Genomic DNA, 72,089 nt, shown 5'->3' with positions numbered 1-72,089 from the left:
GCCAACAAGTGGCGCTATGATAATATCTGAATATTAGTCTTTAGGTGTCTTCAGGCCAGGACTCTTACCAAACCTGTGAATTTTGTGGCAGATCAGACATTTTATGGCTAAGTTATAACAACTTCTATGTCTATGCAGAAACATCAAACTTTGTCAGGCCACCACGGACATGCCCTTTAATGAAAACTCAAGATCTTCACAATTTAACATCTCTAAGGCCTCAAGATCAGACTGACCAAATATAATGTTGATTTAATTAAATGCAATCAATGCAAGGACTTCAGATAATGCCAACTGTGAACCAATATGCAAAATTTTCCCTATACTCTGATGATGATGATAAGAACATGATTCATGATGATAACAAAATGTTATTATTGCTTGCTTTACGTCCACCACTTCTGCTTAAATGTCATTGTTACCTATCTGTACAAGTTTTGTGTGGATATTGCTTTACTGGTGACTCCTCCTGTTACAAGACATCACTCTTAAGCGCTACATAACTAAGAATCAATAAGGAAAACGGTGCCCAGTTGGCACATGCATTCACAGTAACCCTCTGCTAGTTTGGATTTTAAGTTTACAGAATTGAAAGGGTTAGACTTTAAAATCAACACACAGACACATACACACAAAATATAAAATGTTGCCATTCAGTTTCATTTGTTAGCATTAACTATATTAGTTAACATGACCAATAAATAAATAGCATTTATTAATGTTAATTAATATTAAGCTAAAAAAAGTATTCATATATAGTTTATGTACTGTGAATTAACATGAACATGAACACAGTTCATGGGGGTGTACAGCAATACACAATAAAGTGCTCTATAAACGCTTCATTCTTTCAAAATATCTTTAAAAACAAGTTGAGTATTGAAATGGGGCGATATATATATATATATATATATATATAACTCATCTTAAAATGGTATAATTTTCAGATGTTTTGAACAGATAACAGCAAAGCTTGTTTTGTTGTCCAAGTTTGTCTTGAAATTGTTAATTTAAATTTTATATTCAATAAATAACACTATGAAAATAAATGTCTATCAATGAAGATAAATCGCTAATGCTAAAAGTTGCATTTTTCTTAATCTTTTGCTATGTGACTGAATAGGACAAGTTCATGGTATAGTTCAGTAAAAAAAAAAAAAAAAATACAAAAACAACAACTGCAAAATACAAACAATGAATGACTTAGTGACCCTTTATATTTTCTCAAAATATCAGACTCTCAAAGATCAGACGTATTTATTTTCGATTACACTATATATATATGTGCATTTCTCAAAGATGGTCTATAGCAAGATAGCATGTTTCACTCTCTACCCCTCTCTCCCTCTCTCCCTTTCACCCCTTCCCCCTTAAGCCACTCTAAATGTCATTCTGCAGTGACTGAACACAGTCAGGCAGAGTGAGGTTTCTGAGTTCTTTTTTTAATTTTCTTTAATTCATAGAAGCTTGAATAGTTTTGATATTACCAGCACTTGCTCAGAATGATTAGATCTCTGTGTGAAAAAAGTTTTAAAGAGTTTGGATGCTGCACTTTAAAGATATAAAAATATTTTTTACTATATCTTTAAAAAATCACCACGTCCACACCGTTCAAGATATCACAAATCCGCTCGCAATTTAACATCTTCAGAATCTTCTCTTCATGTTAAAAATGTTTGGTGTGAATAGCTGGTTGTTCTTAAAAGGAGTGTGAAATTGTTTACAGCCTGATTTTTCCAAAAATCCACATTCAAATTAAAATAGCCGGCTTCCTGTTGGTCTTAGCTAATGAGTTTGATTTAGAAAGTTGTCCAGATTGATGAGATTAATATATGTACAGAGTTTGGTGACTGTAGGAAAAACTAACCCCCCAATTTTTGTCAAAAGATGGCGCTATAGAGTGCGTAATATTGATGTGTGTGTTGAGTTTCATGAAATTCTAAGCATGTTATCTGCCTTGAAAAGACAGGAATCTAATTTTAAAGTTTGACATGTTGCCATGGCAACAGCATTCGATTTATCATCGACCCCTTTACATATTCTTATCGGTCGTGTTTTGACATGATTTTGATGAAGTTTAAAGAAAATCGAGTAAAATTAAGAGGCTGATATCAAAGCATTTTGAAAATGACACACTTCCTGCTCCCAGTTGGTGGCGCTATAACTTTGACTCATAATAGTCACATTTATTGAATCGGCATCATACAACGAACAAACTGGTGAAGTTTCATCAGAATCAGGCAATGTGTGCAACAGTTATTAGACACTTCCTGTTTCTCATTTCTCGCCATAACTTTGTCGCCTTGCCACGGCCAAACCGTTCGAGATATCAAAAATCTCCTCGCAATTTAGCGTCCCCAATGTCTTGAGATCATGCTGACCGAGTTTGGTGACAATCCAATGGAATTCCTGGGAGGAGTACGTTAAATTCCAGAGCATGCGCTTTTTAAACAGCCCTAAATATCTCACTTCCTGTTGCGTGGAGCCTATGACATAGAGTACAAAAGTCGTTTGGCTTAGTGAGATCTATATGTGTACCGAGTTTCATATCAGTACGTGCAAGTATGTGTGCGCAGTACATCAAGTTTTCAAACTGTGTTCCAGGGGGCGCTGTAGAGGCCCTGAACCACGCCCGGGTCCCAGCCTCTGTGGCGTCCTGATGGCCGCAGATTCCGACGTGTGTGCAAATTTTCAAGAGTTTTTGAGTATGTTAAGGCCCCCAAAAGTGCCCGGAAGGTGTAAAAAAAAAATAAAAATAAGAACCCTTAGAAGAACAATAGGGCCTTCGCCCTTTTGGGCTCGGGCCCTAATAATAATAATAATAATAAACGGAGCAGATTCAATAGGGTCCTCACACCATCGGTGCTCGGGCCCTAATTAAAGCTGCGAGCAGCGATGAACGGGCCCTCGCACCTGGGCTCACCGCCGACCGGTGGCTTCAGGAAATCAGCAAACGGTGGGCAGTATGCTTTTAATACAGTAAATATAGAAAAAAGTCATTAGTCATTTAAATGTGCCAAACTTGCCGCTGCCAGATGGTGGCGCTATGCTTGTAACTAATTATTGGCATGTAGATGTGTTCAGGCCAGCACTATTATCAAACATATGAAGTTTGGTGCAGATTGACCTTGGTATGTTTGAGTTAGTGAAAGATATGATATATCCTGCTGCTAACAAGTAAGAACAAGATTCATGATAACAAAATGTTATTATTGCTTGCTTTACGTCCACCACTTCTGCTGAAATGTCATCGTTACCTATCTGTACAATTTTTGTGTGGATATTGCTTTGCTGGTGACTCCTCCTGTTATAAGACATCACTCTTAAGCGCTACATTACTAAGAATCAATAATGAAGACGGTGCCCACTTGGCACATGCATTCAAAGTAACCCTCTGCTAGTTTGGATTTAAAGTTTACAGAATTGAAAGGGTTAGACTTTAAAATCAACACACAGACACATACACACAAAATATAAAATGTTGCCATTCAGTTTTATTTGTTAGCATTAACTATATTAGTTAACATGACCAATAAATAAATAGCATTTATTAATGTTAATTAATATTAAGCTAAAAAAAAGTATTCATATATAGTTTATGTACTGTGAATTAGCATGAACATGAACACAGTTCATGTGGGTGTACAGCAATACACAATAAAGTGCTCTATAAACTCTTCATTCTTTCAAAATATCTTTAAAAATCAAGTTGAGTATTTTAACGGGGTGATATATATATTTATAACTGATCTTAAAATTATGGTTTTCAGATGTTTTGAAGAGATAACAGTAACGTTTGTTTTGTTGTCAAAGTTTGTCTTAATTTTTTATTATTATTATTTTATATTCAATAAATAACACTATGTAAATATTGTCTATCAATGAAGATAAATTGATCATGCTAAAAAGTTGTATTTTTTTAAATCTTTTGCTATGTGACTGAATAGGACAAGTTCATGGTACAGTTAAGTAAAAAATTAATAAAAAACAACAACTGCAAAATACGAACAATGAAAGGCTAAGTGACCCTTTATATTTTCTCAAAATATCAGACTCTCAAAGATCAGACATATTTATGTAATTACAATACATATGTGCATTTTTTGTTCAAAGATGGTCTGTAGGATGGCTCTCTACTCTGTCACCCTCTCTGCCTCTCACCCCTCCCCCCTGCAATAATGAGCTTCTCTGTGCCTGACTGAACGCACACACATACTGTAGAGACATTCACCCAGAGTGACAGCAGGTTTCTGAGTTATTTTTTTAATTTTCTTTAATTCATTGAAGCTTGTATAAAATTTATATTTCCAGCACTTGCTCAGAATGATAAGATCTCTGTGTGAAAAAAGTTTTAAAGAGTTTGGATGCTGCACTTTAAAGATATAAAAAATTAGGGTTATGTTTTTTACTATATCTTTAAAAAATCACCACGTCAACACCGTTCGAGATATCCAAAATCCGCTCGCAATTTAACATCTTCAGAATCTTCTCTTCATGTTAAAAAAGTTTGGTGTGAACAGCTGGTTGTTCTTAGGAGTAGTGTGAATTTGTTTACTACCTGATTTTTCAAAAAATCCACCTTCAAATCAAAATAGCCGGCTTTCTGTTGGTCTTAGCTAATGAGTTTGATTTAGAAAGTTGTCCAGATTGATGAGAACAATATATGTACAGAGTTTGGTGACTGTAGGAAAAACTAACCCCCCAACTTTTGTCAAAAGATGGCGCTATAGAGTGCCTGCTCCACGCCCATTTATGACCTTTTGCCAGTGTCTAACTATCATTAATATTGATGTGTGTGTTGAGTTTCATGAAATTCTAAGCATGTTATCTGCCTCGAAAAGACAGGAATGTAATTTTAAAGTTTGACACGTTGCCATGGCAACAGCATTTGATTTATCATCGACCCCTTTACATATTCTTATCGGCCGTGTTTTGACATGATTTTGATGAAGTTTAAAGAAAATCAAGTAAAATTAGGAGGCTGATTTCAAAGCATTTTGAAAATGACACGTTTCCTGCTGCCAGTTGGTGGCGCTATAACTTTGACTCATAATAGTCACATTTATGGAATCTGCATCATACAAGGAACAAACTGGTGAAGTTTCATCAGAATCAGGCAATGTGTGCAACAGTTATTAGACACTTCCTGTTTCTCATTTCTCGCCATAACTTTGTCGCCTTGCCACGGCCAAACCGTTCGAGATATCAAAAATCTCCTCGCAATTTAGCGTCCCCAATGTCTTGAGATCATGCTGACCGAGTTTGGTGACAATCCCATGGAATTCCTGGGAGGAGTACGTTAAATTCCAGAGCATGCGCTTTTTAAACAGCCCTAAATATCTCACTTCCTGTTGCGTGGAGCCCATGACATAGAGTACAAAAGTTGTTCAGCTCGATGAGTTCTATATGTGTACCGAGTTTCATATGAGTACGTGCAAGTATGTGTGCGCAGTACATCAAGTTTTCAAACTGTGTTCCAGGGGGCGCTGTAGATGCCCTGAACCACGCCCGGGTCCCAGCCTCTGTGGCGTCCGGACGACGGCAGATTCCAACGTGTGTGCAAATTTTCAAGAGTTTTTGAGTATGTTAAGGCCCCCAAAAGTGCCCCAACGGTTGAAAAAAAAAAAAAATAAAAAAAAAATAAGAATCCTTAGAAGAACAATAGGGCCTTCGCCCTTTTGGGCTCGGGCCCTAATAAACGGAGCAATTCCAATAGGGTCCTCGCACTGTAGTGCTCGGGCCCTAATTAAAGCTGCAAGCAGCGATGGTAGGGCCCTCGCACTCGGGCTCACCGCCGATCGGTGGCGAATGGTTGGCACTATGCTATTAACTCAGAAAATGTAGGAGGAATATGTCAAAGTCATTGATATGTGCCAATCTTCCTTCTGCCAGCTGGTGGCGCTATGCCTATAACTGAATATTGGCATGCAGATGTGTTCAGGCCAGTGCTTTTATCAAACATATGAAGTTTGGTGAAGCTTGAACATGGCATGCTTGAGTGTAAGTCATGACATATCCTGCTGCCAACAGGTGGCGCTATTACAAAATATTGGCTTTTAGATGTCTTCAGGCCAGGACTATTGGCAAACATGTCCAGTTTGGTGCAAATTGTACATTGCATGCTTAAGTTAGTGTAAAACAAGTAATTTGCTGTTGCCAGCAGGTGGCGCTATGACTATAACTAAATATTGGCATGTAAATGTATTCAGGCCAAGACTCTTCTCAAACATATTAAGTTTGGGGCTGATTGGACATTGCATGCCTGAGTTACAGTAACTTCCTGTTTCATTGCATTAAGAGTATGCTTTAGCACTTAGCTAAATGTTGCTAACATGTTTCTAGCATGTTGCTACCCTATTTAACACTTGTTGATATTTTTAAAATGTTGCTTGGCATCCACAACAGTATTAAACATGTGACTTCCTGTTGCCAGCAGGTGGCACTATCACTATAACTGAATATGGGCATGGGCTTGTGTTCAGACCAGGACTCTTATCAAACATATTAAGCTTGGGTCAGATTGGACATTGTATGCATGAGTTACACTTATTTTTCTTTGTATTAATATCATGCTTTAGCTCTCAGCTAAGTGTTGCTAGCATGTTTTAACATGATTCTAGCATGATGCTAGCCTATTTAAAACTTGCTGACGTTTTTTATTATGTTGCTAGGAGTCCGTAACACCATTAAACGTCACTTCCTGTTGTCAGCAGGTGGCACTGTGACTATAACTGAATATGGGCATGTATATATCTTCAGGCCAGGACTCTTATCAAACGTGAAGTTTGGGGCTGATTGGACATTGCATGTCTGAGTTACAGTAACTTCCTGTTTTATGTTTTTAACAACATGCTTTAGCACTAAGTAAGTGTTGCTAGCATGTTTGAGTACGTTTTAAACTAGTTTAGCACTCAATGGCTTTTTTAGTGTGTTGCTAATAGTGTGTCAAAGTGTTAAACATGTCACTTCCTGTTGACAGTAGGTGGCGCTATAACTATAACTGAATATTGGCATGTAGATATCTTCAGGCCAGGACTGTTATCAAACATGTGAAGTTTGGGGCTGATTGGACATTGCATGCCTGAGTTAGAGTAACTTCCTGTTTCATTGCATTAAGAGTATGCTTTAGCACTTAGCTAAATGTTGCTAACATGTTTCTAGCATGTTGCTACCCTATTTAACACTTGTTGATATTTTTAAAATGTTGCTTGGCATCCACAACAGTATTAAACATGTGACTTCCTGTTGCCAGCAGGTGGCACTATCACTATAACTGAATATGGGCATGGGCTTGTGTTCAGACCAGGACTCTTATCAAACATATTAAGCTTGGGTCAGATTGGACATTGTATGCATGAGTTACACTTATTTTACTTTGTATTAATATCATGTTTTAGCTCTCAGTTAAGTGTTGCTAGCATGTTTTAACATGATTCTAGCATGATGCTAGCCTATTTAAAACTTGCTGACGCTTTTTATTATGTTGCTAGGAGTCCGTAACACCATTAAACGTCACTTCCTGTTGTCAGCAGGTGGCGCTGTGACTATAACTGAATATGGGCATGTATATATCTTCAGGCCAGGACTCTTATCAAACGTGAAGTTTGGGGCTGATTGGACATTGCATGTCTGAGTTACAGTAACTCCCTGTTTTATGTTTTTAACAACATGCTTTAGCACTAAGTAAGTGTTGCTAGCATGTTTGAGTACGTTTTAAACTAGTTTAGCACTCAATGGCTTTTTTAGTGTGTTGCTAATAGTGTGTCACAGTGTTAAACATGTCACTTCCTGTTGACAGTAGGTGGCGCTATAACTATAACTGAATATTGGCATGTAGATATCTTCAGGCCAGGACTGTTATCAAACATGTGAAGTTTGGGGCTGATTGGACATTGCATGCCTGAGTTAGAGTAACTTCCTGTTTCATTGCATTAAGAGTATGCTTTAGCACTTAGCTAAATGTTGCTAACATGTTTCTAGCATGTTGCTACCCTATTTAACACTTGTTGATATTTTTAAAATGTTGCTTGGCATCCACAACAGTATTAAACATGTGACTTCCTGTTGCCAGCAGGTGGCACTATCACTATAACTGAATATGGGCATGGGCTTGTGTTCAGACCAGGACTCTTATCAAACATATTAAGCTTGGGTCAGATTGGACATTGTATGCATGAGTTACACTTATTTTACTTTGTATTAATATCATGCTTTAGCTCTCAGTTAAGTGTTGCTAGCATGTTTTAACATGATTCTAGCATGATGCTAGCCTATTTAAAACTTGCTGACGCTTTTTATTATGTTGCTAGGAGTCCGTAACACCATTAAACGTCACTTCCTGTTGTCAGCAGGTGGCGCTGTGACTATAACTGAATATGGGCATGTATATATCTTCAGGCCAGGACTCTTATCAAACGTGAAGTTTGGGGCTGATTGGACATTGCATGTCTGAGTTACAGTAACTTCCTGTTTTATGTTTTTAACAACATGCTTTAGCACTAAGTAAGTGTTGCTAGCATGTTTGAGTACGTTTTAAACTAGTTTAGCACTCAATGGCTTTTTTAGTGTGTTGCTAATAGTGTGTCACAGTGTTAAACATGTCACTTCCTGTTGACAGTAGGTGGCGCTATAACTATAACTGAATATTGGCATGTAGATATCTTCAGGCCAGGACTGTTATCAAACATGTGAAGTTTGGGGCTGATTGGACATTGCATGCCTGAGTTAGAGTAACTTCCTGTTTCATTGCATTAAGAGTATGCTTTAGCACTTAGCTAAATGTTGCTAACATGTTTCTAGCATGTTGCTACCCTATTTAACACTTGTTGATATTTTTAAAATGTTGCTTGGCATCCACAACAGTATTAAACATGTGACTTCCTGTTGCCAGCAGGTGGCACTATCACTATAACTGAATATGGGCATGGGCTTGTGTTCAGACCAGGACTCTTATCAAACATATTAAGCTTGGGTCAGATTGGACATTGTATGCATGAGTTACACTTATTTTACTTTGTATTAATATCATGCTTTAGCTCTCAGTTAAGTGTTGCTAGCATATTTTAACATGATTCTAGCATGATGCTAGCCTATTTAAAACTTGCTGACGCTTTTTATTATGTTGCTAGGAGTCCGTAACACCATTAAACGTCACTTCCTGTTGTCAGCAGGTGGCGCTGTGACTATAACTGAATATGGGCATGTATATATCTTCAGGCCAGGACTCTTATCAAACGTGAAGTTTGGGGCTGATTGGACATTGCATGTCTGAGTTACAGTAACTTCCTGTTTTATGTCTTTAACAACATGCTTTAGCACTAAGTAAGTGTTGCTAGCATGTTTGAGTACGTTTTAAACTAGTTTAGCACTCAATGGCTTTTTTAGTGTGTTGCTAATAGTGTGTCACAGTGTTAAACATGTCACTTCCTGTTGACAGTAGGTGGCGCTATAACTACAACTGAATATTGGCATGTAGATATCTTCAGGCCAGGACTGTTATCAAACATGTGAAGTTTGGGGCTGATTGGACATTGCATGCCTGAGTTAGAGTAACTTCCTGTTTCATTGCATTAAGAGTATGCTTTAGCACCTAGCTAAATGTTGCTAACATGTTATAGCATGTTTCTAGCATGTTGCTACCCTGTTTAACAGTTGTTGAATTTTTTTAAAATGTTGCTAGGCATCCACAACAGTATTAAACATGTGGCTTCCTGTTACCAGCTGGTGGCGCTATGACTTTAACTGAATACGGGCATTGGCGTGTGTTTAGGCCAGGATTCTTATCAAACATGTTAAGTTTGGGGCTGATTGGACATTGTATGCCTGAGTTAGAGTAACTTCCTGTTTCATTGTATTATTAGCATGCTTTAGCATATTAGCTAAGTGTTGCTAGCATGCTTTATTATTTTTGTAGCATGTTGAATATTAAGTTTGGGTCAGATTCAACATTATATACATGAGTTACAGCAATTTCCTTTTGTATTTGTATTAATAGCATGCTTTAGCTCTTAGCTAAGTGTTGCTAGCATGTTTTAGCATGTTTGTAGCATGTTGCTAGCCTATTTAAGACTTGTTAACGATTTTCAATATGTTTCTAGGAGTCCGTAACAGTGTTAAACATGTCATTTCCTGTTGTCAGCAGGTGGCGCTATGACTATAACTGAATATGGGCACTGACGTGTGTTCAGGACCGGACTGTCATCAAACATGTGAAGTTTGAGGCAGATCGGACATCGTATGCCTGAGTTATAGCAACTTCCTTTTTAATGGCGAAACATCAAAGTTTGTCCGGCCGCCACGGACACGCCCTTCGACGAAAACTCTAAAGCTTCGCAATTTAACATCGCAAAGGCCTTATGATGACACTCAGCAAATTTGAAGATGATCGGATCAAAACTGTAGGAGGAGTTCGTTAAAGTATGAGGCCTGAAAATGGCAAAAACTGCACAAAAATCGTACAGGAAATTCAATATAACGGACTTCCTGTTGGGTTTCGGATGTTGCACCAGGAGACTTTTTTGTAGGTATTGGTGTGTTACATATGTGTACCGAGTTTCGTACATGTACATGAAACGTAGCTCGAGGGGCACTCCGTTGAAATTTTATAGGTGGCGCTATCGAGCCATTTTGCCACACCCACTTTTGAAAACCATATCAGATGTAAATTTTCGCCAGGTCTGATGCGTGTGCAAAGTTTCGTGAGTTTTCGGGCATGTTTAGGCCCTCAAAAAGACTTTTCACTTTGGAGAAGAAGAAGAAGAAGAAGAAGAAGAAGAAGAAGAAGAAGAAGAAGAAGAAGAAGAATAAACGGAGCAATTCCAATAGGGTCCTCGCACTGTAGTGCTCGGGCCCTAATTAAAGCTGCAAGCAGCGATGGTAGGGCCCTCGCACTCGGGCTCACCGCCGATCGGTGGCGAATGGTTGGCACTATGCTATTAACTCAGAAAATGTAGGAGGAATATGTCAAAGTCATTGATATGTGCCAATCTTCCTTCTGCCAGCTGGTGGCGCTATGCCTATAACTGAATATTGGCATGCAGATGTGTTCAGGCCAGTGCTTTTATCAAACATATGAAGTTTGGTGAAGCTTGAACATGGCATGCTTGAGTGTAAGTCATGACATATCCTGCTGCCAACAGGTGGCGCTATTACAAAATATTGGCTTTTAGATGTCTTCAGGCCAGGACTATTGGCAAACATGTCAAGTTTGGTGCAAATTGTACATTGCATGCTTAAGTTAGTGTAAAACAAGTAATTTGCTGTTGCCAGCTGGTGGCGCTATGACTATAACTAAATATTGGCATGTAAATGTATTCAGGCCAAGACTCTTCTCAAACATATTAAGTTTGGAGCTGATTGGACATTGCATGCCTAAGTTACAGTGACTTCCTGTTTCATTGCATTAAGAGTATGCTTTAGCACTTAGCTAAATGTTGCTAACATGTTTCTAGCATGTTGCTACCCTATTTAACACTTGTTGATATTTTTAAAATGTTGCTGGGCATCCACAACAGTATTAAACATGTGACTTCCTGTTGCCAGCAGGTGGCACTATCACTATAACTGAATATGGGCATGGGCTTGTGTTCAGACCAGGACTCTTATCAAACATATTAAGCTTGGGTCAGATTGGACATTGTATGCATGAGTTACACTTATTTTTCTTTGTATTAATATCATGCTTTAGCTCTCAGCTAAGTGTTGCTAGCATGTTTTAACATGATTCTAGCATGATGCTAGCCTATTTAAAACTTGCTGACGCTTTTTATTATGTTGCTAGGAGTCCGTTACATTATTAAAGTCACTTCCTGTTGTCAGCAGGTGGCGCTGTGACTATAACTGAATATGGGCATGTATATATCTTCAGGCCAGGACTCTTATCAAACGTGAAGTTTGGGGCTGATTGGACATTGCATGTCTGAGTTACAGTAACTTCCTGTTTTATGTCTTTAACAACATGCTTTAGCACTAAGTAAGTGTTGCTAGCATGTTTGAGTTCGTTTTAAACTAGTTTAGCACTCAATGGCTTTTTTAGTGTGTTGCTAATAGTGTGTCACAGTGTTAAACATGTCACTTCCTGTTGACAGTAGGTGGCGCTATAACTATAACTGAATATTGGCATGTAGATATCTTCAGGCCAGGACTGTTATCAAACATGTGAAGTTTGGGGCTGATTGGACATTGCATGCCTGAGTTACAGTAACTTCCTGTTTCATTGCATTAAGAGTATGCTTTAGCACTTAGCTAAATGTTGCTAACATGTTATAGCATGTTTCTAGCATGTTGCTACCCTGTTTAACAGTTGTTGAATTTTTTTAAAATGTTGCTAGGCATCCACAACAGTATTAAACATGTGGCTTCCTGTTGCCAGCAGGTGGCACTATCACTATAACTGAATATGGGCATGGGCTTGTGTTCAGACCAGGACTCTTATCAAACATATTAAGCTTGGGTCAGATTGGACATTGTATGCATGAGTTACACTTATTTTTCTTTGTATTAATATCATGCTTTAGCTCTCAGCTAAGTGTTGCTAGCATGTTTTAACATGATTCTAGCATGATGCTAGCCTATTTAAAACTTGCTGACGCTTTTTATTATGTTGCTAGGAGTCCGTTACACCATTAAAGTCACTTCCTGTTGTCAGCAGGTGGTGCTGTGACTATAACTGAATATGGGCATGTATATATCTTCAGGCCAGGACTCTTATCAAACGTGAAGTTTGGGGCTGATTGGACATTGCATGTCTGAGTTACAGTAACTTCCTGTTTTATGTCTTTAACAACATGCTTTAGCACTAAGTAAGTGTGGCTAGCATGTTTGAGTACGTTTTAAACTAGTTTAGCACTCAATGGCTTTTTTAGTGTGTTGCTAATAGTGTGTCACAGTGTTAAACATGTCACTTCCTGTTGACAGTAGGTGGCGCTATAACTATAACTGAATATTGGCATGTAGATATCTTCAGGCCAGGACTGTTATCAAACATGTGAAGTTTGGGGCTGATTGGACATTGCATGCCTGAGTTACAGTAACTTCCTGTTTCATTGCATTAAGAGTATGCTTTAGCACTTAGCTAAATGTTGCTAACATGTTATAGCATGTTTCTAGCATGTTGCTACCCTGTTTAACAGTTGTTGAATTTTTTTAAAATGTTGCTAGGCATCCACAACAGTATTAAACATGTGGCTTCCTGTTACCAGCTGGTGGCGCTATGACTATAACTGAATACGGGCATGGGCATGTGTTTAGGCCAGGATTCTTATCAAACATGTTAAGTTTGGGGCTGATTGGACATTGTATGCCTGAGTTAGAGTAACTTCCTGTTTCATTGTATTATTAGCATGCTTTAGCATATTAGCTAAGTGTTGCTAGCATGCTTTATTATTTTTGTAGCATGTTGAATATTAAGTTTGGGTCAGATTCAACATTATATAAATGAGTTACAGCAATTTCCTTTTGTATTTGTATTAATAGCATGCTTTAGCTCTTAGCTAAGTGTTGCTAGCATGTTTTAGCATGTTTGTAGCATGTTGCTAGCCTATTTAAGACTTGTTAACGCTTTTCAATATGTTTCTAGGAGTCCGTAACAGTGTTAAACATGTCATTTCCTGTTGTCAGCAGGTGGCGCTATGACTTTAACTGAATATGGGCACTGACGTGTGTTCAGGACCGGACTGTCATCAAACATGTGAAGTTTGAGGCAGATCGGACATCGTATGCCTGAGTTATAGCAACTTCCTTTTTCATGGCGAAACATCAAAGTTTGTCCGGCCGCCACGGACACGCCCTTCGACGAAAACTCTAAAGCTTCGCAATTTAACATCGCAAAGGCCTTATGATGACACTCAGCAAATTTGAAGATGATCGGATAAAAACTGTAGGAGGAGTTCGTTAAAGTATGAGGCCTGAAAATGGCAAAAACTGCACAAAAATCGTACAGGAAATTCAATATAACGGACTTCCTGTTGGGTTTCGGATGTTGCACCAGGAGACTTTTTTGTAGGTATTGGTGTGTTACATATGTGTACCGAGTTTCGTACATGTACGTGAAACGTAGCTCGAGGGGCACTCCGTTGAAATTTTATAGGTGGCGCTATCGAGCCATTTTGCCACACCCACTTTTGAAAACCATATCAGATGTAAATTTTCGCCAGGTCTGATGTGTGTGCAAAGTTTCGTGAGTTTTCGGGCATGTTTAGGCCCTCAAAAAGACTTTTCATTTTGGAGAAGAAGAAGAAGAAGAAGAAGAAGAAGAAGAAGAATTAAAGCTGCAAGCAGCGATGGTAGGGCCCTCGCACTCGGGCTCACCGCCGATCGGTGGCGAATGGTGGGCACTATGCTATTAACACAGAAAATGTAGGAGGAATATGTCAAAGTCATTGATATGTGCCAATCTTCCTTCTGCCAGCTGGTGGCGCTATGCCTATAACTGAATATTGGCATGCAGATGTGTTCAGGCCAGTGCTTTTATCAAACATATGAAGTTTGGTGAAGCTTGAACATGGCATGCTTGAGTGTAAGTCATGACATATCCTGCTGCCAACAGGTGGCGCTATTACAAAATATTGGCTTTTAGATGTCTTCAGGCCAGGACTATTGGCAAACATGTCAAGTTTGGTGGAAATTGTACATTGCATGCTTGAGTTAGTGTAAAACAAGTAATTTGCTGTTGCCAGCTGGTGGCGCTATGACTATAACTGAATATTGGCATGTAAATGTATTCAGGCCAAGACTCTTATCAAACATATTAAGTTTGGGGCTGATTGGACATTGCATGCCTGAGTTACAGTAACTTCCTGTTTCATTGCATTAAGAGTATGCTTTAGCACTTAGCTAAATGTTGCTAACATGTTTCTAGCATGTTGCTACCCTATTTAACACTTGTTGATATTTTTAAAATGTTGCTTGGCATCCACAACAGTATTAAACATGTGACTTCCTGTTGCCAGCAGGTGGCACTATCACTATAACTGAATATGGGCATGGGCTTGTGTTCAGACCAGGACTCTTATCAAACATATTAAGCTTGGGTCAGATTGGACATTGTATGCATGAGTTACACTTATTTTTCTTTGTATTAATATCATGCTTTAGCTCTCAGCTAAGTGTTGCTAGCATGTTTTAACATGATTCTAGCATGATGCTAGCCTATTTAAAACTTGCTGACGCTTTTTATTATGTTGCTAGGAGTCCGTAACACCATTAAACGTCACTTCCTGTTGTCAGCAGGTGGCGCTGTGACTATAACTGAATATGGGCATGTATATATCTTCAGGCCAGGACTCTTATCAAACGTGAAGTTTGGGGCTGATTGGACATTGCATGTCTGAGTTACAGCAACTTCCTGTTTTATGTCTTTAACAACATGCTTTAGCACTAAGTAAGTGTTGCTAGCATGTTTGAGTACGTTTTAAACTAGTTTAGCACTCAATGGCTTTTTTAGTGTGTTGCTAATAGTGTGTCACAGTGTTAAACATGTCACTTCCTGATGACAGTAGGTGGCGCTATAACTATAACTGAATATTGGCATGTAGATATCTTCAGGCCAGGACTGTTATCAAACATGTGAAGTTTGGGGCTGATTGGACATTGCATGCCTGAGTTACAGTAACTTCCTGTTTCATTGCATTAAGAGTATGCTTTAGCACTTAGCTAAATGTTGCTAACATGTTATAGCATGTTTCTAGCATGTTGCTACCCTGTTTAACAGTTGTTGAATTTTTTTAAAATGTTGCTAGGCATCCACAACAGTATTAAACATGTGGCTTCCTGTTACCAGCTGGTGGCGCTATGACTATAACTGAATACGGGCATTGGCGTGTGTTTAGGCCAGGATTCTTATCAAACATGTTAAGTTTGGGGCTGATTGGACATTGTATGCCTGAGTTAGAGTAACTTCCTGTTTCATTGTATTATTAGCATGCTTTAGCATATTAGCTAAGTGTTGCTAGCATGCTTTATTATTTTTGTAGCATGTTGAATATTAAGTTTGGGTCAGATTCAACATTATATACATGAGTTACAGCAATTTCCTTTTGTATTTGTATTAATAACATGCTTTAGCTCTTAGCTAAGTGTTGCTAGCATGTTTTAGCATGTTTGTAGCATGTTGCTAGCCTATTTAAGACTTGTTAACGCTTTTCAATATGTTTCTAGGAGTCCGTAACAGTGTTAAACATGTCATTTCCTGTTGTCAGCAGGTGGCGCTATGACTATAACTGAATATGGGCACTGACGTGTGTTCAGGACCGGACTGTCATCAAACATGTGAAGTTTGAGGCAGATCGGACATCGTATGCCTGAGTTATAGCAACTTCCTTTTTCATGGCGAAACATCAAAGTTTGTCCGGCCGCCACGGACACGCCCTTCGACGAAAACTCTAAAGCTTCGCAATTTAACATCGCAAAGGCCTTATGATGACACTCAGCAAATTTGAAGATGATCGGATAAAAACTGTAGGAGGAGTTCGTTAAAGTATGAGGCCTGAAAATGGCAAAAACTGCACAAAAATCGTACAGGAAATTCAATATAACGGACTTCCTGTTGGGTTTCGGATGTTGCACCGGGAGACTTTTTTGTAGGTATTGGTGTGTTACATATGTGTACCGAGTTTCGTACATGTACATGAAACGTAGCTCGAGGGGCACTCCGTTGAAATTTTATAGGTGGCGCTATCGAGCCATTTTGCCACACCCACTTTTGAAAACCATATCAGATGTAAATTTTCGCCAGGTCTGATGCGTGTGCAAAGTTTCGTGAGTTTTCGGGCATGTTTAGGCCCTCAAAAAGACTTTTCACTTTGGAGAAGAAGAAGAAGAAGAAGAAGAAGAAGAATAATAAACGGAGCAATTCCAATAGGGTCCTCGCACTGTAGTGCTCGGGCCCTAATAAACGGAGCAATTCCAATAGGGTCCTCGCACTGTAGTGCTCGGGCCCTAATAATAATAAACGGAGCAGATTCAATAGGGTCCTCACACCATCGGTGCTCGGGCCCTAATTAAAGCTGCAAGCAGCGATAGTAGGGCCCTCGCACTCGGGCTCACCGCCGATTGGTGGCGAATGGTGGGCACTATGCTATTAACACAGAAAATGTAGTAGGAATATGTCAAAGTCATTGATATGTGCCAATCTTCCTTCTGCCAGCTGGTGGCGCTATGCCTATAACTGAATATTGGCATGCAGATGTGTTCAGGCCAGTGCTTTTATCAAACTTATGAAGTTTGGTGAAGCTTGAACATGGCATGCTTAAGTGTAAGTCATGACATATCCTGCTGCCAACAGGTGGCGCTATTACAAAATATTGTCTTTTAGATGTCTTCAGGCCAGGACTATTGCCAAACATGTCAAGTTTGGTGCAAATTGTACATTGCATGCTTAAGTTAGTGTAAAACAAGTAATTTGCTGTTGCCAGCTGGTGGCGCTATGACTATAACTAAATATTGGCATGTAAATGTATTCAGGCCAGGACTCTTATCAAACATATTAAGTTTGGGGCTGATTGGACATTGCATGCCTGAGTTACAGTAACTTCCTGTTTCATTGCATTAAGAGTATGCTTTAGCACTTAGCTAAATGTTGCTAACATGTTGCTACCCTATTTTAACACTTGTTGATATTTTTAAAATGTTGCTAGGCATCCACAACAGTATTAAATATGTGGCTTCCTATTACCAGCTGGTGGCGCTATGACTATAGCTGAATATGGGCATGTATATATCTTCAGGCCAGGACTCTTATCAAACATGTGAAGTTTGGGGCTGATTGGACATTGCATGCCTGAGTTACAGTAACTTCCTGTTTCATTGCATTAAGAGCATGCTTTAGCACTTAGCTAAATGTTGCTAACATGTTATAGCATGTTTCTAGCATGTTGCTACCCTATTTAACACTTGTTGATATTTTTAAAATGTTGCTTGGCATCCACAACAGTATTAAACATGTGACTTCCTGTTGCCAGCAGGTGGCACTATCACTATAACTGAATATGGGCATGGGCTTGTGTTCAGACCAGGACTCTTATCAAACATATTAAGCTTGGGTCAGATTGGACATTGTATGCATGAGTTACACTTATTTTTCTTTGTATTAATATCATGCTTTAGCTCTCAGCTAAGTGTTGCTAGCATGTTTTAACATGATTCTAGCATGATGCTAGCCTATTTAAAACTTGCTGACGCTTTTTATTATGTTGCTAGGAGTCCGTAACACCATTAAACGTCACTTCCTGTTGTCAGCAGGTGGTGCTGTGACTATAACTGCATGTATATATCTTCAGGCCAGGAGTCTTATCAAACGTGAAGTTTGGGGCTGATTGGACATTGCATGTCTGAGTTACAGTAACTTCCTGTTTTATGTCTTTAACAACATGCTTTAGCACTAAGTAAGTGTTGCTAGCATGTTTGAGTACGTTTTAAACTAGTTTAGCACTCAATGGCTTTTTTAGTGTGTTGCTAATAGTGTGTCACAGTGTTAAACATGTCACTTCCTGTTGACAGTAGGTGGCGCTATAACTATAACTGAATATTGGCATGTAGATATCTTCAGGCCAGGACTGTTATCAAACATGTGAAGTTTGGGGCTGATTGGACATTGCATGCCTGAGTTACAGTAACTTCCTGTTTCATTGCATTAAGAGTATGCTTTAGCACGTAGCTAAATGTTGCTAACATGTTTCTAACATGTTGCTATCCTATTTTAACACTTGTTGATATTTTTAAAATGTTGCTAGGCATCCACAACAGTATTAAACATGTGGCTTCCTATTACCAGCTGGTGGCGCTATGACTGTAGCTGAATATGGGCATGTATATATCTTCAGGCCAGGACTCTTATCAAACATGTGAAGTTTGGGGCTGATTGGACATTGCATGCCTGAGTTACAGTAACTTCCTGTTTCATTGCATTAAGAGCATGCTTTAGCACTTAGCTAAATGTTTGCTAACATGTTATAGCATGTTTCTAGCATGTTGCTACCCTATTTAACACTTGTTGATATTTTTAAAATGTTGCTTGGCATCCACAACAGTATTAAACATGTGACTTCCTGTTGCCAGCAGGTGGCACTATCACTATAACTGAATATGGGCATGGGCTTGTGTTCAGACCAGGACTCTTATCAAACATATTAAGCTTGGGTCAGATTGGACATTGTATGCATGAGTTACACTTATTTTTCTTTGTATTAATATCATGCTTTAGCTCTCAGCTAAGTGTTGCTAGCATGTTTTAACATGATTCTAGCATGATGCTAGCCTATTTAAAACTTGCTGACGCTTTTTATTATGTTGCTAGGAGTCCGTAACACCATTAAACGTCACTTCCTGTTGTCAGCAGGTGGCGCTGTGACTATAACTGCATGTATATATCTTCAGGCCAGGAGTCTTATCAAACGTGAAGTTTGGGGCTGATTGGACATTGCATGTCTGAGTTACAGTAACTTCCTGTTTTATGTCTTTAACAACATGCTTTAGCACTAAGTAAGTGTTGCTAGCATGTTTGAGTACGTTTTAAACTAGTTTAGCACTCAATGGCTTTTTTAGTGTGTTGCTAATAGTGTGTCACAGTGTTAAACATGTCACTTCCTGTTGACAGTAGGTGGCGCTATAACTATAACTGAATATTGGCATGTAGATATCTTCAGGCCAGGACTGTTATCAAACATGTGAAGTTTGGGGCTGATTGGACATTGCATGCCTGAGTTACAGTAACTTCCTGTTTCATTGCATTAAGAGTATGCTTTAGCACTTAGCTAAATGTTGCTAACATGTTATAGCATGTTTCTAGCATGTTGCTACCCTGTTTAACAGTAGTTGAATTTTTTTAAAATGTTGCTAGGCATCCACAACAGTATTAAACATGTGGCTTCCTGTTACCAGCTGGTGGCGCTATGACTATAACTGAATACGGGCATGGGCGTGTGTTTAGGCCAGGATTCTTATCAAACATGTTAAGTTTGGGGCTGATTGGACATTGTATGCCTGAGTTAGAGTAACTTCCTGTTTCATTGTATTATTAGCATGCTTTAGCATATTAGCTAAGTGTTGCTAACATGCTTTATTATTTTTGTAGCATGTTGAATATTAAGTTTGGGTCAGATTCAACATTATATACATGAGTTACAGCAATTTCCTTTTGTATTTGTATTAATAGCATGCTTTAGCTCTTAGCTAAGTGTTGCTAGCATGTTTTAGCATGTTTGTAGCATGTTGCTAGCTTATTTAAGACTTGTTAACGCTTTTCAATATGTTTCTAGGAGTCCGTAACAGTGTTAAACATGTCATTTCCTGTTGTCAGCAGGTGGCGCTATGACTATAACTGAATATGGGCACTGACGTGTGTTCAGGACCGGACTGTCATCAAACATGTGAAGTTTGAGGCAGATCGGACATCGTATGCCTGAGTTATAGCAACTTCCTTTTTCATGGCGAAACATCAAAGTTTGTCCGGCCGCCACGGACACGCCCTTCGACGAAAACTCTAAAGCTTCGCAATTTAACATCGCAAAGGCCTTATGATGACACTCAGCAAATTTGAAGATGATCGGATAAAAACTGTAGGAGGAGTTCGTTAAAGTATGAGGCCTGAAAATGGCAAAAACTGCACAAAAATCGTACAGGAAATTCAATATAACGGACTTCCTGTTGGGTTTCGGATGTTGCACCAGGAGACTTTTTTGTAGGTATTGGTGTGTTACATATGTGTACCGAGTTTCGTACATGTACGTGAAACGTAGCTCGAGGGGCACTCCGTTGAAATTTTATAGGTGGCGCTATCGAGCCATTTTGCCACACCCACTTTTGAAAACCATATCAGATGTAAATTTTCGCCAGGTCTGATGCGTGTGCAAAGTTTCGTGAGTTTTCGGGCATGTTTAGGCCCTCAAAAAGACTTTTCATTTTGGAGAAGAAGAAGAAGAAGAAGAAGAAGAAGAAGAAGAAGAAGAAGAAGAAGAAGAATAAACGGAGCAATTCCAATAGGGTCCTCGCACTGTAGTGCTCGGGCCCTAATAATAAACGAAGCAGATCCAATAGGGTCCTCACACCATCGGTGCTCGGGCCCTAATTAAAGCTGCAAGCAGCGATGAACGGGCCCTCGCACCCGGGCTCACCGCCGACCGGTGGCTTTAGGAAAACAGCAAATGGTGGGTAGTATGCTTTTAATACAGTAAAAATAGGAGAAAAATGTCAAAGTCACTTAAATGTGCCAAACTTCCTGCTGCCAGCTGGTGGCGCTATGCATATAACTGATTATTGGCATGTAGATGTGTTTAGGCCACCACTTTCATCAAACATATGAAGTTTGGTGCAGATTGACCTTGGTATGTTTGAGTTAGTGAAAGATATGATATATCCTGCTGCCAACAGGTGGCGCTATGATAATATCTGAATATTGGCCTTTAGGTGTCTTCAGGCCAGGACTCTTACCAAACCTGTGAAGTTTGAGGCAGATCGGACATTTTATGGCTGAGTTATAACAACTTCTATGTCCATGGCGAAACATCAAACTTTGTCAGGCCGCCACAGACACGCCCTTTAACGAAAACTCAAGATCTTCGCAATTTAACATCTTTAAGGCCTCTAGATCAGAATGACCAAATAAAATGTTAATATCATTAAATCTCTAAGAGGAGTCTGATACAAGTCATTTCCTGTTGCCAACAGGTGGCGCTGTGATTATAATAGAATGTTGGCCTTGAGATGTGTTCAGGCCAGGACTCTTATCGAATATGTGAAGTTTGAGGCAAATCGGACATTTTATGGCTGAGTTATAACAAGTTTTATATCCATGGCGAGACCTCGAAATTTGTCAGGCCGCCACGGACACGCCCTTTACCGAAAACTCAAGATCTTTACAATTTAACATCGCTAAGGCCTTTTTATTAGACTGACCGATTTTGGAGTTGATCTGTATAAATCTCTAGGAGGAGTTGGTTGTAGAGTACAGCATGACACTTCCTGTTGCCTGCAGGTGGCGCTATGACTATAACTGAATATGGGCATGTAGATGTCTTCAGGTCAGGAGTGTTATCACACATGTGAAGTTTGGGACAGATCGGACATTTTATGCCTAAGTTATAGCAACTTCCTTTTTCATGGCGAAACATCGAAATTTGCGAGGCCGCCACGGACACGCCCTCCGATGAAAACTCTAGATCTTCACAATTTATCGTCACAAAGGGCTTTAGATTAGACTCACCAAATTTGGTGTTGATCGGAATAAATCTCTAGGAGGAGTTCGTTCAAGTATGTCACCTGAAAATGGCAAAAATGACACAAATTTTGCTGAGAAAATTAATAATAACCAACTTCCTGTTGGGTTTCGGATTTTATCTCAAGAGGCTTTTTTGTAGGTATTGGTGTGTTACATGTGTGTACCAATTTTTGTGCATGTACGATAATCACAGCTGAATGCGCACACCGCGGAACGTGTAAAGGTGGCGCTATTGAGCCATTTTGCCACACCCACTTCTGCAACCCATATCAAACGTCCATTTTCGCCAGGTCTGATGTGTGTGCAAAGTTTCGTTAGTTTTCGGGTAAGTTTAGGCCCTTAAAAATGCGATTCATTCCGGATAAGAATAATAATAATAATTAAAGCTGCAAGCAGCGATGAGCGGGCCCTCGCACACGGGCTCACCGCCGACCGGTGGCTTTAGGAACACAGCAAACGGTGGGAAGTATGCTTTTAATACAGTAAATGTAGGAAAAATAGATCAAAGTCACTTAAATGTGCCAAACTTCCTGCTGCCAGCTGGTGGCGCTATGCCTATAACTGATTATTGGCATGTAGATGTGTTCAGGCCAGCACTTTCATCAAACATATGAAGTTTGGTGCAGATTGACCTTGGTATGTGTGAGTTAGTGCAAGATATGATATATCCTGCTGCCAATAGGTGGCACTATAATAATATCTGTATATTGGCCTTTAGATGTCTTCAGGCCAGGACTCTTACCAAACATGTGAAGTTTGAGGCAGATCGGACATTTTATGGCTGAGTTATAACAACTTTTATGTCCATGGCGAAACATCAAACTTTGTCAGGCCGCCATGGACACGCCCTTTAACGAAAACTCAAGATCTTCGCAATTTAACATCTCTAAGGCCTCGAGATCAGACTGACCAAATATAATGTTGATAACATTAAATCTCTAGGAGGAGTTTGGTACAAGTCATTTCCTGTTGCCAACAGGTGGCGCTGTGATTATAATAGAATATAGGCCTTCAGATTGGTTCAGGCCAGGACTCTTATCGAACATGTGAAGTTTGAGGCAAATCGGACATTTTATGGCTGAGTTATAACAAGATTTATATCCATGGCGAGACCACGAAATTTGCCAGGCCGCCACGGACACGCCCTTCAACGAAAACTCAAGATCTTCGCAATTTAACATCGCTAAATCCTTTTTATTAGACTGACCGATTTTGGTGTTGATCTGATTAAATCTCCAGGAGGAATTTGTTGCAGAGTACAGCATGACACTTCCTGGTGCCTGCAGGTGGCGCTATGAGTAAAACTGAATATGGGCATGTAGATGTCTTCAGGTCAGGAGTGTTATCACACATGTGAAGTTTGGGGCAGATCGGGCATTTTATGCCTGAGTTATAGCAACTTCCTTTTTCATGGCGAAACATCGAAATTTGCGAGGCCGCCATGGACACGCCCTCTGATGAAAACTCTAGATCTTCGCAATTTAACGTCACAAAGGGCTTTAGATTAGACTCACCAAATTTGGTGTTGATCCGAATAAATCTCTAGGAGGAGTTCGTTCAAGTATGACGCCTGAAAATGGCAAAAATGACACAAATTTTGCTAAGAAAATTAATAATAACCGACTTCCTGTTGGGTTTCGGATTTTGTCCCAGGAGGCTTTTTTGTAGGTATTGGTGAGTTACATGTGTGTACCGATTTGCGTGCATGTACGTGAATCACAGCTGAATGCGCACACCGCGGAACGTGTAAAGGTGGCGCTATTGAGCCATTTTGCCACACCCACTTCTGCAACCCATATCAGACGTCCATTTTCGCCAGGTTTGATGTGTGTGCAAAGTTTCATGAGTTTTCGGGTATGTTTAGGCCCTCAAAAATGCGATTCATTCCGGAGAAGAAGAAGAATAATAATTAAAGCTGCAAGCAGCGATGAACGGGCCCTCGCACACGGGCTCACCGCCGACCGGTGGCTTTAGGAAAACAGCTAATGGTGGGCAGTATGCTTTTAATACAGTAAAAATAGGAGAAATATGTCAAAGTCACTTAAATGTGCCAAATTTCCTGCTGCCAGCTGGTGGCGCTATGCCTATAACTGATTATTGGCATGTAGATGTGTTCATGCCAGCACTATTATCAAACATATGAAGTTTGGTGCAGATTGACCTTAGTATGTTTGAGTTAGTGAAAGATATGATATATCCTGCTGCCAACAGGTGGCGCTATGATAATATCTGAATATTGGCCTTTAGGTGTCTTCAGGCCAAGACTCTTACCAAACCTGTGAAGTTTGAGGCAGATCGGACATTTAATGGCTGAGTTATAACAACTTCTATGTCCATGGTGAAACATCCAACTTTGTCACGCCGCCACGGACACGCCCTTTAACGAAAACTCAAGATCTTCACAATTTAACATCACTAAGGCCTCTAAATCAGACTGACCAAATATAATGTTGATATCCTTAAATCTGTAGGAGGAGTTTGCTACAAGTCATTTCCTGTTGCCAACAGGTGGCGCTGTGATTATAATAGAATATTGGCCTTCAGATTGGTTCAGGCCAGGACTCTTATCGAACATGTGAAGTTTGAGGCAAATCGGACATTTTATGGCTGAGTTATAACAAGTTTTAGATCTATGGCGAGACCTTAAAATTTGTCAGGCCGCCACAAACACGCCCTTCAATGAAAACTCAAGATCTTCGTAATTTAACATCGCTAAAGCCTTTTTATTAGACTGACCGATTTTGGTGTTGATCTGATTAAATCTCTTGGAGGAGTTTGTTGCAGAGTACAGCATGACACTTCCTGTTGCCAGCAGGTGGCGCTATGAGTAAAACTGAATATGGACATGTAGATGTCATCAGGTCAGGAGTGTTATCACACATGTGAAGTTTGGGACAGATCGGACATTGTATGCCTGAGTTATAGCAACTTCCTTTTTCATGGCGAAACATCGAAATTTGCTAGGCCGCCACGGACACGCCCTCCGATGAAAACTCTAGATCTTCACAATTTAACGTCACAAAGGGCTTTAGACTAGACTCGGCAAATTTGGCGTTGATCCGAATAAATCTGTAGGAGGAGTTCGTTCAAGTACGACACCTGAAAAAGGCAAAAATGACACAAATTTTGTTGAGAATATTAATATTAACTGACTTCCTGTTGGGTTCCGGATTTTGCTCCAAGAGGCTTTTTTGTAGGTTTTGGTGTGTTACATGTGTGTACCGATTTCCGTGCATGTACGTGAATCACAGCTGAAAGCGCACACCGCTGAACGTCTAAAGGTGGCGCTGTCGAGCCATTTTGCCACTCCCACTTCTGAAACCCAAATCAGACGTAAATTTTCGCCAGGTTTGATGTGTGTGCAAAGTTTTGTGAGTTTTCGGGAATGTTTAGGTCCTCTAAAATGCGATTCACTTTGGAGAAGAAGAAGAATAATAATAATAATAATTAAAGCTGCAAGCAGCGATGAACGGGCCCTCGCACACGGGCTCACCGCTGACCGGTGGCTTTAGGAACACAGCAAATGGTGGGTAGTATGCTTTTAATACAGTAAAAATAGGAGAAATATGTCAAAGTCACTTAAATGTGCCAAATTTACTGCCGCCAGCTGGTGGCGCTATGCCTATAACTGATTATTGGCATGTAGATGTGTTTAGGCTACCACTTTCATCAAACATATGAAGTTTGGTGCAGATTGACCTTGGTATGTTTGAGTTAGTGAAAGATATGATATATCCTGCTACCAACAGGTGGCGCTATGATAATATCTGAATATTGGCCTTTAGGTGTCTTCAGGCCAGGACTCTTACCAAACCTGTGAAGTTTGAGGCAGATCGGACATTTTATGGCTGAGTTATAATAACTTCTATGTCCATGGCGAAACATCAAACTTTGTCACGCAGCCACGGACACGCCCTTTAACGAAAACTCAAGATCTTCGCAATTTAACATCTCTAAGGCCTCTAGATCAGACTGACCAAATATAATGTCGATATCATTAAATCTCTAGGAGGAGTTTGAGACAAGTCATTTCCTGTTGCCAACAGGTGGCGCTGTGATTATAATAGATTATTGGCCTTCAGATGTGTTCAGGCCAGGACTCTTATCGAATATGTGAAGTTTGAGGCAAATCGGACATTTTATGGCTGAGTTATAACAAGTTTTATATCCATGGCGAGACCTCGAAATTTGTCAGGCCGCCACGGACACGCCCTTCAACGAAAACTCAAGATCTTCACAATTTAACATCACTAAGGCCTTTATATTAGACTGACCGATTTTGGTGTTGATCTGTATAAATCTCTAGGAGGAGTTGGTTGTGGAGTACAACATGACACTTCCTGTTGCCAGCAGGTGGCGCTATGACTATAACTGAATATGGATATGTAGATGTCATCAGGTCAGGAGTGTTATCACACATGTGAAGTTTGGGACAGATCGGACATTTTATGCCTAAGTTATAGCAACTTCCTTTTTCATGGCGAAACATCGAAAATTGCGAGGCCGCCACGGACACGCCCTCCGATGAAAACTCTAGATCTTCACAATTTAACGTCACAAAGGGCTTTAGATTAGACTCACCAAATTTGCTGTTGATCGGAGTAAATCTCTAGGAGGAGTTCGTTCAAGTACGACGCCTGAAAATGGCAAAAATGACACAAATTTTGCTAAGAAAATTAATAATAACCGACTTCCTGTTGGGTTTCGGATTTTGTCCCAGGAGGCTTTTTTGTAGGTATTGGTGAGTTACATGTGTGTACCGATTTTCATGCATGTACGTGAATCATAGCTGAAAGCGCACACCGCGGAACGTGTAAAGGTGGCGCTATCGAGCCGTTTTGCCACACCCATCTCTGAAACCCATATCAGACATCCATTTTCGCCAGGTTTGATGTGTGTGCAAAGTTTCATGAGTTTTCGGGTATGTTTAGGCCCTCAAAAATGCGATTCATTCCGGAGAAGAAGAATAATAATAATAATTAAAGCTGCAAGCAGCGATGAACGGGCCCTCGCACACGGGCTCACCGCCGACCGGTGGCTTTAGGAACACAGCAAATGGTGGGTAGTATGCTTTTAATACAGTAAAAATAGGAGAAATATGTCAAAGTCACTTAAATGTGCCAAATTTCCTGCTGCCAGCTGGTGGCGCTATGCCTATAACTGATTATTGGCATGTAGATGTGTTCAGGCCACCACTTTCATCAAACATATGAAGTTTGGTGCAGATTGACCTTGGTATGTTTGAGTTAGTGAAAGATATGATATATCTTGCTGCCAACAGGTGGCGCTATGATAATATCTGAATATTGGCCTTTAGGTGTCTTCAGGCCAGGACTCTTACCAAACCTGTGAAGTTTGAGGCAGATCGGACATTTTATGGCTGAGTTATAACAACTTCTATGTCCATGGCGAAACATCAAACTTTGTCACGTCGCCACAGACACGCCCTTTAACGAAAACTCAAGATCTTCGCAATTTAAAATCTCTAAGGCCTCTACATTAGACTGACCAAATATAATGTTGATATCATTAAATCTCTAGGAGGAGTTTGATATAAGTCATTTCCTGTTGCCAACAAGTGGCGCTGTGATTATAATAGAATATTGGCATTCAGATGTGTTCAGGCCAGGACTCTTATCGAACATGTGAAGTTTGAGGCAAATCGGACATTTTATGGCTGAGTTATAACAAGTTTTATATCCATGGCGAGACCTCGAAATTTGTCAGGCCGCCACAGACACGCCCTTCAAAGAAAACTCAAGATCTTCGCAATTTAACATCGCTAAAGCCTTTTTATTAGACTGACCGATTTTGGTGTTGATCTGATTAAATCTCTTGGAGGAGTTTGTTGCAGAGTACAGCATGACACTTCCTGTTGCCAGCAGGTGGCGCTATGAGTAAAACTGAATATGGGCATGTAGATGTCATCAGGTCAGGAGTGTTATCACACATGTGAAGTTTGGGACAGATCGGACATTGTATGCCTGAGTTATAGCAACTTCCTTTTTCATGGCGAAACATCGAAATTTGCGAGGCCGCCATGGACACGCCCTTCGATGAAAACTCTAGATCCTCACAATTTAACGTCACAAAGGGCTTTAGACTAGACTCAACAAATTTGGCATTGATCCGAATAAATCTCTAGGAGGAGTTCGTTCAAGTACGACGCCTGAAAATGGCAAAAATGACACAAATTTTGTTGAGATTATTAATATTAACCGACTTCCTGTTGGGTTCCGGATTTTGCTCCAAGAGGCTTTTTTGTAGGTATTGGTGTGTTACATGTGTGTACCGATTTTCGTGCATGTACGTGAATCACAGCTGAAAGCGCACACCGCTGAACGTCTAAAGGTGGCGCTGTCGAGCCATTTTGCCACACCCACTTCTGAAACCCAAATCAGACGTAAATTTTCGCCAGGTTTGATGTGTGTGCAAAGTTTTGTGAGTTTTCGGGAATGTTTAGGTCCTCTAAAATGCGATTCACTTTGGAGAAGAATAATAATTAAAGCTGCAAGCAGCGATGATCGGGCCCTCGCACCAGGGCTCACCGCCGACCGGTGGCTTTAGGAAAACAGCAAACGGTGGGCAGTATGCTTTTAATACAGTAAATGTAGGAAAAATATATCAAAGTCACTTAAATGTGCCAAACCTCCTGCTGCCAGCTGGTGGCGCTATGCCTGTAACTGATTATTGACATGTAGATGTGTTCAGGCCAGCCCTTTCATCAAACATATGAAGTCTGGTGCAGATTGACCTTGGTATGTTTAAGTTAGTGCAAGATATGATATATCCTGCTGTCAATAGGTGGCGCTATGATGATATCTGAATATTGGCCTTAAGATGTCTTCAGGCCAGGACTCTTATCAAACATGTGAAGTTTGAGGCAGATTGGACATTTTATGGCTGAGTTATAACAACTTCTATGTCCATGACCAAACATCAAACTTTGTCAGGCCACCACGGACAAGCCCTTCAACGAAAACTCAAGATCTTCACAATTTAACATCTCTAAAGCCTTTTTATTAGACTGACCGATTTTGGTGTTGATCTGTATAAATCTCTTGGAGGAGTTTGTTGTAGAGTACAGCATGACACTTCCTGTTGCCAGCAGGTGGCGCTATGACTATAACTGAATATGGGAATGTAGATGTCTTCAGGTCAGGAGTGTTATCACACGTGAAGTTTGGGACAGATCGGACATTGTATCCCTGAGTTATAGAAACTTCCTTTTTCATGGCGAAACATCGAAATTTGCGATACCGATTTGGACATGCCCTCCAATGAAAACTCTAGATCTTTGCAATTTACCGTCACAAAGTGCTTTAGATTACACTCAGCAAGTTTGGCGTTAATCCGGATAAATCTCTAGGAGTTCCTTCAAGTACGAGGCCTGAAAATGGCAAAAATGACAAAATTTGCTGAGAAAATTAAAAATAACCGACTTCCTGTTGGGTGTCAAATTTTGCTCCAAGAGGCTTTTTTGTAGGTATTGGACCCTATTTTAAATAGTTACCATGTTTTATGGTCTACAAGCATTTTTAAATATTATTTTAATAGTCTATAAGCATCTGTGAAATAATTGTAAACAAATATATTAAAAATAAATACATATTAACTTAGTTGATTTTTTGGCCTTTTTGTATTTGTTTCTCATTCTAATTAAGTGAACTGAGCAGTATAGTGTCATACTTATAAGATACTTTGTTCTTTCAGTCAGAGTGTATATATGTATTTAAATCACATAATTTTTCCTTAAAAGATAAAAAAATTTTAATGCTCTTTAAGCACCTATACAAAATAATTATGTAAAATTACACTGACAGTACAGTACATATCAACTGATTCTATGGATTATTGTCATTATTATACACTGACAATGAGCTAAATAGCATTAGAGGTCAAACGATTCCTTATCTTATGAGGACCTCTAGTGTTCATCCCTGGTATTAGAGCTTTAATCAGACGAATTTATTTGACACTTTTTAATGTTTTTGGGGCCTCTGAGCATGATAACATTTTGAAACTACACGTATTTCCTAAGAATTTCTTGTTCTTTATATGTAAAAAGTTTTGATGAGTAAGAATAATGCAATTTAAAGATATATGAAAATAACTCTTCATCTTTTTTATTGTTACTTTCATAAATCACCACATCAACACCGTTCAAGATATCCCAAAGCCGTTCACAATACAGGGAACATTTTCCCTATATTCTGATGATGATGATAAGAACATGTAATTCATGATGATAACAAAATGTTATTATTGCTTGTTTTACGTCCACCACTTCTGCTTAAATGTCATCGTTACCTATCTGTTCCATTTGTGTGTGGATATTGCTTTGCAGGTGACTCCTGTTATAAGACATCGCTTTTAAGCGCTACATAACAAAGAATCAATTAGGAAAACGGTGCCCAGTTGGCACATGCATTCACAGTAACCCTCAGCCAGTTTGGATTTAAAGTTTACTGAATTGAAAGGGTTAAACTTTAAAATCAACACACAGACAAATGCACACAATATATAAAATTGCCAACCAGTTTCATTTGTTAACATTAACTATATTAGTTAACATGAACAATAATTAAATAGTATTTATTAATTTTAATTTTAAGCCAAAAAAAGTATTCATATATTGTTTAATGGTAAAATAGTATATTTTAACATTAGTTTATGTTCTGTGAATTAACATGAACATGAACACAGTTCATGTGGGTGTACAGCAATACACAAAGTGCTCTATAAACGCTTCTTTCTTTCAAAATATCTTTAAAAATCAAGTTGAGTATTTTAATGGGGTAATGGGTTTCACTCTCTCTCTTCCTTTCACCCCTCCCCCCTTCAGTCTCTCTTACTGTGACTCAACTACGCACACACACAGAGACCCAGAGTGACAGCAGGTTTCTGATTTCGATTTTTAATTTTCTTTAATTCATAGAAGCTTGTAAAAAAATTATATTTACAGCACTTGCTCAGAATGATAAGATCTCTGTGTGAAAAAAGTTGTAAAGAGTTTGGATGCTGCACTTTAAAGATATAAAAAAATTACGGTTATGTTTTTTACTACATCTTTAAAAAATCACCACGTCAACACCGTTCAAGATATCCCAAATCCGCTCGCAATTTAACATCTTCAGAATCTTCTCTTCATGTTAAAAAAGTTTGGTGTGAATACCTTATTTTTCTTAGAAGGAGTGTGAATTTGTTTACAGCCTGATTTTTCCAAAAATCCACATTCAAATCAAAATAGCCGGCTTCCTGTTTGTCTTAGCTAATGAGTTTGATTTAGAAAGTTGTCCAGATTGATGAGAACAATATATGTACAGAGTTTGGTGACTGTAGGAAAAACTAACCCCCCAACTTTTGTCAAAAGATGGCGCTATAGAGTGCCTGCTCCACGCCCATTTATGACCTTTTGCCAGTGTCTAACTATCATTAATATTGACGTGTGTGTTGAGTTTCATGAAATTCTAAGCATGTTATCTGCCTCGAAAAGACAGGAATCAAATTTTAAAGTTTGACACGTTGCCATGGCAACAGCATTTGATTTATCATCGACCCCTTTACATATTCTCATCGGCCGTGTTTTGACATTATTTTGATGAAGTTTGAAGAAAATCAAGTAAAATTAAGAGGCTGATTTCAAAGGATTTTGAAAATGACACGCTTCCTGCTGCCAGTTGGTGGCGCTATAACTTTGACTCATAATAGTCACATTTATGGAATCGGCATCATACAACAAACAAACTGGTGAAGTTTCATAAGAATCAAGCAATGTGTGCAACAGTAATTAGACACTTCCTGTTTCTCATTTCTCGCCATAACTTTGTCGCCTTGCCACGGCCAAACCGTTCGAGATATCAAAAATCCCCTCGCAATTTAGCGTCCCCAATGTCTTGAGATCATGCTGACCGAGTTTGGTGACAATCCTATGGAAACCCTGGGAGGAGTACGTTAAATTCCAGAGCATGCGCTTTTTAAACAGCCCTAAATATCTCACTTCCTGTTGCGTTCAGCCCATGACATAGAGTACAAAAGTTGTTTGGCTCAGTGAGATCTATATGTGTACCGAGTTTCATATCAATACGTGCAAGTATGTGTGCGCAGTACATCAAGTTTTCAAACTGTGTTCCAGGGGGCGCTGTAGAGGCCCTGAACCACGCCCGGGTCCCAGCCTCTGTGGCGTCCTGATGGCCGCAGATTCCGACGTGTGTGCAAATTTTCAAGAGTTTTTGAGTATGTTAAGGCCCCCAAAAGTGCCCGGAAGGTGTAAAAAAATAAAAAAAAAAAAAAAATAAGAACCCTTAGAAGAACAATAGGGCCTTCGCCCTTTTGGGCTCGGGCCCTAATAATAATAATAATAATAATAATAATAATAATAAACGGAGCAGATTCAATAGGGTCCTCACACCATCGGTGCTCGGGCCCTAATAATAAACGAAGCAGATCCAATAGGGTCCTCACACCATCGGTGCTCGGGCCCTAATAATAAACGGAGCAGATTCAATAGGGTCCTCACACCATCGGTGCTCGGGCCCTAATAAGAAACGGAGCAGATCCAATAGGGTCCTCACACCATCGGTGCTCGGGCCCTAATAATAAACGGAGCAGATTCAATAGGGTCCTCACACCATCGGTGCTCGGGCCCTAATAATAAACGGAGCAGATTCAATAGGGTCCTCACACCATCGGTGCTCGGGCCCTAATTAAAGCTGCAAGCAGCGATGACCGGGCCCTCGCCGACTGTGCAGTCGCCATCCCGATAGCATCAGGAAAACGGTGCCCGGTTGGCACATGCATTCACAGTAACCCTTTGGAGTAACCCTTACTGTCTCTCCTCCTCTCTGACTCTTTCTCTTACCACCCATCCTCCCTCCTTACACTCAGCCACTTACCACACAAACACACACATAGAGTGCAGAGCAGAGTGAGATCAGATATGTTTTATTATTTTCTTTCATTCGTGGAGTTTTGTATAAGTATGAAATTAACTGTGTTTGATCAGAATGAATAGTTATTTGTATGAAAAAAGTTTCAAAGAGTTAGGATGCTGCACTTTAAATATATAATAAATCATTGAAAATTGAAAATGGAAAATTAAATTCTAAGCACGCTATCTGCCTCAAAAACACAGGAAACAAATATTTGAATGTATTTTTATTTTTTTTATTTGCCATGGCAACAGTATTTAATGCATAAGGGACGCCTTTACAGACTCTCATCGGCCATGTTCTTACATTATTCTGATGAAGTTTGAAGAAAATCGAGTACAAATAAATTGTTCGTTGTTCGTTCGTGTTTGTTAGTTCATTAACCATTGTTAAAAGAGACCCTATTTTAAATAGTAACCATGTTTTATGATCTACAACCATTTTTAAATATTATTTTAATGATCTATAAGCATCTGTAAAATAATTATAAACAAATATATTAAAAATAAATACATATTAACTTAGTTGATTTTTTTGGCCTTTATGTATTTGTTTCTCATTCTAATTAAGTGACCTGAGCAGTATAGTGTCATACTTATAAGATTTTTTGTTCTATCAGTGAGAGTGTATATATGTATATAAATCATATAATTTTTCTTTAAAAGATAAAAAAAAAAGATTTTAATGCTCTTTAAGCACCTATACAAAATAATTATGTAAAAGTACACTCACAGTACAGTACATATCAACTGATTCTATGGATTATTGTCATTCTTATACACTGAGAATGAGCTAAATAGCATTAGAGGCAAACGATTCCTTATCTTATGAGGACCTCTAGTGTTCATTCCTGGTATAAGAGCCTTAAAATGACAAACATATATTACACTTTTATAATGTTTTTGGGGCCTCTGAGCATGATAACATTTTGAAACTACTCAGATTCCCTAAGAATGTCTTGTTCTTTATATGTAAAAAAGTTTTGATGAGTTAGAATAATGCAATTTAAAGATAAATGAAAATTACTCTTAATCTTTTTTACTGTTACTTTCATAAATTACCGTTCACAATTTAGCATCTTCAGTATCTTGGCATCATGTTGACAAAGTTTGGTGTGAGATGTCTGATTCTGCTATGAGTGATATGAATTTATTCACAGCTATATTTAAAAACACAGGAAACAAATGTTAAAGTTTGACACGTTGCCATGGCAACAGCGTTTGATGTATCAAGGACCCCTTCACAGATTCTCATCGGCCGTGTTTTGATATTATTCTGATGAAGTTTGAAGCAAATTGAGTAAAATTAAGAGGTTGATTTAAAAGCGTTTTGCAAGCAACACACTTCCTGCTGCCAGTTGGTGGCGCTATAACTTTGACTCATAATAGTCACATCTTTGTGATCGGTATCATACGACGAACAAACTGCTAAAGTTTGGTCAAAATCAGATAAAGTGTGTCAAAATTATTAGACATTTCCTGTTTCTCATTTCTCGCCATATTTTGTCGCCCTGCCACGGCCAAACCGTTCGAGATACCAAAAATCCCCTGGCAATTTTGCATTCCCAATATCTTGAGATCATGCTGACCGAGTTTGGTGGCCATCGGTGGAAAGGTCTAGGAGTAGTATTTCAAATTCCACAGCTTGATTTTTCCAAAAATCCATATTTAACTAAAAATAGCTGACTTCCTGTTGGTCGTAGCTAATGGGTGTAAATTAAAAAGTTGTCCGGCTTGATGAGTCCAATATATGTACCGAGTTTGGTGACTGTAGGACAAAGTAACCCCCCAACTTTTGTCAAAAGGTGGCGCTATGGAGCGCCTGCTCCACGCCCATTTATGGGCTTTTATCAGTGTTTAACTGTCATTAATACAGATGTGTGTGTTGAGTTTCATGAAATTCTAAGCATTTTAAGTGTCTCAAAAACACAAAAAACTAAAGGTAAAGTTTGACACGTTGCCATGGCAACATGATAAAAGTTATGGATAACGCCTTTCACAGATTCTTATCGGTTGTGTTTTGACATTATTGTGATGCATTTTGAAGCAAACTGAGTAAAATTAAGAGGCTGAGTTTAAAGCGTTTCAAAAACGTCACGCTTTCTGCTGCCAGTTGGTGGCGCTATAACTTTGACTCATAATAGTCACATCTCTGTGATCGGCATCAGACGACGAACAAACTGCTGAAGTTTGGTCAAAATCAGACAAAGTATGCCAAAGTTATTAGGCACTTCCTGTTTCTCATTTCTCGCCATAAATTTGTCGCCCCGTCACGGTCAAACCGTTCGAGATATCAAAAATCCCCTGGCAATTTTGCATCCCCAATGTCTTGAGATCATGCTGACCGAGTTTGGTGGCCATCGGTGGAAAGGCCTAGTAGGAGTATTTCAAATTCCATTGCATGCACTTTTTAGACATCCCTGAACAGCCGACTTGCTGTTTGGCGAAGCACAGACTATGAGTGTGAAATTTGTTCGGCCCGATGAGGTCTGTATGAATTTTGGTGACTGTAGGTCAACCGTTGCGCGCTCCAAAGCCCTTTAAAAGTCGCAATTTTTAACGCTGTGCCATGCCCCCCCCAGGTGACCCCCCCATGTCAAAGTCTGTCCGGCCCTGATGGCCGCAGGTTCCAATGTGTGTGCAAAGTTTCAAGAGTTTTCGTGTATGTTAAGGCCCCCGAAATCCCCCAAAACATTGAAAAAAAAAATAATAATAATAATAATAATTAAAGCTGCGAGCAGCGATGAACGGGCCCTCGCACCCGGGCTCACTGCCGACCGGTGGCTTCAGGAAAACAGCAAACGGTGGGCAGTATGCTTTTAATACAGTAAATGTAGGAGAAATATGTCAAAGTCACTTAAATGTGCCAAACTTGCCGCTGCCAGCTGGTGGCGCTATGCCTATAACTGATTATTGGCATGTAGATGTGTTCAGGCCAGCACTATTATCAAACATATGAAGTTTGGTGCAGATTGACCTTGGTATGTTTGAGTTAGTGAAATATATGAGATATCCTGCTGCCAACAGGTAGCGCTATGATAATATCTGAATATTGGTCTTTAGGTGTCTTCAGGCCAGGACTCTTACCAAACCTGTGAATTTTGTGGCAGATCAGACATTTTCAGGCTAAGTTATAACCACTTCTATGTCTATGCAGAAACATCAAACTTTGTCAGGCCACCACGGACATGCCCTTTAATGAAAACTCAAGATCTTCACAATTTAACATCTCTAAGGCTTCAAGATCAGACTGACCAAATATAATGTTGATTTAACTAAATGCAATCAATGCAAGGACTTCAGATAAATGCCAACTGTGAACCAGTATGCTACAAATGATGATAAGAACATGATTCATGATGATAGCAAAATGTTATTATTGCTTCCTTTACATCCACCACTTCTGCTTAAATGTCATTGTTACCTATCTGTACAATTTTTGTGTGGATATTGCTTTGCTGGTGACTCCTGTTATAAGACATCACTCTTAAGTGCTACATAACTAAGAATCAATAAGGAAGACGGTGCCCAGTTGGCACATGCATTCACAGTAACCCTCTGCTAGTTTGGATTTTAAGTTTACTGAATTGAAAGGGTTACACTTTAAAATCAACACACAGACACATACACACAAAATATAAAATGTTGCCATCCAGTTTCATTTGTTAAAATTAACTATATTAGTTAACATGACCAATAAATAAATAGCATTTATTAATGTTAATTAATATTAAGCTAAAAAAAGTATTCATATAAAGTTTATGTACTGTGAATTAACATGAACATGAACACAGTTCATGTGGGTGTACAGCAATACACAATAAAGTGCTCTATAAACGCTTCATTCTTTCAAAATATCTTTAAAAATCAAGTTGAGTATTTTAACGGGGTGATATATTTATAACTGATCTTAAAATTATGGTTTTCAGATGTTTTGAAGAGATAACAGTAACGTTTGTTTTGTTGTCAAAGTTTGTCTTAATTTTTTATTATTATTATTTTATATTCAATAAATAACACTATGTAAATATTGTCTATCAATGAAGATAAATTGATCATGCTAAAAAGTTGTATTTTTTTTTAATCTTTTGCTATGTGACTGAATAGGACAAGTTCATGGTACAGATAAGTAAAAAATAAATAAAAACCAACAACTGCAAAATACGAACAATGAAAGACTTAGTGACCCTTTATATTTTCTCAAAATATCAGACTCTCAAAGATCAGACATATTTATGTAATTACAATACATATTTGCAGTTTTTGTTCAAAGATGGTCTGTAGGATGGCTCTCTACTCTGTCACCCTCTCTGCCTCTCACCCCTCCCCCCTGCAATAATGAGCTTCTCTGTGCCTGACTGAACGCACACACACACTGTAGAGACATTCACCAGAGTGACAGCAGGTTTCTGAGTTATTTTTTTAATTTTCTTTAATTCATTGAAGCTTGTATAAAATTAATATTTCCAGCACTTGCTCAGAATGATTAGATCTCTGTGTGAAAAAAGTTTTAAAGAGTTTGGATGCTGCACTTTAAAGATATAAAAAATTAGGGTTATGTTTTTTACTATATCTTTAAAAAATCACCACGTCAACACCGTTCGAGATATCCAAAATCCGCTCGCAATTTAACATCTTCAGAATCTTCTCTTCATGTTAAAAAAGTTTGGTGTGAACAGCTGGTTGTTCTTAGGAGTAGTGTGAATTTGTTTACTACCTGATTTTTCAAAAAATCCACCTTCAAATCAAAATAGCCGGCTTTCTGTTGGTCTTAGCTAATGAGTTTGATTTAGAAAGTTGTCCAGATTGATGAGAACAATATATGTACAGAGTTTGGTGACTGTAGGAAAAACTAACCCCCCAACTTTTGTCAAAAGATGGCGCTATAGAGTGCCTGCTCCACGCCCATTTATGACCTTTTGCCAGTGTCTAACTATCATTAATATTGATGTGTGTGTTGAGTTTCATGAAATTCTAAGCATGTTATCTGCCTCGAAAAGACAGGAATGTAATTTTAAAGTTTGACACGTTGCCATGGCAACAGCATTTGATTTATCATCGACCCCTTTACATATTCTTATCGGCCGTGTTTTGACATGATTTTGATGAAGTCGAGTAAAATTAAGAGGCTGATTTCAAAGCATTTTGAAAATGACACGTTTCCTGCTGCCAGTTGGTGGCGCTATAACTTTGACTCATAATAGTCACATTTATGGAATCGGCATCATACAAGGAACAAACTGGTGAAGTTTCATCAGAATCAGGCAATGTGTGCAACAGTTATTAGACACTTCCTGTTTCTCATTTCTCGCCATAACTTTGTCGCCTTGCCACGGCCAAACCGTTCGAGATATCAAAAATCTCCTCGCAATTTAGCGTCCCCAATGTCTTGAGATCATGCTGACCGAGTTTGGTGACAATCCAATGGAATTCCTGGGAGGAGTACGTTAAATTCCAGAGCATGCGCTTTTTAAACAGCCCTAAATATCTCACTTCCTGTTGCGTGGAGCCTATGACATAGAGTACAAAAGTTGTTCAGCTCGGTGAGTTCTATATGTGTACCGAGTTTCATATCAATACGTATAGTCAAATTTTCAAGAGTTTTTGAGTATGTTAAGGCCCCCAAAAGTGCCCGGAAGGTGTAAAAAAAAAAAAAAACAATACAAAAACAATAGGGCCTTCGCCCTTTTGGGCTCGGGCCCTAAATAAGAACCCTTAGAAGAACAATAGGGCCTTCGCCCTTTTGGGCTCGGGCCCTAAATAAGAATCCTTAGAAGAACAATAGGGCCTTCGCCCTTTTGGGCTCGGGCCCTAAATAAGAACCCTTAGAAGAACAATAGGGCCTTCGCTCTTTTGGGCTCGGGCCCTAATTAATGAATCACTTATAATTGGAGTCAGATTAAATTGATCATGGAGTCAGATTCTTGATTGGAAACCAAAATTGTAATGTTTAAGATAATTTTTTGCAGAAGCGGTGTGTAAGACATTCACGCAGAATCCCTTCAACCAGGCCGATGGACTCCGCCTATAGGGCTGGCGAGTGGATCCTTACATATCAATAAAGGAACTATGGACTCTCTCTTTTCTAGAACTTTAGTTCCCCTTCAGTCGAATCACTTCGACGTTACATGGGATCTCGCCTGAGAGACCGATCATCTCTGAGCCTTATATAAAAAGGCCAATTGCAAATTGGCGAGTGGACGTGCGCGTCGGCCACTCCCCCGTACATACGGGTATATAAGATGGCGGCGCGCATCACTCAAACAGACTTTCGCTTTCAGAGCCGGTATGCTCAAGCCTTTTGACGTCGTCAAGAAAGACTTCACGTTCCTGCTGCTGCTGTTCTTCTCTGCTGGTGTGCGCCGATTGAATAAGAAACAAGTTTACTGAAAGAGTGAATTTCTCGGCGCCGCCAGCGGGGTCCCGCGGGCGGCCGTTTTCACGGCCATAAAAGCCTCCTGCTTTCCAGCGAGCAAGCCCCATTGAGTGCACAGTGGTGCCGCGGTTTCCTCCCTGGGCAGACCGGGACTAAAAGAGCAATTTCTCACGGCTGTGTAAAGACGTTCTTTTCAGAATGGCTTTCCGGCCGTGCGCTTCTGGGTGTGGCAGTTTCCTCACCTCACTGGACGGACATGAAAGCTGCTTCACATGTCTGGGCATCGAACATGCTGAGGCAGCTTTCACGGATGGTTCATGCATTCATTGCGAAAGCATGACCATGGGAATGCTGAGGACTCGCCGCATTGAGACTGCTCCTTAGGGGATGCTAACATCTACGCTCCCCGCTCCCGGTGGAGGGCCGGGAGCCACTGTGTGCTTCAATGCTGCCGTCGGCCAACGGTCGACGGTACCCACATTTTCTCAAAAAGAGCAAATTTCTCACCTCTGGCTTCGGCCTCGAGTTTCCTTCCTGAGCAGCACTTACACTCCTCGGAACCAGACTCGCGGCTGGTCTTTGCCAGTGCGGGATCCAGGGGAGAAGGTAAGCACTGCTTAGTGCAGTCAGACACTTCCCCAGGACGCTCATCCTTCTGGGTTCTGTCCCCTTCCCTGTCTCCCCATAGGCTGCCCCACCACGGTCACGTCGGTCAACGTTCCCTTGATACCACTACGCTGGTTGATACGGATGGTACGGCCCGGCCCCAGGCGTCCGCCCAGACTCAGAGGTACCCCTTACATTCTTATTCGGGCAGGCGTGCCTCTGTTCTGCCTGCGGAGGTCGCGTTCCTACTGGCGAAGGACGCGATCCAGCCTGTCCCTCCCCCGGGACGAGGTCGGGATCTCTCAGTCCCGACTTCACGTGTCCAGTTAAGTGTGGTGGGTTAATATCCGCCCTGGATGGAGCTCTGTCCCGATCCCTTCTCAGGCTGTCGGCACACTCGCTCACGACGAAGCACATACAGGTATGTTTCCGTCTCCAGGGCTGGGTTGCAGCCATCTGCCTGAAGGGCACCCGCTGTCGCGTCTCGATTTCCCCCCGACACACACCCCCTCGGCGGTCTGCTCCGGGGGTCGAGCTCTTCAGCGTGAGGTGCTTCCATTTGGCCAGTCCCCCTCCTTCCTGCCTTTTTTAGGCCATGGGAGCTCCCCTGTCTCCTCTTCGGCAGACAGGACTTCGCATCATCAACCGTCTCTTCGACTGGTGCTTTGCCAGCCCACTCGTGAGTTCCGTTGTGCGAACTTGGGGACCTGGTGCTTCGGCACCCCCGCCATCTGGTCCTTCAGGCCAACCGAAGGAATTCGTTCCCTCGGTCGGGAGCCCGACTCGGTCCACAAGACAGCCCGCCTTACTACTAGGAGCGCGCAGTCAGTGCTGTAGTTCCTGAGTCAATCAGGCACAACATAGCGGTCCTCTCAAAATTGAGGCTCCTGGGGCACATGACAGCTCTAAGCCGCTTAGAGCCGCCAAGCTTGTTCATGTGAGACCGCTTCAGCACGATCGAGTCCCATGATGGGCATGGCACCTCGGCCCACTCCGGACTGGCGTTTTCCCGCAGTTTGGCCGTCAAGCCAGCCCGTGGCTACCACGGGTTGGGTTGCCATGTACGACAGAGGCTTACAACCTCCCCATCTGCTCCCATGGAGTCCAACGTGGCAGATTTTGCTACTTGCCATTCACTTGAAGCAGGGAAACTCAACCGTGCAGCCTGTCGGCTCTCACGGCAGTCCACCCACCTGCAGGATGGCGACTCCACCCCGTGATGCAGCTAGTTTGGAGTCTCGTCTTCTGATTCCTCCCTTTGCCAGCTGCCTCTTTCTGAGTAACGCTGGCTCACAGCTGCCTCCTTGCACAGACAATGTGCAAGTCCAGGGAGGACGAGCAGTAAGTCTGTTGGTTGCGCTACAACAATGGCCCACCCGGACTCAGGTCTTAGTAACCGTTCCCTCGCGGCAGTCCCTCCCTGTAGGGCACGGTATGACACCCCAGACCTCTCCGGCCTTCACAGACCGTGATACAACTATCACTCAGTACCGAGCTCCCTTGACTAAGCAGGCTTGCGCACTGAGATGAGGTCTATTTTGCTGGCTTTCCACAGAGATACACGACTGCAGTAATGCTTCCCTTCCTGCAGGAGAGTTGAGCGCAGGCTGTCCCCTCGACTCTCCAAGTATATGCCGCTGCTTCGCCGCGTATCACATGCAGTAGATGGAGCTAAGTAGGCAAGCATTCACTGACCGTGAGGTTTCGCAGAGGTGCCCAGAACGCACCCCTCACCCTCTTGGGGCCTTCCCGTCGCCTTCAGAGCTGCGGGACGCTCCAATTGAGCCATTGGCCTCAGTCGAGCTAGTATTCCTGTCATTAAGACAGCGCTCCTGACCGCCCTGGCTCCCGTCAAGAGGGCAGGAGACCTACAAGTTTTCTCTGTCAAGTAGCACCTCATACCCTCTGGGACCCCCCGTCGCCTTTCAGGGCCGCGGGTTGCTCCTTTGGAGCCATGGGCTTCAGTCGAGCTAGAATTCCTGTCATTTAGACAGCACTCCTGACTCCCCTGGCTTCCTTTAAGAGGGTAGAATACCGACAAGCTCAGGTTCCTCAGAGGTGCTCAAAAAACGCACCTCATACCTCTTGGATCTCCCCGCTGCCTTTCAGGGCCGCGGGTCGCTCCTTGGAGCCACGGGCCTCAGTCGAGCTAGAATTCCTGTCATTTAGACAGCGCTCCTGACTGCCCTGGCTTCCATTAAGAGGGTAGGATATCGACAAGCTGAGGTTCCTTAGAGGTGCTTAAAGCTGAGGTTCCTCAGAGGTGCTTAGAACGCACCTCATACCTCTTGGACCTCCCCGTCGCCTTTCAGGGCCGCGGTCGCTCCATTGGAGCCACTGGCCTCAGTCGAGCTAAAATTCCTGTCATTAAGACAGCGCTCCTGACTGCCCTGGCTCCCATCAAGAGGGCCTACAAGCTTCTCTGCCAGCAAAGTGTGTCGAGAAATTCGGCCCGGCGTCTTCCACGTTACCGTCGAGACCCCGGCCCGGTGCCCAAGGTTCCCACCACGCCTTTCTGCGATCAGGTGGTGAACCTGCAAGCTCTGCCCTGGAGGAGGCAGACCCAGCCTTGCGATGTCGTATCGTTAAATATGTGAAACTTGAATCACTCGGCACTTCAGCCGCACCAAGCAGCTTCATCTGCCTCGGGATTCAGCAGAAAGGGAATGCTCCCCGAACTGAGGTTGGCTAAATGGGTGGTAGATGCCTTCTCCCTGTTATACTCAGGGACAGCCATGATCCTTGGGTCACGGCACCTCACCAGCAGATGTAAAAACCAGAAGCTGCGGGCTGGGCGACACCCTACCTTCGCTTGGTTCTACAACCTTGCGCAGAGGCCGTTCCCCCGTGTCCTAACATGAGGACTCACAGGTGAGCGGGAAGACCGGCTGGTGTCGGTTTGCGGCGCCATTCCCATGTGGATCCGTGCGCTATTTCCCAGAATGTTCCCTTCGGCGAACCCTGGGTCCTCCTGCCCCGCAGTCAGGGCTAGACGCGGAGTAGTCCTGCACTGTGATCCTGCCTGGGTCTCCTTCGCCCCGCAGGTTGTGGCTTAGTTTTTATTTATTCCAGCGGAGGAGACCGCTGTTTCCCTCGTGTATCCCTAAAAACCTTTATGGATATATTGAATTATTCTCATTTCCACATGTAAAAATGTCATGTGCTCCGCCCCCCCAACCCATGCTTCAGTACAACTGGCATCCCTGGAAGGGCCCCCTTATTGGGCCTCAGGGCGTTGGGAAGGTTACGTTACACTTCGCCTGCCGGCACGTATACTTGTCAGCACGTGAAGTTGTTGCGTAACGCGGCGTCAGGGTCGTGGCCTTTTCCATAGGGCTAGTTCCCATGTAACGTCGAAGTGATTCGACTGAAGGGGAACGTCTAGGTTACGAAGGTAACCCACGTTCCCTGAAGGAGGGAACGGAGACGTTACATTCTCCTGCCACGCCCTGGCGTCGCGCTGACGCCGGCTTGACGGCTCTTCAGCGAAAACCTGTTTGAGTGATGCGCGCCGCCATCTTATATACCCGTATGTACGGGGGAGTGGCCGACGCGCACGTCCACTCGCCAATTTGCAATTGGCCTTTTTATATAAGGCTCAGAGATGATCGGTCTCTCAGGCGAGATCCCATGTAACGTCTCCGTTCCCTCCTTCAGGGAACGTGGGTTACCTTCGTAACCTAGACGATATGGTTGCTCCTTTATGCAGAAGGAAGATTAAAGAAAACAGTTCGACACCGTAGAGCACACTCGTGCCCTAAAGAGAGCAGCCAGGAAAATGAAGCGCAGCTAGAGGAAAACAAAACTAGATGTATTTCGTATTGCATGGCAGGGTAGTACCTTCTTTTACAGAAAAGCATTAAAAACGGCTATATCTGATTACTTTTCATCTCTTTTAGAAATAATCGGACTATTATTAAAGGTGCAATAGGAGAGCTTGGTTAATGTTAACTTTAGCCTGTTAGCACTGAAAGCGAACGTCCAACCCTCCCTGCAAATTGCAGTCCTAAGCCACACCCCCTACACAGATATTTGTGTAAAAAATGTAAGGAGTAAAAGTAAAAAGTAGTCAGAAAAATAAAAAGGGAAGTAAAGTACTGATACTAGAAAAATCTACTTAAAGGTTGTATCAACGATTCTAGGCTGAAACATAAAGTGTCAAATTCAGCTGACCTTTCTTCATGATCCGCTCGCTGCCTGCCCCATAAATTGGCTATAAAAAAAAACGCATCTCTGTGGTCAACCTAGGGTCCGAGATATGTCCGATATAACCAATCACCGTCAGGGGGATAGTGTTGTGGACTTTCGTACTGGTGCAGGGAAAGTCAGAGCGAAAGTCCACAACACCAACCCCCTGACGGTGATTGGTTGGAACACTGTTTGTTTTGCTGTGGAATCGTTGGTAGCACCGATTGTTTTTTTGGCATATCTCGGACCCTAGGCTGACCACAGAGACACGTTTTTTTTATAGCCAATTTATGGGGCAGGCAGCGAGCGGATCATGAAGAAAGGTCAGCTGAATTTGACACTTTATGTTTCAGGCTTGAAATCGCTGATACAACCTTTATGTACAGTAACAAAGTATTTTTATAATGCTTTATTGGGTGAGTGGTTGCTTTGCATGTATAATAAACAAACTCCAGCTGGTCATATTAGCCAGGTTATGTCAACACTGCACTTGCTCCCTATTAAACGCTGTATAGATTTCAAAACCTTGTTAATTACTTATAAAGCCCTAAACAGTTTAGCTCCTCAGTACTTGAGTTAGCTATTATCGTACAATAGTCCTCAATGTCTGCTTCGTTCTTAAAACTTTGGCCATTTGATAATACTTAGAAGACCACATCACCTAGATGGCCATTGGCACAAGACCACAGGAACCAGATGAGTCCTCTGCACAATCTGACTTTGCTGCAGCCTGGAATTGAACTGCTGATTTCGTCTGGCCAGGAGAGCACTGGTCATGGTTCGATTCGAGTTTGATACAACAGGAAATATATATTTTTATTTATTTTCAGCAGTGGTACATACATGTAGAATAAACTGTTTTGTTTTTTTTTTTTTTTTTTTATCAGATTGTAAGATTTAAAAAAAAAAATGATTCGAGCCCTTTTGCAAACAATTAAAAGGCTAAAAAGTTTGAAAGTGCCATGTGTGTGGTCTCCCATGCTTTTAATATCAGTTAAGATTTGAAAATCGTCTAGTGTGTTCCTGGCTTTAAGCATCTCTGGCCTCTGTTAGAGTCCTGTTTGCAGACTTTGTAATATGTCCACAGAAATTACATTTTAGGAAATAAATGCAATGCAATTTATGAGCAATTCCAACAAAAGAGATCAGCTAAAATAAAACCAAAAAAAAAAAATTCTGATTTACAGAATGGCTGAATGCTGGGAAAGCAAAGAACACTGAAGCCTTTGACACCAACTAAACATTTCCCAAAATATCTTTATGTTCCACAGAAGAAAGTCAGAATTGTTTTTATAACAACATAAAGGTAAGTAAATGATTATGTTGTGAACATGGCAACAAGGGATATCAACCAGTTTTTCCTCCTGGGATAATGGCAACGTCACAGAAACAGCATTGAACCCCAAAATAAAAGCTAAAGGCACATAAACAGTTCTTCATTGAACATCTAGTTACTTGTCATCATCTTGGTAAAAACAGCGTGTTGAGTAAGTGCTGGTTTATTAGATAAGCAACTGCCATGCATTTTGTTGCTACTTTTTTATTTATTTTTCTTTCTGTCTTTCTTTCTTTTTTTTCTCTTTTTTTTTTTGCTATGTAGTGCTAAAAAAGTTCAGAATTAAATTTTCAGATTACAAGCTTTGCATTTATGAACTATATGTACATATTATACATTTAGAATAATGCAACTAAAGGTGAAATGCCATTTAACTATTTATACTATCTGGTGCTCATATATATCTGAAACATGTAGTACCAGGTGACATGTTATTAATGACAATGATAAGTCTGTTTGTTATTCTATAAAAATGATTTTGCAGGGCAGCCAATGGACAACTTGACTTTCACAAACAGCATTCTCCTCGTGGAGGGACTGAAAGTTACACCTCAATCTTCCTATCCTGTTTTCATCATGCTTCTGTTGGTTTATGTTTTTATTATGGTTTCCAACATTGGACTCATAATTCTAATCTCAACAGAAAAGAATTTACATCATCCTATGCACTTTCTGTTCTGTAACTTGCCACTGAATGATATAATGGGGACCACTGTCATTTTGCCACGCTTAATGCAAGACATTTTAAGAGAAACTTCAGAGCGCTATATTACATATGCAGAGTGTGTTGTTCAAGCTTACTTTGTGCATGTTTTTGCAGTAGCATGCCACTATGTGCTGATGATCATGGCCTTTGACAGATATGTGGCTATATGTAATCCACTGCGATACTCAGCTATAATGACAAATAAAATGGTGGTTAAACTATCAGCATCAGCCTGGGGGCTATCAGTATTCATGGTTTCAGTTCTGTTAGGTCTCACTATACGCCTGTCTCGCTGCAGATCCAAAATCGAAAACCCTTTCTGTGACAATGCCTCACTGTTTAAACTGTCCTGTGAAAGTGTGGTTGTTAACAATGTCTTTGGAATTATTTATACTGTGGTTGTTTTTACCTTTTCAGTTGGGTCTGTATTTATAACATATGGCAAGATTGCTGCTGTATGCATAACCAGCAAAAACAAATCACTGAACATTAAAGCCATAAAAACCTGTGGCACTCACATAGCTGTTTATATAATAATGTTTGTTTCTTGTGCTAGTTTTATTTTTCTTCATCGTTTTCCTGAATACTCTGAAAGCAGGAAACTAGCTAGTATAATGTTCCATATTGTACCACCAGGACTAAATCCTTTAGTATATGGTTTACAAACCAAAGAGATAAGACAGAAATTTATAAAATTTTGGTGTAGAAAAAAGGTTAATCCTTAATTATTTTTTTACAATATAACAATAAATATATACTTTAAATATACCTACTGTATTGTATTTTTGTAAATACATGTTGTTTTTAATATTGATATATAATATATGATGCAGTTTATCTGTGCTACTCTTACCCTTGATTGTCAGTGAGAATATTTGAAAAACAGTGTCACTTTATCTTACACTAATTTTAGTATTTGTATAATTTCTCTAATGAAGTATTTCTATTCATATATTGTGTGTCTCATAATACTTATGATGGTTATTTTAACTGTGGAGAATATATAAATGTAACCATAATACAGTATCTATTTTGACTAAACAGTTCTATTTAGCTTTTATCTTGTTAAGTCTGTCAATTCCCCTCCACAATATTTATAAAGTGTTGGTCTATGAAAATATTTGTGTCATTTTCATACGGTATGTTAAAAGATATTCTGTTTGAATGATAAAATAGCTTTGCTGCACTAATTGATCTACTGATAGATTTTAAAATAGAATTAGGTTAATTATACTGTTGTATAGGTTTTTAGACTTGAATAGACCTTTTATATTATATTGTTTTAATACATAATTACCAGCAAGGTATTGGTTGTAAGTACCATAGGTAAAGGTAAAGTACTGTACAGTTGTTTAAGTTGACTTAATTTTTTCTCCAACATGAAAAAAGTACTGTACCGTACAAATATAGTATAGGGCTTTTAATAGCTTTTGAGCAATATTTATTAAACAGTAAAAAGAAAAAATACAAAGCACAATTCATTTTAATTTTTTAATCAATTCCAGTAATTAACTTGTATGATGCGCTGTATATTTCAAAATTCAAAGTGAAGTGTGGTGCTATGTTCACACAATCAGTTCATGATCCCGTTTATTCAGTTTCTGAGAGTAGGGATGTGCGATATGGGCTTAAAAATATATATCACAATATTTCTGGTATTTATTGAGATAATGAAATCAATGACAATAAACCAGGGAATCTTATGCATCCACAAAGAGACAAAAATGAATAAATAAATAAAATCCTGTTTTAAAATCCAGACAGAATTATGCAACTAAAGGTGAAATGCCATGTTTCCAACATTAGACTCATAATTCTGATTTCAACAGAAAAGAATTCTACATCATCCTATGCACTTTCTGTTCTGTAACTTTCCACTGAATTATATAATGGGGACCACAGTCATTTTGCCACGCTTAATGCAAGACATTTTAAGAGAAACTTCAGAGCAATATATCACATATGCAGAGTGTATTGTTGGTCAGTAGTATTGCTTATAGCAGAAGTAATAGTACTGACCACGCTCCAGGATATCCCTGAAATGGATATATAAAATTTTAACTGAGGAAACTTGATGACAGCAAACATACGATTGCGACAATATATAGTTTGTCTGTGTTCTTCAAGCAATCTTGGGTATTTTTATAAGGATAAAGTAGATTTATAATGTAATGCTATAATGGACTATAAAATAGATTTTATCACTGTATATAATATTATAAATTATTATGATTTCTGCCTCATTCTGTGATATGAAACCACGTCTGACTACAAGAAGTTATTTCAAACACTTGACTTAGGTTATGAATTTAATTTGGTGAAAAAGCTCCACATGGTCGCACACAGAAATATTGCAACAACTAGACTTTATCATTATTATCGCGGAAAGACTAATTCTCCTAAGTTTCTCAGTTAACAGTAAATGCAGCATAGTGTCTCACCCTCAACTCACACTGCGTCCTCTAGTGGACACTATAAAGAACTAAATGCCCACTCCACAGTGCTGAAGGGTTGCGTGCTTAAATGGCTGACACTGAAGTACCAATCCCTAAGGTATACACCAGTGGCTGCCATCCCAGTGGGATGCGAGCTGAGCCGTTGGCCAATGTTATGTTCATTGTTGTGTATTGACACCATGCTTTATGCCCACTCCCCTGCTGGCCTGCACTCACACTTGGGCTTTCCGGGCCGGAGCACGCTTACGTCATGTACAAGATAATGGAGAAAACCAATTTCGCTAATATTCTGCCTATAATTTATAATTTATGCCGTGCATTGCTTTTCACTTGTATGTATCAGAGAATTATTATGGAGGCAGCTGATGTTAATGAAAGAATTTGCAGCTTTACTCGCAAACTACAATTCCTGTTCATTAATAAGGTGAGAACCAGACCCATTATAAACCTAAGTATACTTGATTTAATGAATTAAACTAATTGAAAAGCCTAGCGTAATAGTAGTAATAGAATATGTTTGTAGTTGTAATGATGACAGTAGCTCAAACAAAATAGTATCTGTTCCGTGCTCCGCGCAGTTGCCACTCACACTACATGTGTACCACGCCCGAGCCCAACTGAACCGTGCCCTGGCCCATCTCTTCCAACCAAGTTGGCTAAACCCCAAAGTGTCCACTAGAGAATGCAGTGCGAGTTCCCATTTGAAAAATTAGGGAAGGACAATTTGAGAAGATAATTTGAGAAGAGATCCAAGTAGAATAGTACATCTTCTGCATGTTAGGGAGGTTAAATTTGAAGTTGAATTGTAACATAATGGTCTATGGTACTTTTTTTTGTGGGCACACATTCAAAGTGCACACACAAAGCTGCCTCTCAGACAGTGAGTTTAGTTGTTTGTTTTAGTTGATTTAGTTCTCTTTCTCTTTTTTTTCATGTTTGAGTGGACATGTGCACACAAAATTACATGAAAATGTTTTTCTTGGTAAGTATTCACATAAACAAAGTCATTTATGTCTTCAGTGAACAAGGATTTTTGTGAGTATATTAGATCTATGCATTCAGTCTTAAAGTGGCAGCAGCGTAATAAACCTGCTACTGTCTTTGCTTACAAAAGAAAATAATAATAATATGAATGCTTAATTAATGAAATACAATTTAACTAAACCTGTTAACCTGCTTAGTATTAGACTAGTTTTAGTCAAATGAGTATCTTAATATTTTAGTCAATTATATATACAGTAGAACTGCACTAAAACTACACTTAAACTAGAATAAATCTAAGCAAGTCAGATGACTAATGTATGACTAAAATTAAATTGCACTTTAGTCAAAAGACTGACTAAAACTAAATGTCACAATATACAGCATACATTGTAAAATAAATACATAGCAAAAATAATTATACTTAGGTTTTTTTTTTTTTTTATAAATTAGCCAAGATAAAAAAAAAAAATTGTCATCTGACTGGCTGGTAATATTAGCTACCCAACAAACATATAGTAGATAAAGCAAATAAGGACAGTTTCAAGATGCAAAAATACACCAACAATGTTGGAGCAACAACGCTGTTCCAGGTGGGTGAATCCTTTGGGATTATTACAGAGTCACAGCACCTTTGAGCAATGTATTTAAAGGTGAGGGCAAGTAAATACTTCTTCAGAGAAGTATGTGCTATGCTTTTTGATTAGTTAAGGTTTATATTACTTTTAACATAATTTTTTTGTTCCAGACAACCTGACATCAATGTAGCAATAAATCAATTACACTCGTAATAGTGGAACACTTCTAGAGTAAGTCTATACTGCTTTATTTGAGTTTGTGGGATCTTTTTTTTTATTATTGTTTTGTTTATTTATATGTCTTATGAGTACTTCATATTAAAATGCTACTAATGAAATACTAAGTCTGTTTCTGTCTCCTCAGGTTTTGTGAAGAGCTGACAATGGACAACCTCACATTCAGACACAGCATTCTCCTCCTGGAGGGACTGAAAGTAACACCTCAATCTTCCTATCCAGTTTTGATCTTGCTTCTCTTGGCTTATGTCTTTACAATGATATCCAACATTGGACTTATAGTTCTGATCTCAACAGAGAAGAATCTACATCATCCTATGCATTTTCTGTTCTGTAACTTGCCACTAAATGATATATTAGGGACTTCTGTAATTTTGCCACGTTTAATGCAAGACATTTTAAAGGAAACTTCAGAGCGCTATATCACATATGCAGATTGTGTTACTCAAGCATATTTTGTACATGTATTCATAGCTGCATGTCACTATGTGCTGATAATCATGGCATTTGACAGATATGTGGCTATATGTAATCCACTTAGATATTCATCTATAATGACCAATAAGATGGTGATTAAACTATCAGCATCAGCCTGGGGGCTGGCAATATTTTTGGTGACAATTATGTTAGGGCTCACTGTGCGACTGTCCCACTGTAGATCTAAAATTGAAAACCCTTTCTGTGACAATGCCTCGCTGTTTAAACTGTCCTGTGAAAGTGTGGTCATAAATAATGTATATGGAATTATTTATACTGTGGCTGTACTCTGCTTTTCTTCGGTATCTATATTTTTAACATATGTCAAGATTGCTGCTGTATGCAAAAGTAGTAAAAGCCAAGCACTGAACAGCAAAGCTATAAAAACCTGCAGCACTCATTTAGCTGTTTATTTAATCATGTTTTTTTCTGGCGCTATCATGACATTTCTCCATCGTTTTCCTGAATACTCTGACAGCAGGAAACTATCTAGTATAATGTTCCACATTATACCACCAGGATTAAATCCCTTAGTATACGGATTACAAACCAAAGAGATACGACAAAAAATGGCAAAACTTTGCTGGAGAAAAAAAGTGAATTCTTTGTAATTTTCTTCATAATAATCTATTTTCTTTAAAATGTTTTGTATTCTCTTGAAAACGTATTACAAAAAGTAAATACAATAGCTTTGATTTAATTTTTTTTTCTATGTGTCATACTGTAATCGTTTCTCAAATCATTTCTAATTTTACTTGTACAATTTGTTTAATACACTGACTGACATTTAGTCCATTTCAATTTTCAAATGTATACATTTATGTATGGAGAACCATCTATGTAAACGAAACATAAAGCTATATTTATTCAGACCATCTTTGTTTACCCTGACAGATCATTGTATGTGTAAATATATTTATCTACCTATTTGTCTAAAATAGTCTCACTATGCTTGTGTTAATCATATGAATAATCACAAAGATTCTTCAAAAGTAGTGTTCTTTCTTTCTTTCTTTCTTTCTTTCTTTCTTTCTTTCTTTCTTTCTTTCTTTCTTTCTTTCAGCTTCTCACAGCAAGGTATTGCAACATCTTTAATGTCCTGTTTCAGGGACTTTGTGTCTTCTGAATTTTGCCATTGTTGTGGGAGAACAATGTCGACAACAAAGTAATGTAGCATGTTCACATTGGCTAAAACTACACTATGTAACTTTTGACCCTCTTGTGGTCAAAAAATAAAAACTGCATTATGTGTCTTGTGGATATATCTTGTTTTGATTATGCATGCACTGCTGTAGAAAGAACTGTTACACAAGCAGAGTCATGTCCTAAATCTTCCATTTTTATTAAGCAATTTACATAAATTATACCTTGTGTAGAGAGAAAAGTAAAACTTTCACCTTTCAGAGAGTACACACACACTTTTTGTGGTTTAAGCCTGTCTGACTCCTGAAGCTTTCATTATATTCTTCATATTTTGTGCAATGATCAGTTCACAGCAGTGTCTGATTACATTATGGGTCAATATTTGTACCCATTTGTAACACCTTCACTCTACAGAGAGTACACACACATTTTTGTTGTTTAACCCTGTCTGACTGCTAAAGCTTTTTTATATTCTTCATATTCTGAGTTCACAGTAGTGTCTGATTAAATTATTGGTCAGTATTTGTACCCTACAGCTACGCCCCCAACATTGTTGTGTATTTTTACTTGTATATGGTATTTATATATTTTTAGATTTTTTTTACCTTTTTAGCAATTTTTCTGTCAAATTCATGCATTAAATCAATACATTTTACATAAGCCTGTCACCAGGCACGTGCAGGGGGGGGGGGGTGCTTGAGCACCTGCCCTTTTGGCTCTTAGTGATCAAAGTGCACTTTTGTTAAGATTTTTTTTTTTTTGTAATAATATAAAAATAAAATATTTATAAAAATAACGAATTCGCAACAGCCTGCCCAATCGAGCTATTAGTAAAATTAATTAATAATGTTTTAGCTGTAAATAGAGTGACCCACGTGATGACCTTTCACGTGACGACCCCACCCGGAAGTTCAGGACGATCCGATCATGTTTATAACGCCAAGGATAAACACATTCGTGGCTGCTGGTAAGTGGTGTTTTTACCAGATTTAACGTTACTTATTATTATAAGAATGACATGAAGAAAAGAGATTATGCACGAGTATTTATACTTTTTTATAGTTTGTGCATGTGTAGTCAGCTCTGAAATAGCTGCCGATAATGTTAATGTCGTCATGTAAAAAAAATCGTAAATCTATCATAAGGGAGAGGGCTCCTGCAGGTCCTCAAAAACTCCTCAATTAGGTTGTATCAAATTTAAGGCCATAAAAAGTTTTATTTATGTTAAATAGTATAAGAAAAGACTTAATTATAATTTAGGAGGTCTTACATTTGGGGACGGAAAGACGAGAATCGCCATAGGGCTGGATAAAACTTCAGAAGGCAATGATGTCATTGAATAAATATGCACGCTGCACGTTTCAAAGTCAAAATGCAGCACTGATGTCTTTATATGAATGTATCTGAAGGGAACCGACTGTCCTCAGAAACGTGTGGTTGGCATTTTCATTTAATGCTGCTTTGTGTTCAGCCGTTCCCATGGAAACCGTATTATTTCAGCGTCCTAAAGTGCCCCTTCGTGACAGAGAATGAATTTTTATTTCCACATTTTTCAGCTCTTTATGGTCAAATTATTGCAATTATCGACCTAGTTTTTATGCAGCAAACACATAGAGTTGTAAATGTGAAAGATGTTAATGTGCCTTCTAAAAATCTAAACAATTAAGACAGTACTAGTTATGTTTTAAATAAAATATAATAAATTATAAACTCGATTTATCCCTTTTAATGGTATAAAGGCTGAAATTCCATTGAATAAGATATTTTGTTTTTGTGTGAACCTGTATCTGAATTATAAATCATGCCATTTTATGCCTTAATATTCTACCGTCTACAATCTTACAATACAATACATCAGGGGCCGCATATATTTTCAAGAGTGACCACACAAAGTTTAATATAACAGCTGTTCTTTATTATTGTGTTTAACAGAGAGAAGAAAATCTTTACGTTTGACAATTTAATACACAACAATTTCTAATCAAAATTAATAGGTCCAAAGAAAATATTTTTAATCTTTTAAACATTAAAAGGTCTTTTATGTTCCATTTCTTACTCAGAACTGCTTCACAGTATTGGCTGCTAGAAGCCTCTGTAATAATACGTGTATCAGCAAGGAATGTGTCACAATATACAGTACAGTATTGCTGTACTGATGTTTTGAGCACAGCCCTATTTAGAGAGCCCCTTTTATAGTGATAAAAATATTATTAATTCTATTTTTTGAGTCCTGAACTTCACTTCACTTCACTTCACTTCACTTTATTTATAAAGCACTTTACAACTGCACCTGCAGACCAAAGTGCTGTACAATCAGCAGCTTAAAAACAAACACATAACAACAACACATAAAAACAACATGCAACTTGAAAATACAAATACTAGCCCAACCTCTCAAAAGGCTAATGACAAGAAATAATTTTTAACACTACCTTTAAATACATTCAAAGAAGTGATCTCTCTTAGTTCAAGAGGCAGACTATTCCAGAGCTTTGGACCCGCAACAGCAAAAGCCTGATCACCTTTAAACATTAAATGAGATTTAGGGACAGAAAGGAATAACTTATTATTTGTCCTTAAAGACCTAGGTGCTTGATGAAGAGCAATAAGCTCAGATACATAAGCAGGAGCTATTCCATGCACTGCTTTAAAAACATACAGCAGAGTTTTATATTTTATCCTAAAATCCACTGGAAGCCACCTGAGAGAAGATAAAATAGGAGAAATATGATGACTTTTCTTAGCACCCACTAACAACCGTGCCGCCGCAAGCGTGATATAGTAGTCTGACTGGACCCTACAAACAAAACATTGCAATAGTCAAGGCGGGACAGAACAAAGGTGTTAATAACTTTTTCTAAATCTTTCATCGACAGAATAGGCTTTAAACGTGCAATAGTCCTAATCTGGAAAAAGCAACTCTTAACCACGGCATTAATCTGCTTATCAAATTTCAGATCTCGATCAAACACAACACCTAGGTTTTTTACTTGGTCATGGCAATAGTCTGACCATGTGCCCAAATATTTAACAACATCAAAGCTTCCTCTGGCAGGGCCAAAAAGCATACTCTCAGTTTTACTCTGGTTTAACTGAACCAGATTATGAGTCATCCAATTTTTAACCTCTTCCAGACATGCCAACAGTGAGTTAGCACCACAATTCTCTCCTACTTTCAAAGGGAGATAAATTTGTGTATCATCAGCATACAAATGGTAAGACATGCCATATTTTTAAAAAATCGAACCCAGGGGCATGTACAAGGAAAATAAAATTGGGCCAATAACAGAACCCTGAGGAACCCCACATGTAACGGGTACCGTTGATGAGACAAAGTTGCCATACTTCACTGAGAATGCTCTATCTGAAAGATAGGACTTGAACCACTTTAAAACTGTCCCACCTATTCCCACCAATTCGGATAGCCACTTCATAAGAATAGCATGGTCTATAGTATCAAAAGCCGCACTCAAGTCCAGTAAAATTAGAGCTGCAGCATTACCTGCATCTCGGATTAAACGCAGATCATTAACAACTCTCAAGAGTGCAGATTCCGTAGTATAGCCTGCCCTAAAACCAGACTGAAATTTATCTAAGATCTCATGTTTACTTAAAAATGACATCAGCTGTGCATAAACCACCTTCTCTAAAACCTTAGATAGACAAGGAAGTTTTGAGATGGGCCGGTAATTCTTCAATTCACACGGGTCCAAATTATGCTTTTTAAGAAGTGGCTGAATGACCGCTTGCTTAAGGGCCGTTGGAACAATCCCATTATGAAGACTACTGTTAAGAATAGAAGCAATACTTGGCCCAACACAATCCACTACTTCCTTGAGCAGGCGTAAAGGAACCACACTACAATCATCAGATGTAGGCTTCAAACGAATAATGATATCTTTAACTTGCGCCACTGACACCTGCTCAAAGACGCAAAAACTCTTGACCCTGTCTGTCAACAACACAGTCTCACCCGGCAGTATGTGAAAACTGGATCTAATCTTAACTACTTTTTCCATAAAAAATGATAGAAACATTTCACAAGTTTCCGATGAGGGAGTTAAGGCAGAACTGCCAATTGGTTTTAGAAGTCTATTAATCGTCGTAAAGAGGGCTGAATGGGGCATTACACTTCTGTGCAATGACACTAGAGAAATAATTTTGCCTTGCAGTTTTCACTGCAGCCTGATAGTCTAAAAAAACACTGCCTCATAATTTGAAAAGAAACCTGCAGCTTATCCTTTCTCCATTTTCGTTCAGCCTTTCTGCATTCCTGCCTAAATAAATGCGTAGAATTATTAAGCCACGGTATTGACTTACGCTTAGGTTTCCTGACTTTATATGGAGCCACTACATCCAAAATATCTGAGCAACCAGAATTAAACAATATCAACAACTCATTTGGGTCCACAGAAGAGGAGAAGAAATGATCACATTTACAGATGAAGAGGAGTTATATACCTCAATAAATTCCACAGCTGTTGATGACGTAATGAGACGAGTACAAAACACATCTGTCTGAGGCAAATATGGTTTGCACGGCATACAGACATTAAAAGTCACAGGCATATGATCAGACAAAACATCATTACCAACTTCAATATTACAAATTGGAAGGCCCAGAGACAAGACCAAATCCAAAATATGGCCCTGTTCATGAGTAGGACTTGAAACAGACTGCTTAAAATTAAAAGATTCCACCATTTGTAAAAACTCAGAAACCATAGGCTTATTCGGACTACACACATGAATATTAAAATCCCCAAGAATTAAAAATTTTATCACAGCTTGACACAATATGGGATAACTAAACATAAATGCAATTAAAACTTTGAATAATGCATTATTTGTCTTATCAAAGACATTGTTACTTGTTATGTAAGTAACAGGATGCCTACAATGAGGTGATGGACCCGAGGGACTCTAAAATGCCTTGTTCCAGGTGCCCTTTTTATACTTTGAGCACCTGCCCCATTAAAGGTCTCTGCACGGCCCTGCCTGTCACAATATATCAACGGGTCAAAGTCTGTTTGCCAAAAAAAAAAAAAAAAAAAGGTGAAATCAGTATTTATTGTGGTTGGTGGTGCTTGTTAAGTATGTGTAGGTCATTAACGTGGTCTGAGCCTGTCTCGAACAAAACCTGTTAGATATTATCATCATGTGATCTTGTAGTGTGTTTGATACAGCTACCACAGAGACTGTATAAATAGAAACATCTTTTAATCACTTGTATGAATTTCATGCATGCATTTATGTGAGAACATATTTTCACTGTTGGTCGGTACTGCCTCTTCACCAAATGTCTCGTAGTTTGTGCACCTTGTCAGCATTTAGTTTAGTGTAGTATGCATGCTACTATAACAAGATGGAAACAGATGACAAGAACATCTAGATAGAATAGAATTATATATCCCATAAATAATACATTGTAACAATTAATTGCCAATTGCTATGACATTTGACATGAGATATACACATACACAAGAGACACACAAAAAAGCCTGAAATATTTGACATACAGTGGTATGCAAAAGTTTGGGAATCCCTTGTAGAATCTGTGAAAATGTGAATAATTTTAACAAAATAAAAGAGATCATACAAAATGCATGTTATTTTTTATTCAGTACTGTCCTGAGTAAGATATTTTACATCAAAGATGTTTACATATAGTCCACAATACAAAATAATAGCTGAAATTATTAAAATAACCCCCTGCAAAAGTTTGAGAAACCTTAGTTTTTATTACTGTGTGTGGTTACCTGGATGATCTACGATTGTTTTTTTGTTTAGTGATGGTTGTTCACGAGTGTCTTGTTTGTTCTGAACAGTTAAACTGAGCACTGTTCTTCAGAAAAAATCCTCCAGGTCCTGCAGATTCTTCATTTTCCAGCATCTTTTGCATATTTGAACCCTTTCCAGCTGTGACTTTGAGATCCATCTTTTCACACTGAGGACAACTAAAGGACTCATACACAACTATTAAAAAAGGTTCAAACATTCACTGATGCTCCAGAAGGAAACATGATGCATTAAGAGCCGGGGGGTGAAAACTTTTGAACAGAATGAAGATCTCCAAATTTTTCTTCTTTTGCTGAAATATCATTTTTTTCCATTTAGTACTGCCTTTCGTTAGCAACAGAAGATACTTGCATGTTTCCCGGAAGACAAATTAAGTACAATTTACCTTGATCTTCAAATTCAAAAAGTTTTCACTCCCCGTATCTTAATGCATCGTGTTTCCTTCTGGAGCATCAGTGAGTGTTTGAACCTTTTTTAATAGTTGTGTTTGAGTCCCTCAGTTGTCCTGAGTGTGAAAATATGGATCTCAAAATCATACAATCACTGCTGGAAAGGATTCAAATATGCAAAAGATGCTGGAAAATGAAGTATCTGCAGGACCTGAAGGATTTTTTCTGAAGAACAGTGCTCAGTTTAACTGTTCAGAACAAACAAGACACTAGTGAACAACCATCACTAAACAAAAAAACAATCATAGATCATCCAGGTAACCACACACAGTAATAAAAACTAAGGTTTCTCAAACTTTTGCAGGGGGTTATTTTAATAATTTCAGCTATTATTTTGTATTGTGGACTATATGTAAACATCTTTGATGTAAAATATCTTACTCAGGACAGTACTAAATAAAAAATAACATGCATTTTGTATGATCTCTCTTATTATGTTAAAATTATTCACTTTTCACAGATTCTATAAGGGATTCCCAAACTTTCGCACACCACTGTACACTCCACTGTGTCTACATTTTTGAGCTGCTTTACCAAGAGGGTGTTTGTTAAATGCCATTCCTCACAGATACAGGCAAGACTCACTACAGGAGTGATCACAAAACATGTGCCTATATATAGCAATATTAGGCCCTTAATAAGGGCCCACTGAAAAGGGCCTAGTAACACAACTGATATAAATCATCATTATAAGTTTATTAAAGTGTATTTAAGTACAGATTGGATGGATTTTTTTGGTTTGTTTGTTTTTTTGCATTCTCTCATTAATATAAGTCATGTGTAGCATTTATTTAATGTATTTATTTAAACTTTTCCTGTTGCACGGGAACATTCTGAATGCCATATGTTAACCATATATTCACAGGTTATATTCAAGCATGAAAAAAAAGTTTTTACTTACAATATAAAATATAAAAATTTAGTATTCACTTTAAGATTATTAAAACAGCATTGTACATTGATAACCTCAATGTGCCATGACAATCCAGGCATGTCATTCAGTGTATACATTTGTTGTTCAACTATCAACTAGCTAATAAAGTTCTTGTTCAGAAATTAGCAATTTATGTTTTATCTTTATCATATTCTTCAGTGTATTGTTCCTCATGTCACTCTCTACAGTAAAACCATCTTAGTGATATTCAAATATCCATTCAAATATAAATTAAACCACAATTATTTAAATGGTATATTTTTACATGTGATATTTTCAGATTATGTGAATATTACAAACAATTATTTAGTTGCAAATTAAGCATATAGTTTTAACAGTCTGAAACATAAAGAAGAACATATTGTACTGCATATGCCCAATTAGAATTATTTTAATAATATGAATTCAACAAAATACATGAAATAAACAAACTCATAAACATAATGTGATGCATATTTGACAGTCATAAACCAACCAAGAATAAGATTTTGGTAATAGTACTACACTTAATGTGTTTAAAAACACAAAAAACAGGTTTGTATATTCATCATCACTAAATCTAATATAATCTTGCAGCTAGCCATATTTTGACTATGTTCATACTTTTTAACTGAATAAGCTGAATTCCTTTTACAATAAAAAAATTTATGCTGATTCTAAGCAACAGAAGGAACTGTTTTACTGGTGGTTTTCAAGACAATAGTGCATCTACAAAATGCTCTCTTCATTGCGTCTTGCAGTTCTTTATTCCTCAAGCTGTAAATGATGGGATTCAGCAGAGGTGTCAGCACAGAGTACAGTACAGCGATGACTATACGAACATCTGGGTCAAATCTAGCTACCCTATATGAGATATACACAAAGGAGGCTGAAATATATGATATACACACCACTGTCAGATGGGACACACAAGTGGCCGCAACTTTGAGTTGCTGGGCTGTGCTCATTTTTCTCATTGCTTTGCCAATACAAGCATACGAAATTAAGATGAGAAGGAACGTACTGAGAAGTGCAATGAGGGCGTTTGTTAGGGACAAAATGCTATTCTTGGTAATGTCAACACAGGCAAGGCTCACTACAGAGGAGTGATCACAGAACATGTGCCTTACAATATTAGGCCCACAGTAAGGCAGCTGAGTAGCCCAAATAGCTGCAGGCAGCACTATATAGGCCCCATAACCCCAAGAAGCAAATATCAACCCAATACAGAGTTTCTTTGTCATGATAGTCGTGTACCGCAGGGGGTTACAGATTGCAACATATCGGTCAAAAGCCATTACAGTCAACAAAGCACGCCCTGTCACTCCAATTGAGAGAAAAAAGTACATCTGTAAAAAGCATCCTGTCTTAGAAATAGTTTTTACCTCAGTCAGGAACACTGACAGCATTTTGGGAATAGTCACTGACGTATACATAATATCAGAAAAGGACAAATTATGAAGGAAAAAATACATGGGAGTGTTGAGCTTGGGGTCGGTTCTAACAAGGTATATGATCATGCCATTTCCACTCAGAACAAAAACATAGACAGTAAAGAAGATAGGAAGCATGAATCTGTCCTTTAGTCCATCAAGGATAAAATATTCCACAGGCCTGCTGGTGTTCATTGTGCTGCTATGAAAGCATGGAGATCCTGACCTGGTGAAGAAAATATATTTGAGAAACAACAGTTAAAAAAAAAAAAACTTTTTATTCCACAATATGCAACATCTTAATGCTACATCTTGAAATTTATGTAGACTTTAAAGTATATTCACTCATATAAAAAATAATAGGCCTTTACTGCAATTTATGCAAATGCACACTATTTTCTTCTGTTTTCAGCGAAGAACTTGTTTGGGTTCCACAAAGAAACTTTCACTGAACAGTTACTAACAGAAACACTTTTTTTCCCTTAGTGTTAAGAACCATTTTATAATCTAAAGAACCTTCTTCCATAAAAAAGGTTCTTCATAGAAGTGTCAATGCCAATAAATTTGCCTTTATATTGAAGAGTTAACATTCCATATTATTATGTTATATTTAGCTAATAATAAATAATATTATGCTTTAGATGTGCCAGTTTAGAAGTTTAGATTCTTCACTGCATTAAAAAAAGTGTTTAAATATTAAAAATGTCTGACAGTTTCTGGGAATGTAGAGAAATTCAACTAACCTTACAATAAAACATGAAGTGAAATGAAGTCAGTACTATCCATAATTATCATTCATACCACAATTAAATTCTGCAGTTTAGTTGAGTCAGAGGCGTCTGAGAATCAGTAGGTCAGTGTTGTTACAGTGTTGGTGTCTTCCTATGTGACAAACAATAAACACAGATGGGGCTTTAAATGTGGAAAGTTTCATGAAGGAAAAAAACGTATGGTGTTTTTTTACATTTTAATTAGCTACTTTCAGTGTCTAGATGATGTTGTGCATTCTATATCCTTGGCAACATCTCTCATGGTGCATCATTAAGAGTAGCAATTAACAGTTAGATTAGTTTTGTTGGATTCATGACTATATATTCAGGTTATATTATTATCTGTTGTATGTAAAGCATATGTATGTGTAAAGTATATATACATACATATATATTTATATATATTTTGTTACAAAAATTGTATGTTTTTTAATTAAACAAATTAAATTAAAATAATATGAAACAATCAGGAAGAATAAGTTTAAATGAAATCAGCAACAACAATTTACCTTTGCACGGCACAGAAGAGCAGAAATGTGGCATTAGGAATAAGATTCATAGGTGGCATTAATGCATTTCATAATAACAATGTTATGAGATTAATGTTTTAAATATAAAGTTTTGAATTTAGAAATATTACATGATTTAAATGACTCAATTTATAGTTTAAAAATGAAACTTAAACTGTCAGTAGGTGGCAGCAAGTCAAACTCTTTGTGACTGAATCATTAATTCAGTCAATTCAAAAACAAAGATTTATTCATGCACAAAACAGCACTGTGTCAAAGACTAAAGATGTGCAAAGGCTCAGCTGTGGCTTTGTTTGGAACTATTTTTGTTGACGAAATATAACACGATCAGACTACAGTGTTCCTAAAATGTAAGTCACTTAATATTAACTTTTTTTATAAAATCAAAAATTGTTAAAACTGTTGTATAATTTCACTTTTGCAAACTCCTTTTATAATCATTAAAATGATCTCTGCACTGCATACTGAATCTATTATTTACATTGTCTCTACACTTTGTTTGTTATAATGAAACTGCAGAAAACTGCAGCCTGCTTTCATGATCTGTGCTGTGAAGAGCAGGGAGTGCACTGATAGAGAAGCATTTCTATTAGCTGCAGTCTGCAGTTATTATGGCAAAAGATGGAACATAGACAAATATTGCTATGTTTTTAGTCTATGTGCAGAACTGGGATTGCTTGCATAGTCTTTTGAATGGATAAAATGAAGAAAAAAAAATCACTTTAATTTCTAAATGAACCTAACCAGTTGAAACTGACCCAACCCAACTTTGAAGGACTTACAAGGCTTTATGGCTGGGTCTGGTCAGTTTATTCATGTGACAATTATCTCCCAAGCTTTATACAAAGCTGGCCTGTATAGCAGGGTGGCACGAAAGACGCCTTTCTCGTTTGTGCTATGCAAAAACACATTTGGAAGAGTCTGATACCTTCTGGCAAAAAGTGCTATAGTCTCATGAGACCCTTTTGGACTGAACTCCAAGCACTATGTCTGGCTAAAAAAATACACAGCAAAACCTGTGGAAAACCTGTGTCCCTCTGCTAGACACCTGAAGATAGGCAGGTCATTCACCTTCCATCACGACAATAAACCTAAACATACTACCAAAACAACAGCAAAATGGCTTAAGGATAAGAAGGTGAATGTCAAGGTTCAAGGTTAAAAGTTTATTATAAGCCCAAAGGGCGTTTGTTGGTGCAGCATAAAAACATCATACAAAACACAGACGAAATGCAAATAAACAACACAACATTCTAACATCTTACAAATTTTAAAGCCTTACAGCCGTGGGAATAAAAGAATGTCCATACCGATTGCTTTTATGTTTAGGCATACTATAACGTATGCCAGAAGGAAGCATTTTAAACTCATGGAACAGTGGATGAGTACAATCTTCAAGAATAGCTTTAGCTTTCTGTAAAACAAACTGTTCAAAGGGGTTCAATCAAGTCAAGTCAAGTCAAGTCAAGATTATTTATACAGCGCTTTTTACAATACAAGTTGTGTCAAAGCAACCTTACAGTATAAAAATAATAAAATAAAATGTCAATAATTGTGCAAGAGTTCCATACTGCAACAAAGTCAAATTGGAGAGGACTCATCTAGTTGACACGGTATCCGCTGACATTCGGCTGTAGGTGTTGATTCACCATCTGCTCTTGGTTTGGACTGGATCCGGGGGACTGCAGTGACCATCAGATCTGGATACGGACTGGATCTGGTGGCTGTGGTGACCTGGGAATAAGAAACAAACAGACTAATATTAATGTAGATGCAAGAGTTCCAAGTTGCCACAAAATCAGATTGGAGAGGACTCATCTGGTTTTCGCGTTCTTGTGTTGATGGCCGTCTTGGTGATGAGGTCTTCACTGATGATCTGTCTCTGGGGCTCATCAAGTTGGGGGACTGCAGTGACCGTCTGATCTGGATACAGGTGGCTACAGTGACCTTGGAATAAGAAGGAAATATACTAATATTAGCATAGATGCCATTCTTCTTCTGATGCAACAAGTACATCAGGTGTTATAGGAAGTGTCCCTGGTTCCGGTTTACCTAATTAATGCAGCCTAACAATCCTTTAACGGATTTGGATTATGAAATGTATTAAGTGTAGGCCAGATTAAAGAGATGGGTCTTTAATCTAGATTTAAACTGACAGAGTGTGTCTGCCTCCCGAACAGTGTTAGGTAAACTGTTCCAGAGTTTGGGCGCTAAATGTGAAAATTATCTGCCGCCCGCAGTTGATTTTGATATTCTAGGTACAATCAAATTGCCGGAGTTTGAGAACGCAGCGGACGTGAGGGACTATAATATGATAAGAGCTCGCTCAAGTACTGAGGAGCTAAACCGTTCAGGGCTTTATAAGTAATTAGCAAGATTTTAAAATCTATACAATGTTTAATAGGGAGCCAGTGCAGTGTTGACAGAATCGGGCTAATATGGTCATAATTTCTGGTTCTAGTAAGAACTGCATTTTGGACCAGCTGGAGTTTGTTTAATAAACGTGCAGAACAACCACCCAATAAAGCATTACAATAATCTATCCTTGAGGTTATGACCGCATGGATTAACGTGTCTGCATTTGACATCGAGAGCATACACTGTAAAAAGTTTTTACCAGTTTCAACTTAAAAACGTAAGTTCAGCAGCTGCATTACATTTTTTAAGTTAAATCAACTTAAAACTACTTAATTTCAATTCACGACAATAAAATTTGTTAAAATTACTTGTACTTTTAAGTTGATTTAACTTAAAACTTTAATGCAGCTCCTGAACTAAAGTTTTTAAGTTGAAACTGGTGAAAACTTTTTACAGTGTAGGTCGTAATTTCGATCTATTTTTTAGATTGCAAAATGCTAGAAATGTGGCTTTCGAAGGAAAGGTTGCTATCGAATAGGACACCTAGGTTCCTGACTGATGATGACGAATTGACAGAGCAGTCATTGAGTATTAGACTGTGTTTTAGGTTATTACATGCGGAGGTTTTAGGTCCAATAATTAACACCTCTGTTTTTTCAGAATTTAGCAGTAAGAAATTTCTCGCCATCCAATTTTTTATTTTAACTATGCATTCTGTTAGTTTTTTTAAATTGGTATGTTTCGCCGGGCCGTGAAGAAATATAGAGCTGCGTATCATCAGCATAACAGTGAAAGCTAACACCGTGTTTCCTGATGATATCTCCCAAGGGTAACATGTAAAGTGTAGAAAGTAATGGCCCCAGTACTGAGCCTTGAGGTACTCCATACTGCACTTGTGATTGATATGATACCTCATCATTCACTGCCACGAACTGATGGCGGTCAGATAAGTATGATTCGAACCAAGCCAGTGCACTACCACTAATACCAACAAAATTTTCAAGTCTATTTAAAAGAATATTGTGGTCAATAGGATCAAACGCAGCACTAAGATCCAGTAGCACTAATAGAGAGATGCATCCATGATCGGATGACAGGAAAAGGTCATTTGTAACTCTAATAAGAGCAGTCTCAGTGCTATGATACGGTCTAAAACCTGACTGGAAATCCTCACAAATACCATTTTTCTCTAAGAAAGAACACAATTGTGAGGACACTACCTTTTCTAGTATCTAGAAAAGGGAACTTTGAAATTGGTCTGTAATTGTTAAATTCATTGGGATCAAGTTGAGTTTTTTTTAATTAGAGGCTTAATAACAGCCAGTTTGAAGGTTTTGGGGACATATCCTAATGATAGTGACGAATTAATAATATTCAGAAGAGGATCCATGACTTCTGGAAGCACCTCTTTTAGTAGCTTAGATGGAATAGGGTCTAACATACATGTTGTCGGTTTAGATGATTTAATAAGTTTATACAACACTTCCTCTCCTATAGTTGAAAATGCATGGAATTGTTCCTCATGAGATCTATAGCATATCTGATGTGATACTGTAGCGGATGGCTGCATAGTTACAATTTTATCTCGAATAGTATCTATCTTGGTAGTAAAGTAGTTCATAAAGTCATTACTGCTGTGCTGTTGGGAAAATTCAGCGCCTGTTGGTGCTTTATTCTTCATTAATTTAGCCACTGTATTGAATAAATACCTAGGGTTATGTTTGTTTTCTTCTAAGAAAGATGAAAAATAATCTGATCTAGCAGTTTTAATGCTTTTCTATAGGATATGTTACATTCACGCCAGGCTGTACGGAAAAACTTTAATTTTGTTTTCTTCCAGCTGCGTTCCATTTTTCGACGTGCTCTCTTCAGTGCACGAGTGTGTTCAGTATACCACGGCGTCAGACTGTTTTCCTTAATCTTTCTTAACCGCAGAGGAGCAACTATATCTAAAGTGCTAGAAAAAAGAGAGTCAATGGTTTCTGTTGCATCATCAAGTTTTCCCGAGCTATCGGATATGCTGAGGAATTCAGATAAATCAGGAAGATTACTTACAAAGCTGTCTCTTGTGGTAGAAGTAATGGTTCTACCGTACTTATAGCGAGGAGGTAATTTTACAGTTTTAGTTATCTGGAGTATACATGAGACTAGATAATGATCTGAGATATCATCACTTTGATGCAGAATTTCAACGCCATTAACATCAATTCCGTGTGACAATATTAAATCTAAAGTATGATTTTGGCAATGAGTAGGTCCTAACACGTGTTGTCTAACCCCAAATGAGTTAGAGATTTAGGAGATTTATCATTAATACTTGTTTCTTTGAATAATGTTATATGGAGCACCATTACTTCAAACAAGTTATACTTAAAGCCCGTTCTCTGAGAAACACTGAACATATTGCTATAAATTGTGCAAACACCTCCCCCCTTACCTTTTACACGCGGCTCATGTTTGTAACAGTAATTTTGGGGGGTAGCCTTGTTTAAAATAATGTAATCATTTGGTTTTAGCCAGGTTTCTGTCAAACAGAGCACATCTAGCTTATGATTAGTGATCATATAATTTACAAAAAGTGCTTTCGTAGAAAGTGACCTGATATTTAATAAGCCAAGCTTTATCATTTCGTTTCTCAGTATTATATACATTTTTTATTTGCTGAACATCAATGAAATTGTTACTCTTAAATTGCTTTGGACGTTTATTGTATTTTCTAGCTCGGGGAACAGACACAGTCTCTATGGTGTGATATCTAGGTGAAAGGGTCTATATGTGCTGAGAATTAACTGATTTCTGTGACATGAGGCGGCTAGCAGACGGTCGGTTTAGCCAGTCTGTCTGCTTCCTGACCTGGGCCGCAGTTAGTCAAGTGCAAATGCTAAGACTATGTGCCATATTTCTAGATAGGAGAGATGCTCCACATCCGGAGGGATGAAGACCATCTCTTTTCAACAGGTCGGGTCTGCCCCAGAAACTCCTCCAATTGTCTATGAAACCTATGTTATTCCGCGGGCACCACTTTGACATCCAGCCGTTTAACGATGACAATCTACTATGTATCTCATCACTACGGTAAGCAGGGAGGGGACCAGAGCATATTACAACGTCTGACATCATACTTGCAATAACCCAAGTAGTGATACCATGTCCTTTATGACAAAATGATTAATGACTTTGACCTTTTTGACCTTTGTGTCATGTCAAAAATATGACCCCCTGACCCCGGATATCTATAAATAGACATAATTAAAATTCCGGAGTTGACCGCGTGACCCCCGGATATGTATAAATAGACATAATTAAAATTCCGGAGTTGACCCCGTGACCCGGCTAATGATGTCATTAGGGTTTTTATGAAGATTAATGATGGTTGAACTCTGACCGGTGAAATTGTAGCAATGAGGGGCCATTTTTGAAGTCTTCAGACATCCGGCGATCACACGGTGACCACATGAGGGGATACATTTCTTTAGGATGTAAGAAAAGAAAGATGTAAGATTTATATTTTTATACAAGATTAAATGTCATTATATATATTCAATGGTCTGGCTGGTTATACTTGTTTATATGATTTATCAGAACACAGTTTTGTATGCTTATATGGTTTTACGTGGTTTATGAGGATATCTTTTGAGGCATTTAAATTAAAACACTAACAATCAATTTAAATGTTTTATTTAAAATATAAATATGAACTGCAATCATTACATCTATGGATCACCCTTATAAAAAAAGCATGTCAGTGTGTAAAGAATACGTATATCTATGTGTGTGTGTATATATATATAAAACACTACAGTCATTATAAAGCAAACAAATTCAATCAATTAATCTCTAAAGTTAATGGATATCTTTTGAACCATTTAAATTAAAACACTCACAAACATACTTATTTTTGAGTCATTATAATTAAAATACTAACAAACATACATTTATTTAATTCCATGCATTGTAAATATGTAATCATTAATATTTTTATGGATAGCATACCAGAGTGCTCAGAAAAGCAATATCTATATGCATATACATATAAGATCTTGTCATTATAAACCTAATAATGAATAAAATCAGTCGATAAAACAAAAGCTTAATGAAAAAAGTCTCTTACATTTTTTTCTCCATAGGATAAAACACATCTTAATGTTACAAGGGTCCTGTGTCAAATGGACTGCTCTCAAATGCACACGAGTTAAGTTAAATTAGATCCAACACTCTCCCTCTCTCTCTCTCTCTCTCTCTCTCACACATACTCTGAGTCTCTGCCGGTTGTGTGTGTGTCTCAGATGTGGTAGTTATTATTTAACTTAAATATCCGTTGCAAGAACAGATATGCTTTCTTTAAAGCAGAACCGTAAGCACAATTGACTTCTATGAAAGCTTCTCTGTCTCTCTTTCTCTCTCTCTCTCTCTCTCTCTCTCTCTCATTCAATCATCCAAGTCTTATTCTCTGTTATATGTAATGAATATAAATAAATAATTTGATCACACACAATATAAAACAAAACATTTACACTAGTTTTAGGTTGTTAAAAAAAAAAAAAAAAAAAAATGTTGTACATTTTTCCAGGAGCAGGAAAAAGAGATTAAGATTATAAACACCAAATGTAAAAAATAAAAAATAAAAAAAGCTTATATATTTTAACAAGCCTAATGATAAGGGATATTCTGACCCCCGACATGTCTGGACATGTCAAATGTTTTATGGAGGTTTTCCATAGACATAATTCAATTCAGTTTACCGTTTTTATTTGTTATACGCTATTCGCAGAAAATGTAAGTTTCTACATTATAATGAGAAATTATTAAATTTACATTATTGTAATACATTTTATACTGTATCTCCCTCTAAACATACCCATCACAGTGACACTTTTAGCGCTTTTATTCTTCATAAACAACAATTACTTTAATGTATAATTTAAGAAGCTGTTATGTGCATCAGATATGGGTAATAGTTTGGCACCGGATGCAACCCCTAATGTTTTGCTCTGTTTAAAATGCACAATAGGTATTCTGTGTGGGAGCCTTACATTTGTGTCTTTCAAGAAGAAGCCCCCATCCATGATGCCTTTGGGGCGTGCATGCTGGGATATTTCCTCACAGAGGACAGCTAGCACAGAGGCCATTGTTCAAAATACTGATTCAACAATTAATGTAAAGTGAGAAATTTAGATGAAATATAAAATCTCAAAGTGTTTGTCATGTAAGTTTATAAACATTAATGTCAAAATAAGTAAAGGAACCTTTTTATTTTAACAGACCAAACCATAAGGATTATTGTGAGTATTGTATTATGATTCAGCATCAGCCCCTAAACCTGCTCAATCACAGTAAACTTTCTCTAGTTCTCTATTTTTAATAAACATCATTTAGTATATTTTTATAACATTTTTACTGTACAAACTGAGCACCTATACATCACGAAAAAAATCAACATACTACCATGTTTAATAAAATATTGTAAGTAATCTAAATTAATATAGTAGGACATTTCGTCATAAATCACATTACGTTGTTATATCAGCCTAATATCCAAATTATTATACAAATTTGTGATCTAATAAGTCCTATAAACAATTCAAGTTAAAAAGCGACTCGATTAAAAGACAAAATCTTTTTGTGTTAAGTAACAAGCATGTTACTACAGCAAAACAAATCATTGTTTAACATTTATATTATTAAGTTTATTGTAGTTATAAAACATCAAAGTAACAAATATGATACTACAGCAAAACAAATCATTCATCGTACATCTTAAACATGTATTCTACATTTATTTAGGTTTTTGTTCTTATAAAACACATTAATTGCTTCTTTTAAAGATGATACTAAACAAAATGAGATTATATGTAATGTAGAAATAAACATTTACAATACTTTTAGGTGATCATAAATATAAAACACAGTAGCAAACATATTACTACAGCAAAACAAATCATTCATCGTACATCTTAAACATGTATTCAACATTTATTTAGGTTTTTGAACTTATAAAACACATCAGTCGCTTCTTTTTAAAGATGAAACTAAACATTTCCATGTTTATAAAAAGAAACATTTAAGTCCTATAAACATTTCAAGGTAAAAAGTGACTCGATTAAAAGACAAAATCTTTTTGTGTTAAGTTACAAACATGTCATTGTAAATATACTAATCATTGTTTAACATTTATATTATTAAGTTTATTTAAGTTATAAAACATCAAAGTAACAAATATGATACTACAGCAAAACAAATCATTCATCGTACATCTTAAACATGTATTCTACATTTATTTAGGTTTTTGTTCTTATAAAACACATTAATTGCTTCTTTTAAAGATGATACTAAACATCTCCATGTTTATAAAAATAAACATTTACAATACTTTAAGGTGATCATAAATATAAAACATAGTATCAAACATGTTACTCCAGCTAAACAAATCATTATTCAACTTTTAAATTTTTAAGTTTATTGATGATATACAACTTCAAAGTAACAAACATGTTACTAAAGCAAAACAAATCATTCATCGTACATCTTAAACATGTATTCAACATTCAAGGTTTTTGAACACACATCAGCCGCTTCTTTGTAAAGATGATACTAAACATCTGCATGTTTATAACAAGAAACATTTACATTAGTTTTAAGTTATCTTTAAAAAAAAAGGTTTACATTATTTTCTTTGAACAATGATGTCCATACATGGATGAGTGATTTACAAAATCAATAAGCAAACAAAAACATTTAGTTTAAGGTGAATTAATAATAAAAATTAAATAAAAACTCACAGTACCATGTCTTGTCCATTGTGAAACTGCAAATGAGTCTGCCACAGACCCTCACAGGATGGGGCGAGGGAGGAGGCGGGAGGGGTGAGGGATGAGATATGCTCTGTGAAGTTGGTCTGTTAACGTTTTCTAAGTGAATGTTTTGAATGCTCAACATTTATTTCAAAGTGGAGCATTACTTCAAAGTATAAATAAATACTACTACACCTGATATCCTTTGGTAGAAATGGCTCAAACTATAATTTATATATTGTTTCAAACACTTTAGATTGCTTAAAAGTTTACGGTAGGTTCTTTCTACAAGGGTACTAACAAATAAGAGTGTTTTAAAATAGACCTGAGCTAGACATTTTTAACTACATGTTAAAAATGATACATATCCTCAAACAAGACCGATCATTAAAAACAGCTGCAGCTATTTTTGTCTAATGTCATTATCTGATTCTCTTTAATTTATAAGACTTACTTTTTTTCTTTTTTTTCTTTTTTTTTTTCTTTTTTTTACAAATGTTGATGCTGCTTTTATCAGTCTAATCAATATTGTGTATGTCCAGATACTGTTTCTAAACCAAACAAAGAAAACATAATATATTTTATTTAATTATTTTGCACAAGTACCATGGTTTCGTGTTTTTAAAGGCTTGTCAATGCTTTAGATGCAATGCAACATGAAATGAAAGAGTTGTATTAGTTGAGCTTGATTCAACAGTTTATAGTCAATTTAGAGTAGAGTAATAGAGTCAACCTTATCGTCCTTGCTATTCTCCACATACAAACCGTAAGCAACAACCTAAATTCAATAAAACCAGTTACACATCATGTAAGAAAGGCCTC

At 38.4% G+C, this 72,089-nt stretch overlaps 3 protein-coding genes across 3 annotated transcripts; 2 read left to right on the top strand and 1 right to left on the bottom strand.

Annotated features, from left to right (window-relative positions):
• Positions 1 to 46,138: 46,138 nt before the first annotated feature.
• LOC141292713 (olfactory receptor 8G17-like) lies at positions 46,139 to 47,077 on the top strand. The gene has a single exon (XM_073824753.1). The coding sequence runs from the start codon at positions 46,139 to 46,141 to the stop codon at positions 47,075 to 47,077; it is 939 nt and encodes a 312-aa protein (XP_073680854.1).
• Positions 47,078 to 50,750: 3,673 nt separating this feature from the next.
• Positions 50,751 to 51,692, top strand: LOC141292727 (olfactory receptor 8G17-like). Its single transcript, XM_073824766.1, has one exon. The coding sequence runs from the start codon at positions 50,751 to 50,753 to the stop codon at positions 51,690 to 51,692; it is 942 nt and encodes a 313-aa protein (XP_073680867.1).
• Positions 51,693 to 60,062: 8,370 nt separating this feature from the next.
• Positions 60,063 to 61,013, bottom strand: LOC141293116 (olfactory receptor 6N1-like). The gene has a single exon (XM_073825165.1). It carries the CDS (start codon positions 61,011 to 61,013, stop codon positions 60,063 to 60,065), a length of 951 nt encoding a protein of 316 aa, XP_073681266.1.
• Positions 61,014 to 72,089: the final 11,076 nt, after the last annotated feature.

The sequence above is a fragment of the Garra rufa genome, chromosome 19, assembly GCF_049309525.1.
Source record: "Garra rufa chromosome 19, GarRuf1.0, whole genome shotgun sequence".
In the NCBI taxonomy this organism is placed as follows: domain Eukaryota; kingdom Metazoa; phylum Chordata; class Actinopteri; order Cypriniformes; family Cyprinidae; genus Garra; species Garra rufa.
Note: the sequence above shows the minus strand (reverse complement) of the source record. Positions and strands in the feature narration are given on the sequence as shown.

Bases quoted from the DNA above. Each gene is read 5' to 3' on its own strand.
- LOC141292713 (XM_073824753.1), top strand. From the start codon at position 46,139: ATGGACAACTTGACTTTCACAAACAGCATTCTCCTCGTGGAGGGACTG.
- LOC141292727 (XM_073824766.1), top strand. From the start codon at position 50,751: ATGGACAACCTCACATTCAGACACAGCATTCTCCTCCTGGAGGGACTG.
- LOC141293116 (XM_073825165.1), bottom strand. From the start codon at position 61,013: ATGAACACCAGCAGGCCTGTGGAATATTTTATCCTTGATGGACTAAAG.